We start from the raw sequence: 72089 nt of genomic DNA, 5'->3' as shown, positions 1-72089 counted from the left end.
TTACTGTAATCAATCAAATTATTTGAAATAAAAACATTCTTTACTGACTTAGCAAGGAGATGTAAAACCATATCTCAAAAAGGAATTAGTATGCATATCATAGTTAAGTAAATTTCACAGAGTTAGAAATGAAAGAAACATGGATTTTATTTGATATGGTTTTAAAAATATATATCTTCTAGTGGTATGCATCTTCTTCAAAGCTTCAAAGCTATTCAACAGATAACTTATGACCAAAACTCCAGGTCTTCCCTGAGATAAAAGATGGCAGGATTCATGTTGCCAGAAAAAGAAAGAAAGAAAAAGAGAGAAAGAGAAAGAGAGAAGAGATAGAATGAGCATACCAAATAAATTGTAACTTACATAAGAAATATTATATGTTATGCAATTTTATCTCTAGATCAAGGTGAGTGTTAGTATCGATGTTACCAGTGAAAGCATGGCCACTCAAAGAAGTGAAATGCACTCTCTGAACTAGCGAGTGGTCGACTTAAAAATCTACTTCAATCTTCTGCTTCAAATTATGCCTAGCTGCCTCTAAAGCAATGAAGAAGAGATGTTATGAAAATGTGTTTTCTGTTTAATCACATACCATTACACTATCTTATTCCATCTGAAATTCTTAGGTGGATGAAACAATTTAAATGTACCAACCATTTCACATAAAAGGAGATTATAAATAAAATTTACTGATACAGAGGGAAACTATTGACAAATATTTTATATTTCATAAATATTTTCTATTATATTCAGAGTTTTCTATTAAAGACCCCCAAAAAGAAATCAACTACTTCTGTTCCCCAAAATATATATTTGGGAGACACTGTAGAGAGGAGAATGTGATGACGTCTTGGATGCTGGTCTCAGAGTTGCTGGTATCGGAAATGACCCAGGAGAATCACACAAGTAGGCCTATGCCTTGTCTTTACATCAAAGCACATTTGGCAATGATTTTCCACTGTCAGGCCAGGCTGAGAAGGTTTTCTTTCAGTACAGGGAAGCTGTGTAGACTTGTGACCCTAAGGCCCTTAACTTCAAAGAATAATTCCATATGGTTAAGAGAGAGTCCTGGTGTCACAAGTAATGAGGCTGAATGGAGGTTGCAGCTGCATCCTGGACAGGATAGAACAAGTGCTTGCTTGGCAAGCAGGCCCAGATTGTCCCAATCCATGCATGGGGAGCTGTGAGACCAAGAGGAAACTGCTAAATCCAAAACCACTCTGGGTATTCTGTCCTTGCTCCTACTAATCATTTCATTGTAATATCTGTCTTGTCCTGTGCCCCAAGGGCTGACCTCTCTGGATTTTGTCGGGGTGCTTTCTTAATCTCTGGCTTCCATTGGGTCTAAAAACTGGGATGCACTATGAAGAAGTAACATGGCCAGAGGGGAAAATTATTGGCCTCAATCTCGTCTTCCCAGCAACTGTGATTCAAATTATATCTAGTTTTGTTACCAGCACTTACTCCATTGTTACCAGCACTTACTCAGTGATACCACCCGCCTCTAAGATTATAGCTTTCCCTGGATTCTGATAACCCTTGTCCCTTCTCTTTTTCCCTGCAGAGATGGTCATTGTTTGCCACTGTTGCAGGTTCCTGGATGATCAATAACTTCCTCCTGCTTTGTTTTTCCACAGATGAAGTCTTGTTCTGTTGCCCAGTCTGGAGTGTAGCAGCACAATCATAGCTTACTGCAGCCTCCAATTTCTAGGCTTAAGCAATCCTCCCCTCTCAGCCTCCCAAATAGCTTGTGCTACAGGCACACTCCACCACGCCCAGCTAACCTGGTTTCTTTGTCGTTTGGTCACAAATGTATAGTCTCTTCATTAATCCTTTAAGTTCAATACTTTGTGCAGTTTCTGTTCAAAGCCCAACAAATATGATGTAATAATAATAGCTAATAAGTATTGTCATATGCCACATATTATGTTAAGAAATTAAAATGACTTTTCTCACACAAAATTTATGGAAATTGTCTGATATACTTTATTTGCAGTAAATATTCTGAATTTTAGAGAAGTTGAATGACTTCCCCAAGGCTTTGCATCTAGTATGGATGCAAGTAAGACTCAAGCTCAGATTTTCTGACTCCAGAGCCTAAACCCTTCATCATTACACAATCCCACATCAAAAATGGTAGTACCCCTGAGCAAATATCAAAGGAACCTATGTATGAAAGAGCTTAGAAAAATTTGATTTGAGAAAATCAAACCAGGACTGGGTTTTCAAGTTATTTTTCCAAAAGGGTAAAATTTCCACATTATGCTTAGCTATTATAGCATAAGATGATACAGCAGGTATTCACACTTCTTAAACTAGCAGTGTATATTTCTGCATGTGGCAATTCTGGTTTTAACATTAGCTACGTGGTAGTACGATGCCTATGTAAATCTGCCCAACAAAAAAAGGGTAAATTATACAACATCTGTCACTGTTTCTTCTCAAAAACACCAATAGGTATGCCGACTAATCCCTTCGTGGAAGGCTGATCTTGTCCTGCATTTGATGTTCTGAGAAATATGTACTGATCTGTAAAACTTACCACCAGCTCCAAGAGAGAAAATGTGTCATTAGTCCCTAAGTGTTAGTAGCTAGCTTTTCCAAGAAAGTCTAATAATACTGGAGATTTATCTTGTCCACTAATATATATTTTTAATAAACTGATAAGATTTTACTTTAACCTTGCCCACTTATTACTGTAGAGAATGTAATAATTAGATGCCATCTGTTAGAGTCTTGTCAAAATATGTTGTTGTTCTAAGATATAAGGATGATTTTGTGCTGGGAACAATACAGTAAAAATCATGACTACCAAGTTGGGGTTCTAAAAATGTTTTATTATAGATTTCAGGCAGTTTCATCTCCTTTGATTATGTTATTCTGTATCAGGGGAAAAAAGAAGGAAACATGAATTTTGAGAGATACAGGGCACATTGAATTACATTCTCCAATGTTGTTCACTTTAAAACATGAACACCATGCTCAGAATCAAATTCAGTCTTGATTGAAGGACTGAATGAAGGACCGGTGATAAAATGAACAAACAAATCACCTATTAAACTAAACATATTTTTCCCTACACATTGAGAGCTAATTAATTTAACAATTACCTTATATAATTGGTTAAAATCTCTAGTTTATTTGATTTTCCCCTCATTCATAGGACAGTGTGAAGGAATTCACAGTTACTGAACATTTATTATTTGTGAGACATTGGCTCGTAAAATGATTTACACCTTAAGATAATTGTAACGTGAAGGTGAAGATTATTAACAGTTAAGAATAAGGTCTTTCCTGTCAGGCTTGTGTTTGAGTCCCAGCTGGAGACTAGAGAGTGAATCCAGAATTTCTGTATAGAAGGAGTGTTAAAGTTTTAGCAGATCACAAATTCAACTCATCTTGAATATAGACCACTGCTCAAGGAAATAAGAGAGGACATAAATAAATGGGAAAACATTCCATGCTCATGGATAGGAAGAATCAATGTCATGAAAATGGCCATACTGCCCAAAGTAATTCATAGATTAAATGCTATCTCCCATCAAGCTACCACTGACTTTCTTCACAGAATTGAAAAAAACTACTTCAGAACTCGTTAAAAAGAGCCAACATAGCCAAGATAATTATAAGCAAAAAGAACAAAGCTGAAGGCATCACACTATCTGACTTCCAACTATACTACAAGGCTACAGTAATCAAAACAGCATGGTACTGGTACCAAAACAGATAAATAGACCAACGGAACAGGACAGGGGTCTCCAAAATAACAACACATGTCTACAACCATCTGATCTTTGACAAATCTGACAAAAATAAGCAATGGGGAAAAGATTCCCTATTTAATAAATAATGTTGAGAAAACTGGCTAGCTGTATGCAGAAAACTGAAACTGGACCTCTTCCTTACACCTTTTACAAAAATTAACTGAAGATCGATTACACATTTAAATTAAGACCTAAAACCATAAAAATCCTAGAAGATAATCTAGGAAATACCATTCAGGACATAGGCATGGGCAAATACTTCATGTCTAAAACACCAAAAGCGATGGCAACAAAAGCCAAAATAGATAGATGGGATCTAATTAAACTAAAGATCTTCTGCACAGCAAAAGAAACTATCAGCAGAGCGAACAGGCAACCTATAGAATGGGAGAAAATTTTTGCAATCTATTCATCTGAAAAAGGGCTAACATCCAGAATCTACAAAGAACTTAAACAAATTTACAAGAAAAAAAATCAAAAGGCCCATCAAAAAGTGGGCGAAGGATGTGAACAGACATTTCTCAAAAGAAGACATGTATGTAGCCAACAAACCTCCGAGAAAAAGCTCATCATCATTTATCATTAGAGAAATGCAAATCAAAACCACAATGAGATACCATCTCAGGACAGTTAGAAAGGTGATCATTAAAAAGTCAGGAAACAACAGATGCTGCAGAGGATGTGGAGAAATAGGAACGCTTTTACACTGTTGGTGGGAGTGTAAATTAGTTCAACCATTGTGGAAGACTGTGGCAATTCCTCAAGAATATAGAACCAGAAATACCATTTGACCCATCAATCCCATTACTGGGTACATACCCAAAGGATTATAAATCGTTCTACTATACAGACACATGCACACATATGTTTATTGCAGTACTATTCCCAATAGCAAAGACTTGGAACCAACCCAAATGCCCACCAATAATAGACTGGATAAAGAAAATGTGGCACATATACACTATGGAATAATATACAGCCATAAAAAGGATGAGTTCATGTCCTTTGCAGGGACATGGATGACACTGGAAATCATCATTCTTAGCAAACTAACACATGAACAGAAGACCAAACACTGCATGTTCCTACTCATAAGTGGGAGTTGAACAACGAGAACACATGGATGCAGGGAGGGGAACATCACACACCAGGGCCTGTTGGAGGGTGGGGAGCTAGGGGGAGAGGTAGCATTAGGAGAAATACCTAATGTAGATGACAGGTTGATAAGTGCAGCAAACCACCATGGCACATGTATACCTATGTAACAAACCTGCACATTCTGAACATGTACCCAGAACTTAAAGTATAATAACAAAAGAAAAGAAAGTGATAGAACATACATGTCAGATTTATTGTCAATAAAATTAGATTGGAAGATGTGGCTTAAGTGAATGACCAGTTAGGTTTGAGAATACTCTCGGTTTGTTGTATCCATTCCTATTCCCACTTTAGGTGTTAGAAAAGCCCACTCAAGAAAAAGTTTGAAGTCTGTAGAGGACTAACACATTTACCAATGATCACTGCCTCCTCCAGCTCTGAGATAAAGAGGGAAGGAAATATGATGAAATAAATAGAGAAGCACTCTCAGTGCATATACACTCAAAATACTTGAATTCCTCCTAACTGTGCACAATGCCAGAAACATATTTAATATGTGGTAGTTACTATTACTACAAGGCACAAATGTTCTAATTTTCTATTCAGAAAACTATGTCTTCAATAGATAATGTGATTTGTTCAAGTATCAGATAAATAAGGATTCAAATCTGGATCAGACTCTGGTAGGCACACAAATGGTCTCCCTAAAGATGCCTATGCTCTAATCCCTGGAAACTGAATATATTACATTACATAGCAAAGGGGAAATAAGGTAGCAGATGAAATTAAGATTGCTAGCTAGCTGACCTCAAAACAGGAAGCATATCTGGGTGGACTCAATGTAATCACAAGGATTCTTTAGCATAGAAGAAAGGGGCACAAGAATCAGTGTCACAGCAATCTTCAGTGAGAAAGACGACATCAGCTGTCACTGACTTTGAAGAAGGATGAGGGCTATGAGCCACAAAATGTAGGTAGCCTATAGAAGCTGGAAAAGGCAAGAAGACCGATTCTACTTTAGTTTCCAGAAAGGAATGCAGTCCTGTCCACACCTTCATTTTAGACCAGTGACAGATTTCTGACCTCTAGGACTGTAAGATAATAAATTTGTGTTGTTTCAAGCTACTAAATTTATGGGGGGATAGAAAACTAATAAAGACTGCAAAGACAAACACTGCTTCCCCAACACTGCACTGTCTCCCTGTATCCAAACGGACAAGGATTGAATCAAAGGCTCAGATCTAAGGACTGGATTAGAAAGTGAGGAGGTGGCAGAAATCCTCGATGTTGTGCGGGAATGGAAGGTAATTTGCTACAGATACACTTTGAAAAATATGACACAGGAGACTTTGAAGACAGAAGTATGAATAAGTGAACCCTCTTATGTCAGGGAAATGCCTGCTTTTGGAGAAATTGAATAAAATGGCAAAGAAAGACATTTCTATAAGATTTTTTCATGAGCATATTGTGCTTCATAGGCGATCTTAAACCACACAGTCATTCTGTGGCTCCCTCAGTAAAAACTGGTTACAAAAATAAAGATTACTCCAAAACAATGTATCATGTCCATTTAACTCTACCTTTCAATCTAACACTAAACCAAACCATTTTGTGAAAAAAAAAAAAAAAATCCAAAATTAAGACTAACTTGTTCTATTTTAGAAACTAGTAAAAATGGCTATTAGCAGTTTAAGTTAATTATGGCCTTTGGGACAGAAGCGGTGCTTCTGAATTGGAGGGCCTTATGCACACCTATTTCACTTTGTATTAGATTAGGTTAGTGCAAAAGTAATTGTGGTTTTTGCTATTACTTTTAATGTAAATTCGGCCTTTTATTTGGGGTCTACCTGGTAAGGGAACCAGTGCCAACCAGGGGATGTGAAGTGCCATGGATTTCAAGTGGGGGGGGGCATTAGGAAATTGTAAGTAATTTTGATCAGCCTTTGTTTTATTCATGGTAATATATAGTAATGTATTCTATGTTTGTCCATGATACTTTTTTTTTCATTACTTTTTAAGAACCAGTTTATGGAAGATGCCATACTATGCTTGGACCCAGAATTCTGGATCCTCAGAACACATCTTGTCTGCTCACTTACTCGCATCTGACCACCTTTGTCTCTCCTTTGTCTCTGAGGTTAGAACTTACGCAGAATTCAAAAGAGCTTCGGTCCCCTAAGACCACTACCATCACCTTCAGTCAGGACGTGGAGTCCTGAGGTGGCGACTTAAGAGTCTGAGATTTGTTTCCCTACCAATGTTTCTAAGAGAAGCAATTTATAAACCACATCTGGAACACACTCTTCTATGAAATGCACATTCCCTGAAGTGAGTGCATGTGATCAGCAATAAATATTTTCTTATGCATTCATCACTGAGTCGCTTCAAAAAATTGGAGTAATCATCCAGGAAAAACACATGCAGCATAAATAAAAGTGGTATTAATAAATAGAAGAGGTTGTTTTCACAAAATTACAGCTATTTCTGAAGAACTGAAATTTAAATATGGTCTCCTGGCTCCAGGAAAGCCTTACTCAGACTAGGCACATGGGTATTTCAAGGTTTTTTTAAACATGGACTTTGTATTTTAAAATCTTTAACTTGCAGATTTCCTTCTATGTAAATGAAATCTCTTTACATATAGGCAAAGGGCCTTTTCTCTGACACTAATCACTAACTCTACTGGCAACAAACCCTCTGTTCTTGTATTGCCCACTTTCAGAGAACATAGCTTTTCAGATCATTTTGCAAGCTTTTACAGATTTTTTTTTTCAAATTCAAGTAAATGAAGAATGCTGAGAGCCAGTTGTCTCAGAATTTAATTTTATTTTAATAATAGCGTAATACCCTAATTTTGTCTAGACTTACCTAAAATATTCACCTTTTTTTCTTTTTAATAGAGCCATAAGTTGCTTTATGAGCAGTAGTAGTATCATGTTCAGTACTGGCACAAGGCTTTGTGAAGGGAGTTGTGGTGGGAAATCAGAAGGAGTTCATTTTAGGTAGGTGAATTAGAGAGAAAAAAAATACCCTGTGGGCTGATAAAGGCAGATTCTCTCACCCATGTATAGACACCCTGAGCCGGCACCTAAACTGTCCAAATGCAACCAGAAGCTTTGCTAAGTAAACCCTCAGTAAGTACTTTATTTGCTTTCATTTCTTAAAAGGACTTTTGAGAAGTACTTGCTTTGTTCTTTTGTCATGCAAACAGAAGTTGTAACATGCTGGTAAGCCTCGTCTCAAGGAAAGGCAATAAATGTAAAGTATTATGTAAATAAGAAAGTACAAAAACACCACAGGACTTACTTAGAGATAAGTGTTAGTAGCCTTGGTGAACCATAGGGGCCTACTAAAAGTGCTATGAAGAACAGCAGTAATCAATGACTCCTGTGGAGCACTTTATTTATAAAAACCTTTCCCTGTGAAGTCACTGTTTCACTAGATCTTCCTAACGATTGTAGGAAGGAGTTGTTGCTTTCTCATTTTTCAAGTGCAGACTCCCAGTCGCAAAATACGCACGCTGGTAATAGTATATACAAAGGCAAAGTTCAGACATTGCAAACTGATGGACTATGTGGCATATGTTCCCAGTGTTGTGTTTTGTTTAGACTTTCAAGTGTACCCCAAGAATTTTAAGCAAAAATGTTAAGTTGGTAAATTGTATATAAAAATTCAGATTTTTATGTTTGTTTTTTTAAAAAAGTGCCAGAGTGTTGGAGGTGAGTAGTAGCTTCTCTTTTAGAAAACATGTGTATCTTTCAGATGGCCACAGTCTCTGCAATTAACTCAACGGAGGCAAATGCATTTACATCAACCATCTTCAAGCAAAAAGATGATCCCACCAGTCCCCTTTTCTCTAATTCTAGAAATTAAAATTTTCTCTAATTCACTTACCCAATGTTTATGTGTGTATTAAGTGCCTATTATGTACATCATTTTGAGGCTGGGATAGAGCAATAAACAAGGCAGAACATGTTTCTGCCCTCATGGAGAGGTACATTGTAGTTTGTGGAGGTTTTCATGGGGCTTAATAGATTCTTCTATTTCACTGTAAAAGCCACATGCAATCATACTGAAATATATTCATTCATTTAATATACTGTGGCATTTGGGACTATTAATGAATTATGATATTTCAGGTGCTAGGCACATCTATCTAAATGTCGAAGCCCAACAATAGTTCTCTGGGATGGGGTATTAGTTTCTTTATTTTAAGCATAATTTTACAAACCAAATCTCAGAGAGGAGAACTTGCTCACAGCGTCTCAGCTGTGAAGTAGTGAAACTATGATTCATATTCAGGTCTGATAAACACATAATACCATCTTTCTTGTAGTAACTAATCATAAGCTGCATAAAGCCATTAGCTCTTGCTTCAACATTTTGCCCGGAAGTCAACTTCCCAAATCTGTAAGTTCATTGGGTCCATTTACCATCTTCCAATTTATAGCAGTAAATTTTTATTAGAAGTGGGTAACATAGTTTGCCATTTTTCTAGCTTCCTGTATTATTATCCCTTCCATTTTTGAACCTTTTAAAAATCTGTTTTCTTGGCTATCACTATTTATTCCCAAATTCAATAGCCAATATTATATTTTAGGCATTTGTTATAGCAATCACATATGCCCAAGTCCTGCCCCCTCCAATAAAGAATTTGCTTAGAAAATTTCTGCTTTATCACAGAAACTGTCCATCGTTAGCCATGTAAAACCAATCTGCACATACTTGCAGTGGTTAAAAGAGAGTAAAGAAACAGATACAAAATCAGATTTAATAACCATGAGTGATTAATGAATATTACCTTCATTGATAATGTTAACCATGCCATGTAGAATATGTAGCTGTCAACAGATTTTTCTTTAAATGCATGAATGTGAGAATAATTAGACCCTAAAGAAATTAATTTCCAAACCAGTAAACTTAATTAAGTGTCTGGCAGAGCTGTTTTATGGCTGTTGAAATTTCTTATGTTCATAGATGGAAATTATCTTAAAACAAATGAATTATTTTCTGCAAGCTATTTTTTTCTTAAGAATAAAAATTACTTCTGAATGCTAATCTTCATCCACACTATAAATCAAGGAATTTTGTGTTTTCATGTCAACCAGAAAAAAGCAGCTTGAATAATATTTACAGTTATCTTCGGGGTATAATTTAATACAAGTGAAAACATGCAGTAATGCATTCCTCCAAATACATAAATTATGTGTCGTTATGATTCATAACTCTATATTCCATGCAACATTATAAGAAAATGAATTTCTTTTAGAGAACAACCAGGTTTTATCAATAATTACATACAAAACACAATGAGGGGTAAAAAGGCAATCAAATGATAACCAATTTTGGAAATCTTAGATTACAATGACAACTGTTCAAAACAGTACTATGAAACACCTGAACCCATCTATTCTTACATTGTCTCACTAAAACCTATAAAAATTTCAAAAAATACAAATTGTACACGTGCAAAGATGAATATATTCCTTTTCCTCTATGTTTCCATGTATGATAATTAAGGTCTACCACGGAGGCCAGGTGTTGTAGGAACATTTAACATTGATTTTGAGATTCACAGTTTCCCAAATCTCAACTCTTACCATGATCTCCAAATAATCTCTCATATATATAGTCACAGAGATACACTGGTGGAATTCAAAGGAAACTATGATCACACCTCTGCATCAACACAACTAATTTCAGATTTTATTTTTAATTATCCTATAAAATGAAAGAGATACTGTTCTCTATCAAACTTTTAGAAACTCTGATAATATGACTGTTATTTAATGGAGTTTATTTTACTTTATTTTAGTTTTAGAATAGATATTGGTAAGATCATGTAACCAGTTTTCAAATTGATTAGCATCAGAGTCCTAACTGTCTATGTGTTGGTTTATTTCACATACACTTTTAGTACTTATAGAGTACCCACTGTGCTAGGTAACAAAGGGAATAGTGCACTATCGTTATTCTTGAGAAGTGTATTAAGTGCACTCTCTTTTAATAAGAAAGAGACATATGAACAAACAAACACAATGGGATGTCATAGTTGATTTGAGACAATTCTGTGTTAAGTACCTGATGGTGTAAATGACAAAAAGGAGTAACAGCTACTTGTAAAGATCAAGACAATGACAAACATCAAATTAGTCTTTATAGAGAAGTTATTTTTAAATGAGTATTAAAAACTAAGTGAATTTCATTAATTGATGGAAGAGAAAAACATGAGCTAGGAGGAAGTACGAAACCGTGATGCATTTGGGACATTTCAGGTGGTTCACTATGACCAGTGAGTTATGTAGGACATGGAAGAACATAGTAAGAAATAATAATAAAAAAAAAAAATCTAAGCAAACTCTAACATTAATCTCATATTCCAAGTAATGTGGTTTGTTTCAGTATTGTCCAATAAGATAACCACTAGCCACATGTATCCACTCAAATTTAAACGTTAATTAATTAAAATTAAATATAATAAAACACTAAATTTTGCAATCACCTTAATCACAGTTTAGGTGATTAAGTGGCAAGTGATCACATTTGGGGCAGTAAAATGTCAATCACTTCCATTATTGGAGAAAGTTCTATTTAATAGCACTGAATCACATAGAATGGGAATCCCAAATTTTAATGCTTACAGAGATCAGATGAGTAATAAAAAATGAGTACATCTGAATTAAGACTTAAATTTTAAGAGTAGGAACATTTTTAGGCAAATAAATATAGAACTATTGGTCATTGTGGGATCTTCCAATTGCTCAAGAAATTAGATAAATTAAAATCATTTAGCCAAAGGTTATATCCAAAGTTTAGCCTCTATTTATGATCTTTGTGGAGTGTTTCAAGAATTTTAAGCAATAAATATCATAAGAACAGTCTTTTTTTTTTTTGACAGAGTCTTGCTCTGTCACCCAGGCAGACTGGAGTGCAGTGGCACAATCATGGCTCACTGCAACCTCCACCTCCCAGGTTCAAGTGATTCTCCTCCCTTAGCCTCCCAAGTAGCTGAGATTACAGGTGTGTGCCACCACACCACATCTGGCTAATTTTTGTATTTTTAGTAGAGACGGGATTTCACCATGTTGTTCAGGCTGGTCTCAAACTTCTGACCTGAAAAGGTCCACCCACCTCGGACTCCCAAAGTGCTGGGATTACAGGCATGAGGCACCATCCTCGGTCTATGAAGACATTATTAAGTCACACATGTCACTCTGGTAGCTTTATGGATGATGGAGTGGCGGAAGATAACACTGGAGGCATATTATAACAATAATTTATTCGAGACATAGTGAGAGAGAACTTCAGTCAAGGGAGTGCCAATGGGAATAAAGAAGAGATAATAGACAAATATCACATGAAGATTCCTCAGACCACTGAGAAAGAGCAAGGTTGAAGGCATCCCACTTTCTGATTTCAAAATACATTACAAAGTTACAGTAATTAAAACAGTATGATATTGGCATAAAGACGGACATATAAACCAATGAAACATAATAGAGAGTACAAAAATAAATCCATATAAATAAGTTAAACTGATCTTTGACAAAGGTGCCAAGAATGCAGAATGGGGAAAAAAACTGGCCTTGGAGAAACCATGTATCCACATTCAAAAGGATGAAATAAGACCCATTATCTTATACGTATACAAAAATCAACTCCAAATTGTTTAAAGACTTAAATATAAGACCTGAAACTCTTGTCTTGAAGAAAACATGGGGAAAAGCTTCATGACATCAGTCTTAACAATGATTCTGGGATATGACAAAAAAGCACGGGCAACAAAAGCAAATATGTACAAGTAGTATAACATTAAAAATCTTCTGCACAGGTAAGGAGATAATTAATGGAGTGAAAGGACAACCTATGAAGTCAGAAAAAATATTTGCAAGCTATATAACTGATAACATGTTAATATTAAAAATATATAAGGAACTCTTCCAACTCAATAGTAAGAAAACAACCGATTTAAAAAATGAGCAAAGGACTTGAATAGACATTTCCCAAAGAAAATATACAGATGTCCAATGGATACATGTAAAGATGCTCAACATCATTAATCATCAAGAAAATCTATATCAATACCACAATATTATTAGGTTGATGCAAAAGAAATTGTGGTTATATTATTACTTTTAATGGCAAAACTGCAATAACTTTTGCACCAACCTAATACTTCACACTTGTTAGGGTGATTGTTGCCAAAAAAAAAACAAAACATAACAAATTTTGGCAAGCATGTGAAGAAATTGGAACCTTTGAGTACTGTATTTGCATTCCTATGTTCATTTCAATATTATTTAAAATAACGGAATGTGAAAATAACCTAAATGCTCATTGACAGATGAGTGGGTAAAGAAGATGTGGTATACACATGCAAGGAAATATTATTCAGCTTTAAAAATGAAGGGAATCTTGCCATATCCAACAACATAGACGAACCTTGAGAATATTATGCTATGTGAAACAGTTCAGACATAGGAGACAAATACTGCTTGATTCCATATATATGAGGTGCCTAAAGTAATCAAATTCTTTGAAACACAAAGTAGAATTGTGGTTTTCTGGAGACAGTTGGAGGCAGAAATGGCGAGTTGCTATACAAGAGATATACGTTTCAGTTATGCTAGGTGATTAATTCCTAGAGATCTGCTTACAATGTTGTGCCTATAGTTAATAATCCTGTACTGTACACATAAAAATCTGTTGAAAGTAGATCTCATATTACATGTTCTTACCACTATATCTGTGTAATCTGTATCTATATCTGTATCATCTATCTGTTGATCTATCTAAGAATAATGAAAAGAGAAAAGGAGACTATAGCAATAGAATTTTGGAAGCTAAAAAGAAAAAGTTCACCAATTTAAAATAAATGGCATTTATGGTTTCAGCAATAGCATGTAAAGAACTTGGAAGTCATTTCCATCCTTATCATTTAAAAAATCTAAACAAACTGAAATACCAATAATCTTTCTTGGCTCCAGTAGAAAACTTAGGTTTCAGGGCAAAATGCCACATAAAATATAGATAGATAGGTGAATTTGAAGAGTCACGCTGAGATCTGCTTAACTGGAGCAAAAGTCACTGGAGTCCTACCTGGGTATAAACACTTCAATGGTAATTTTGATTGGTTGCTGGAAGTTGAATATGGACTAACATGAAAATGAGAAATTCCTGGGTTCTGTAGTCTTAGGGGGGAGACTATACTTTCATGACTTTTTCCTTTAGAAACTTTATCAAGTTCTCAAGTTGAAGATGTAAGTAAGTGTCCCACATGGCTCTGGAATGGGCAGAGGATGGTCATTGTATAATAAGTCTGGAGTGTTCTCTGTAACAAAGAACTACTATCCAGTGGAGAAGTCGTTACCAGGGTTGTATCCTAGCTGAGGGTAGTGGTTTTCTGCCACTCAAGCTCCTTTAGCCTTCCTGTTTCATCAAGGAGGTAGGAAGCTATACCAGGAGAAACATACTTGAAAAGACCAGTAAAACTAAAAATTAATTGTATAAGAGAATGATTTATCTCGCCTATTTCTTATTGACTCAACAGTGTATTACAGCTGTAAGCTCTATGAAGCACATACCCTCTTTGAGGAGGAGTATTTAAGGAAAGTCAAGGCCAAGCAGGGAGACAAAACAAGGACAGTAGGGGAATTTAAGACTTTGTCACTTAAAGTCAAATCAAATATTGATACAGTTCAATACCTAAGAAAATGTACATATATCATCACACTAAAAACCTATTTACCTTCATTCCTATCAATCAATAAAAAATGCTTAGTTTTTAATAAAAAATGACAAGGCAGAAGCAGAAAACAAAAATGCCTAAAGGGGCAAGTAAGCATCAGAACCAAACTCAGACATGACACATACGTTGGAATTATCAGACAGGGAATTTTTAAAAAGCTATGATAATGTTACAAGCTCTACTGGAAAACATAGACAATATGCAAGAATAGTTAGGTAATGTAAGCAGAGAGAAACCTTGAGAAAGCATCCAGAAGAAATGTTAGAAATTGCAAACACTGTAACGGAAATGAATGTCTGTGACAGGTTCATCAGTAGACTAGATACATCTGGGGAAAGAATCAGTGAGCTTGAAAATGGTTCTACAGAAAATTCCTAACCTGCAACTCAATGAGAAAAACGAATTGAGGGGAAAAAACAATAAGTGAGTTTCAAAATGTGGACAATTTTTAAAGGTGTAACATACACATAATTGGAGTACCAGAAGAAAAAAGAAATATTTGAAGTGATAATACCTGAGAAACTTCTAAAACTAATGATAGACACCAAATCATAAATTCAGGAAACTCAGAGAATGCTAGACAAGCTAGATACCAAAACAAAACCAAAAACAAATCTAGGCAAATCATATTCAACTTTGAACCCCTACTTCCCCCTGTAAAAGACAGAGAAGAAAATATATCTTAAAACAATTCAGAGGAACATGCTGCATCCTACCTACAGAGGAACAAGAGTACAGTGGAATTCTTGTCCCAAAGCCGGTGATATGGTTTGACTGTGTCCCCACCCAAATCTCACCTTGAACTGTAGTAATCCCCATGTGTCATGGCCAGGTGGAGACAGTTGAATCATGGGGGCAGTCTCCCCTGTAATGTTCTCATGTTAGTAAATAAGCCTCATGAGATCTGATGTTTTTATAAATGGGAGTTCCCCTGCACAGACTCTTTTGCCTGCCACGTAAGATGTTCCTTTGCTTTTCCTTTGTCTTCCACCACGATTTTGAGGCTTCCCCAGCCATGTAGAACTGTGAGTCCACTAAACCTCTTTCCTTTATAAATTACCCAGTCTCAGGTATGTATTAGCAGCACGAGGATGGACTAATTCAGCAGGCAAGAAAGAATGTAGTGGGATAAATATTTAAAGCATTGAAAGAAAAAAAAATAGCTCAGACAATAATTCTATATCCAGCATAATTATCCTTCAAAGTGAATGAGAGATAAAGACTTTCTCAGACAAAGAAAGATTTAAAGAACCCATGGTCAACATACCTGCTTGCAAAAAATGTTAACATTTTTCTTTAGGCAGAAATAAAATTATATGAGTCACAAACTTTGGTTACATACACAAAAGAAGAGCCTCAGAGATAACAAAAAAGATAAAAATATTTTATTTTTCTTATTTTCATTTGATCTAAAATTAACCATTCCTTAAAAATAATAATAGGCACAAGTTATTGTGTGATTATAGCATATGGGAAAGTGCAATGAATGACATGAATATCATAGGGAGAGGAAGAAGGAGTTGGGAATAATCTATTATAAGGAACCTGTACCACAAGTGAAGTGTCATAGTGGTATTGAATGAAAATTCGATTAGTTTAAAAGTATGTTGGAATCTCTAAGGTAATCATTACATAAATATACATATATATTCTAAGACAGGAGATTAAGTGGAATTATATAAGATGCTCACTTAAAACCAGAGAAAGTGGGAAAGGATAAAAAGAAAAAAAATGCAACAAAAAGGACAAAGTTACAAACATATTAGATCTTAACCCAACTATATTAATAATAATTCTCAATATGAATGGTCAAAACACCATGTAAAATACAGATTGTCAGAGTGGATAAAAAAGCAAGAGCTAACTTTTGGTTGTGTATTATAAACCAACTTTAGAAATAAATAGATCGGTTCAAAGTGTAGGCAAGGTTTAAGATACATCAATGCTAACAAAATCAAAAGAAAGCTAAGGTAGCTGAGTTAATTTCTAACAAAGTATACTTCAGAACAAGGAAAATTATCATGGATAAATGAGGGCATTATATAATGAGAGAGTCCATTCTAATTTTTTCTAAATGTTTATATACCCCATGTCAAAAAACATAAGGCAAAAGCTGACAAAACTGAAAAGAGAAATAGACACATCTACTATTATAGCAGAAACTTTCAACACCTCTCTTAATAACTGATATATCATCAAGCAGAAAATCAGAATATATTTAAGGTGAACATCACCGTCAATCAACTTGGGCTAATTGACATTTATAGAATACTCCAATCACCAATAGCAGAGTATACATTCTTCTCAAGCTCACATGGAACATTAATCAAGATTGACCACATTCTGGAACATAAAATATGCTTTAACATGTTTAACAGATTAGATGACATGCAAAGTATTTTCTCAGACCCAATGGGATTAAAATGGAAATGAAACAGAAAGATAGTTGTCAAATTTCCAAATATTTGAAATTAGACAACACACTCTGAGTAACACTTGGGTCAGATAAGATATCTAAAGAGAAAATTTAATAAATATTGGAGGTATTGAAATGTGAATGAAAATATAACATATAAAAATCTGTGGGATGCAGTGAAAGTGGTGCTAAGAAGGACATTTGTAGTATGAAATGCTTAATGAGAAAATAAGAAATATCTAAATTTAATAGCCTTAATTTTGCTTGAGGAAACTAGAAAAATTGCTTCTTTATTTTAACTAAGAGTCAAATAAAAATAAATTGACATGATAAATGTAATTTTATACATTTTTGTTTATATATTCTTTTTTATATTGCATCCCTTCCTTTAGAGATGTTTATAAATGTGAGAAATTCATATATGCTTTCTTCATATGGATACTATAAAATGACTATTGAGAACTATTATATTTTTATAGACCTTTTCTTAGTGGTAGGAGGTTTGGGTAAGTATCAGCCACATTTTCCCTCAACCCTCAAAGGGTAGCATGTTTAAAAACCCCTACAATATATTACAGTTCATTACACTTTATAACAAAATGCTATAATATGGTCCATTTGGCATTTACATCCTATGAAAAATATATAAACAGTCATGTACAAATCTGTTAGCCAAGTCTATTATTTCAATATACTATCAATACAATGTAATTTGATAGTATATTGAATATAAGATGAGTTCCAATTTGAGATGAGTTCACTTCCAGATCAAAAGGTAGAACTGACCAACTGTGAGATCAGAAAGCATCATGTATTTCTTTTTGTCCAGATTTCCCATCTGAGCTTTGGGAGGCTTTTCTACTACCTCCTGCTAGTTCTGAATATTTCCTTTGGATCTTCTCACCCTCAGAGCAGTGCTTCTCTAAGGGATACTCCTTTTTGTACAGAAGCTTTGTCATTTTGCAACCTGGATGGACCAGGTTATGCAGAGGGAAGTGGGATGGTGGGAGGGCACTAGATGTTTTGTTTTATTTTAATTAATATTATTTTCATTTATAGATTATAATTCTATACATTTTGTGGTGTGATGTGATGTTTTCACTATGAATAAAATGTGAATGATTGAATTAAGTGAATTAACATATCTATCACCTCACTTTTGTGGGGAGACACCTGAAATTTACTCTCTTAGCTATTTTGAAAAATATAATATGTTATGGACTATAGTCACACTGCTGTGCAATATAGCTCAAAAGCGTAGTCTTCAATTGAAATTTTGTGCCATTTGACCAACATCCCTCCATTGCCTCCTCCCCACAACCTGTACCCCCAGCCTCTGATAACCACAATTGTACTTTCTACTTCTATGAATTGAATGGTTTTTATTCCACATACAAATGAGACTATGCAGTATTCATCTTTCTGTGTCTGGAGCATTTCACTTACCATAATGTCTTCCATGGTCATGCATGTTGTCACAGATGACAAGATTTTCTTTTTTAAGGCTCAATATTACTCCTTTGTGTATATATACCATTTTATTTATTTATCTGTTGAGGACAAATTACATTGATTCCATATCTTCCGTACTTATAGTGTTGTAATGAGCATGAGAATACAGACATTTCTTTGACACACTGATTTCAATTCCTTTGGATATATACCCATAAGTAGGAGTGCTGGATTGTATGGTAGTTCTATTTTTAGTTTTTTGATAAACCTCTGTATGATTTTGAGAAGTTTGAGTGTTCAGAGTCCATATGTAGTAGAAGTAACACATAAGACATAAGATTAGTATAACCTTTAGATGGCTGTTTGTATTAGGCTGTTCTTGCATTGCCTCAAAGAAATACCTGAAACTGGGTAATTTATAAAGAAAAGAGATTTAATTGGCTTACAGTTCTGCAGGCTTTCCATGAAGCATGGTGCTGGAATCTTCTTGGCTCCTGGGGAGGCCTCAGGAAGCTTACAATCATACAATCACTGCAGGAGGTGAAGAGGTAGCAAGCACTGTGCATGGCTGGAATAGGAGCAAGAGTGAGAGATGGAGTGGCAGGGCAGATGTCACATGATTATAAATGACCAGATCTCAAGAGAACTCATTCACCATGGCAAAGACAGAACCAAGCCATGAGGGATTCACTTCCGTGATCCAAACAGCTCCTACCAAGCCCCACATCCAGGATCAGAGATTACATTTTAACATGAAATTTGGGTGGGAACAAATATCCAAACTGTATCACTGTTATTAGGAATGTTTTGTGACATTAAAGACAAAAGTATGAATGACCTCACAAGGTTGGTGAACTAAGAATATGTGTCTGATATGATCCCAACAAACTAAAGGGGTCTTCAGATAGAAATCCTAAATATCTATATGCCTGATGTCTTTTAGGAATTAATTGTTACCAATGTTAAGTTAAATACAATGTCTTGGAATTTGGTTTTAAAAGTATCAGGTTAAAGGATATTAAATATTTTTCAAAAAAAGCAAAATCTATACAATTGGTAGTAGGCAACATGAATTTAGATGATACATGGATAAATAGTTTCATAATAATTACATATGTATTTTAACATATCACGTAAAATATAACTACTTTATAATGATATGATTTTGCAGATTTTATCATCATTTATAATACTTGAAAAAGGTTACAAAGTTGTTAATCAACTGACTGCATTTTGAGGATTACCCAGTTATGGGGAAATCCTGCCTCTGGCAAAAGCCTTGAGATATGGAAATAAAAGTGGAGAGGCAACAGGAAGTACAGACAAGTAGGGTTTTGCAATTTAATTTGTGGGTGCCTGGGGGATCATTTGTGAAACTTTGAGCAGAGCCAGTTGGGATGGTGAAATCTCAACTCTGGAACCTGGCAGGGCACTGGATGGACTGAGATGTCAAAAATTACCATTCTGAAGGGATATTCGGCTTGAGTAGAGCTTGGACTTGAAGCAATGCCAAGCCAACAGGCTTTTGCCAGCAAAGGCAGATTCTTCTAGCTGCTTAATGGGATGTAACATAGAAAAATTGAATGTATATGCCTTGGGGTTTAAAGAATCTTGACCCCTACAGGGCTAATAATCAACAGCTATTTATTTAGTTTACCATGCGCCATGCCTGTTTTAGGCATGCAAAATACAAAAATGAACCAAAGTGACAATATCCTTGCTTTTATGGACTTTGCATTCTGGGAGTCACATCTAGGATGCCTTAGCATGATTTTACTGTGGGGTGAGCTAAATTACGGTTTTAAAACTGCAAATGAAAGTAACCTTAGGCAACTTTTGTCTTGTACTGATTTTTTTTCCCTAAAACTCTTTACATAATATTTAAATTATTTCTGTTACTTAAATTTAGACATTTAAGTCATTTGTTTTTAATTTCAAAGTACTCAGTATTTTAAAAATAAAAAAGCACTGTACAGTAATAGATATTATTATTTTAGGAAGATATTAAGTTGTTCCATTAAAATAGTTGTTTTTTCAGAAAATATTTCTCATAAGACCAAGATTAAAGCTTTTATTTGATTATGACAAGTTAGTTAAACTGTATTTTATAGTCACAAGATATGTCCTCTCCTTTTTTTCATAAAACTGCTGTGACAAGACAGGTATATTACTGAAGCCCTATTGTCAATACTGATTAGAGAACTTAAAATAGGGCCTGTTATAGGGAGTCAGTATCATCCCTCCAAATATCTTAGCTGGTCTCCAAATTATGTCCACAGTGGATATTTTGTAAACAAACATTTGGTGACATTAAAGCTTCTTTGATGAATTATTTTTACAGAAAAGTTGTACATTTTAATTGCTGTGTTTCTGTTTGGTACTGATTTTAATAAAAAAAAAAAAATGTTAAGCCTCTCCAAATTGCACCTTTGAAGAATCATAGCAAATTCCCAGGGCTTATTGACTCAAGTAATGCCTGTCTTCCTAGAAGTCTTTCCCTTGAAGCCTCATAGTGCTGTCTCCTCCTTTGCCTCTGATGGTTTCTTCCCATTTCACTCCCCTCCCACTTAAATTAACAAAAAATCTAGCACAAAACAAATAAATATAGAAAGCTTATTATTTTTTTTCTAAATTGAAAACTTGTATGATTTTACTCATATAGGGTACCTGAAACGGGCAAATTTATGAAGACAGAAAGTGGAATAGAGGGTATAAGTGGTTGGAGGTGGAGACAAAGGAAATCTGAGGGTACAAGTGGATGGAGGTGGAGACAAAGGAAATCTGAGGTTATTGTTTCCTTGATACAGAGTCTTTGGGATGTAGTGAAGCTTTTGAAAATAGATAGTGATGATAGTTGCAAGATGTTGTAAATATACTTAATTTCACTAACATGAACACTTAAATATAAAATGATAAAATTAATGTTTATGTATATTTTTACCACACTGAAAAGCATACATACACAAAGGAGTCATTTAAACCACCGCATTTGCAATGGCATCATTAAACACGAGTTAATGTAACATTGGTACTACCACGTTTTAATTGTCAGCTAGCAGCAGTCAAGATTTGCAACTACATGGAATAAAAACAAAAAACCTTCACAGTATTTCCTGTAATCTCTCAGCAGCTTTCCCTACGTGGTTTTACTTTCCAGTGACAGGCACATAATGTTCTTATCATTCAGAGGGTTAACAAATCACCTATTTGGAGAATGTTTTGATAGCACAGACTTCTATGGTTCTTGGCCCATGGAAAGAATTAAATACTCTGTTTCTAGTTGGATTTGAATTGTCATAGATGATGAGTAATGCTAGAAAAGTTATTGAAACTGGCCTCCAGGAATGAAGATGTTTCATAAGAAGCCAATCTTTTGATGAAGAAAGCTCCAAAGAGATTTAAACCTGAAACACCAAATGTGATCATGCCCCAGTTTTCTCTTGTTGCCCCCACACGCTCATAATTATAAAGTAAGCTTGCATGTTGGTGATTTACTGCTTTTATAAATGATAAGCTCAGACATTATTCTATAAAGAATGGGCACATAAATTATTTTCAAGCAGTGTATTTTCGCAGGTAGTGGAAATGGATTTATACAGGATACAGGATTGTTTCAAAACATAAAAACACTCATGATTCAAACAGCATGTTTTACTTTGTTGTCATGTTAATATATATCTGCATCAAAAAATCATGTCATGAATTATTAAAGAAATAATCTCCAAAAGGCAAATTGCAAGGGATGAATTACTGCCTTTGAAGGAGCAACTTGAATCAAATCAAATAGTTCTCAAGGGGCTGAAACTATCTCAGAAAAATTTGCTAAACTAAGTCATTATTTTATAGTACCAACATTAGAATAAAACTTTTCATTCATTTGCCTACTTAAATTCTGCAAGGCTGTACCCTGTGGTGGAGCATTTACTTTTCCTAGGATACCAGGTAAATTGCAAGGAGAATATTTACACACCAAATAGGGGCTCTACAGTAAATACACGCTGCACAGACATGACCTGCATTTGAATGCTCCAAACTAAACAGGACATAACTTTCAGGTTAGAGTGTGAATAAAAGTCAAGTAGAAAAAGAAAACAATCTCTTAAAATCTTCAATCCATTCTGAAATTTTCTTTATGTGTCATTAACTTAACAGAGTTTGTCTTATATGACAGTTCTGTTCTAAACCTTTACATACACTGACTCATCTTATTCTCATCTGAAGCAGGGACTATCCATGGAGAAGGTCCCTCAGGTCACACAGATAGCCAGTGGCAGAGTTGAGAATCGAACATAAGCAATCTGGCCCCAGGTCTGCATGCTGAACTGCTGCATTATGCTCCCTTTCTGAAACACTAGTGAAGAGAAGTGATCTTTGTTGAAGGAAATAACAAACACAGGGTCTTTGCTGTTTTCCACATGTCAGGCATTCCACACTATTCTATTATATCATATCTTGTGTTTGGCCTCAACTTCTGACCTCACACAGGGCATTTTTCTTTGTTGGAAAAGGAGGTAGAGCATTGTTAAAGGGTCTATTTTGGCAGGTATATGGTAGCAGGCCTGGTTTCAGCAGCATATTCAACTAATATGCAAAAAAGCAGGAGCAGGGTCCGGGAAGGAGTCTTCCAGGTAATGTCTGGCTTTTATCATTCTCTTTTGTAGTTTTCCCTCACTCCCAGTACACACAGTTCCAAAGATCATCTCATCTGTAAAATGAGAAAATTTTTGCCATCACTCAGTACGAGAAGCTTTCAATAAACACAAGGTCCTTTCCCATGTGAAAAGCCAGCCAATCAGGGGGAAATTCCATATGAATCTTTCCTTCTTTCTGTCATTCCATAATTCAGATTGTGCGATTCTCCAACATTGCTCAGACTAGAGTCCCTTTCAAGATGATACATTATTTTAGTATCCTAAAAGTAAAGTTGAACTCACATAGCATGAGTAATTTCTTATAATTTTCACATACATCGAGAACTTTAGTTAACATAATCATTTTTGTTTGTTCTTCCTTTCCATTGGAAGCATATTCTCCTTGGAGATGAAAATGCAAACAAAGCAGTCAACTGCTCCTGCTATCACTTACAATGGCAGAAGTGTTGGTTAGAGTGGTGCAGAGGGCAGTGTTCAGAGTGCGTGGCCTCATCACACATTATTTGTGCTTTTAAAATTGACAATGTACCATGATGCCTGATGCAGAATGAGTGTTCCAGACTTTTCTTTTTAATGTATTACATCATCTTCCTGAGAAGTAGCTCTATTTTTGCCATGCTCATCTATCTTCCTTTCCCTTACTAAGGTATTAATATACTGAAACTAAAACTATAACCTTCTAACTAGCTTCCTTGACTCTAGTTTCACCACCTTACCTGTACTTGCTAGGTTTGATTTTCTAAAATAATAATTGGATCATGTTATTACCTCATTCAATTACCTTTGATAACATTAAGATTCAAGCATAATAATTGGCACATATTCATTACCAAATTAATATTTGATGAACAAATGAATGAATAAATGGATAAGTGCTCCATGGGAGAATTTCAAGTCCTTCCACAGTTAGACCTTACCTTCATTTATTTCATTATCTCCCTTTAGTTATTTCCATAATCATGGGACATTCATTTATTGTGTGACTTTGACATGTCAGACACCATGACAGTTACTGAATATTCTAAGAAATAAAGGAGCTCACGGCTTCTTTGAAAGAAAGTATCCGCTTAAGCCACATTGATTTATTTATTGACCTCTGCTTTCCCATTGCCAAGGTTTGTTAGTGCCATTTTGCCAGCATAAAAAGCCATTTCTTTCTTTTCTCTCCATGTACATTCTTTTCATCCCTCAGGATTTAGCTCAAATCGTACCTTGTTCATTGTAAACACTTACCTAACCACTCAAATGTAAAGTGATCCCTCCCTGAAGCCCTCCTCTGACTTTCTAAGACAATTATTTTAATTACATCATACTTTACTTTGGCCAGGAATTATACATTATAAGTTTTCTGGTATGCTGAAACTAAAATATTATTATAGAAATCTATAGTTTATGCCATATCTCCTTATGCAACCTATTTCCCTTGAGGCTATGCCCTTCACTTCGTACTTTGTATTTCTTGGTATCTTCCATGGGGCCTGGTGTTAACACTTCCTCCCACAGTGGTTCCTCAGTCTATATTTGTTGATTAATTGATTGATGAGTTATTGTAAATTTCCTTGTATTTAACAGAGAGGTATGTACCTTATGCAGACTAATGGATATTCAATAAATGTTGATTTACTGTCCAAGTACAAACTAATCAATATTATGGAGATAATAATTAATCTTTTAATTGATTACAACTGACAAAAGAGATGCCCCAGAGCATTCAAGAAGAGTCAGCAAATTAAGGAACTGAATATCTCCTTGATACTTTTTAATCTATTTTAATTCATTACTTATCCTGTCCCTGTCTCTATTCCCATTTCTAGTTTACTGTTCAGAGTAGAAATTCTTAACCTGAAGTCTGTTTCCTTATGAAGTCCATGAATGGATTTCAGCTGGACTTGGAGCCCAATAAAATGTTATGCATAAAGAAAGCCAGGCTGTTATTTAACAATACAAAGTCAAGGCTTAAACCAAAGCTTATCTAACTCCAGACTATATCATAGCTTAACTGATTTCTTGTGTTGTTAGGCAGAAAACCCATTGGACTATAAAAGACGTGCAGTCTGGTTATTGTGCTGGAGTGTCCAAGGTAAGGTTTGTAATAACAAAAACCACAAGAGAAGCAGCAGCAGAAGCAACAACAAATGCTCATGTGTTGTTTGAGATGTGTCAGGCACAGTTCTAAATGTTTTATGTATTGAACTTCTTTGAACCTCACTATAAACCTATGAAGGAGATATCACTGTGGCTATTCACATTTTATAGGTTAAAAACGTGGAGAACAAAGAGGTTAAGTTACTTGTACAAGGTACCAGGACACAGAACACAATAGTGAGGGATGGAGGAATAGAGGCATGAGAAGATAGCCAAGCTAGAAGTTTTCTACACCAAATTTTCTTTAAAGCTATTCTGTATTCAAAGTGCCCTCAGTTCCACCCTAGCCATCTTTCTCGGCTAGAGAAGAACTCTGTCTACAGTGGCAAGTATAAAGCCAGACAATTCACACCAGACCCAGATCTGACTTTGAAGAGTCAGTCCACAGACAAACCAGTCACATGAGGATTGTGAGGATAATCACTTGCCTCTAGACCTCTTAGAAAGGAAAGGGGTGTCAGAAGGAGACCTTTCTAAGCTCTGGCATTCTTCATATCCTTAATGATCAGGTACAATTAAATACTTTGTATGTGATGTCAATGAGAGAGAATGGTCCTGAAATGAACTTCGACAATGTGCAGAATACAGTTAACCCTATTAGCTAATGGGTTGACAGTAGAAACCAAAGTTTAAGTAGTTCTAAAGTAGATGTGGGATGTGCTCTGAATTGGAATATTTCACATATCTACATGACAGTCAGGGATTCAGGGAATCCTACCCCAAATATTCCAAGCCAGAATGAGTTTAAGCAATCTGTGCACAGTGCTGTTTCTAACCTTAAAATTGTTCCACTGCATGTTGGATTGCAAGAGGCCTGGTTTCTGGTCATAGTGTCATGACCTCTTGGTGACTTAACTGCATATGACTTTGTTGGGACATAGTTTCTTCTACTGAAAAATTAGTATGACAATAGATGTAACTTGTGATTAAAGATGCAGCTTTTAAATATGATGATGTTTGGTAAAATGCTTGACATTTTGGAGGTGAGTTTCTTTCCAAACAACAACATCAGAAAGGAAATTTTTATTTGTTCCTGAACAAATTAAATAAAGTTTTAAAAGCATTGTAACTTGGTCATGGTTTGTAAAATAGTCTGAAAAGATGTTATCTCAAAACTGTGATAATTAATTTTCTATACAATAAGACTTTGCTTGCTCTTTCTTAAGATATATTACAGTTTAGTAATGGATTACATGTGAGAAGACCTGGATACTAGTTTCTGCTTTGCTTCTTGCCAGCTCTGTGAACTTGGACAAGTCATTGGACTTCCATTTTCTTGTTTGTAAAACAGAAATAGTAAATATGACTTATCTTTTCTAGCTCAAAGGATTGTTTTGAAATATATCAGAACATAATAAAAGCTAGCATTTATGGAGATTCTCACTTATAAGGATTAAGTTCTGAGTAAAGTGTTTTATATATATTGCCTTATTTAACCTCTACTCCAGCACTATGAGTTAGGTAAGAACTTCTATCCATTTTTCAGATATGGAAACTGAAATTCAGAGAGGTTAAGTAAGTTGCCTGAGTTCATACAGCTTACTATGGGGGAGGGAAGGAACAAGATCTAAATCCTAACCATAATGGTTCTGCTTTTATAAAAGTAAAATTATCTACCTAAAAAGGCATTATGTCTTTTTTTTCTCCTCCTCCTTATTCTTCTTCTACCTTTTATTTAATACTTTCTTTTCTTTCTTTCTCTGTCTTGTAATAATGATTGCCATAATTTGTCATATACACTTTAGTAGGGTTAAGTTTTGATAAATAGTAAACCAGGATTGGGGCAAAACACCAGTCCGGGTATGGTCCATAGCCAATCATTTGATTGTCTTTACTAATCTAGTAAATGTGTCTTGGTAACTTAGTGTATACCATGGTTATTCTGGGTGCAGGGATTCTACAAACATGAACACAATGTCATTCCTCCCTTGGAGTAAGACATGTACATAAATAATTACAATGTGAGGCAGGAGTGATTATATGTCATCAAAAAGAGATAAATGCCATATAAGGAGAGTTCAGAAAGGAAATTAATACATTCCAGGTAAGGGGATCATGAACTTTCGCACCAATGTCCAGGGGCAGTAGTGCCTGCCTTTGTCTAAACTGTCAGAATAACTAGATATGTGGTCATTAAATATTAAAGAGATGGAGAGTAGGGTAAATTGTTTACCTGGGAGACTATGCTTTGGAAATAAGGCAAACTATAACGTGGTAACACCTCTCCCCCTCCTTAGACACCCACTCAAGAATTTAATTTCTCTAAGTTTTATTGAGGAAAAAGAATATTTACTGTGGAAGAATACACTTTGATGGCTGGAGGAGGGAAGGAAGAAGGCTGGAGGATGGGAGGGGGATCCTCTTGTGTTTCACAGCTGTTAATTTCCAGTTTCCACCTGGTAACAGCCTAGGGGCCGGAGCGTAATGATACAAGTCAAAACACAGAGATCTACACAGAGACAACTAATAGCATCCAGCAAGGGAATTATAAAAGCTCAAAAAATATTTCCAGTGGCTAAATAAATACCTTTCCTTGTAGTTGCAGTTTTTTTTTTTTTTTTTTTCATTACTGAAATTTGGAAAGACACATAGACTCTATTGCCTTTTCAAAGTTCTAGTTTTCATAAAAGTATAATCTATGAAAAGCAAATTTTTCATATATAGATGGTGAAACTATGTTGTGATCAACTACTAGTTTTCTATGTATTTCATTTAAAAACTGGTAGACAATGAGAAAGATTTTAAACTATGATTAATGAAAGTGATAGATGACATACTTTTCGTATAAAACCATGGCTTTCTTTCAGGACACTTTAGAAATATGTCCAAAATATACAGAGAAACTCCACAGCATAGTGCTTGAATTTACACAAACACTCCAAGGCAAGTAAGAATCTGAATGAGTAGTTTCACATAAGGCTACTCATTTATTTTTGCAGTCCGCATTTAAAACAACTACAAGATTAATTTCATTCCATTTTTCTGGACTTATACATCCTGAAAGCAAGAAAAAAATGTCATTTTGGAAGTATATTAAATGCTACTTGTAAACAAGGCTAGAAAGGGTGGAGAGTGAAATGGGATGGGGGTGGGGAAGCAAACCCTTTAGTTACAATATCTTAGGGAAATAAATCTACAATAAGACAAATTTCAAATCAAGTTGTTCCACTATACTACATAAGCAGTTTAGAATTTTAAGCAGATGCAAAAAGAATAAAGCAAATGGGAGGGAAAAAAAAGGCCGATAAAGTTTCTGGCTACAATACAAGAGACATATCATTACCATATGATCTAATGTGGGTGTCAGCCGGATTGTGTTCATTGAGGGAAACCTTATTTTTTAACTGTGCTATGGAGTAGAAGCAGGAGGTTTTCAACCTAGTGACAGTCACAGAGCAGCACCTACCCCCTCCTCCTTTCCACACCTGCAAACTCTTTTACTTGAGCTGAATATTTAGTGTAATTACATCTCAGCTTTGAGGGCTCCTGTGGCAAATTCCCGGATTAAAAGGTATGGTTTTCAATAACTGTCCTGAACTCTGCTACAGACTAATAAAACTTCGGTCAAGTTGAGAGCAAAAGGGATTATTTGGTGAGAAAAAGAAAAGGAAAAAAAAATACTTAAACTTTTATAGTCTTTATGCAACATTTTAAACAAGTATTATTTGAAAACAGAAGTTAAATATTTGATTAAATGATTGAATGTATTGTTTTATTTTTCTCTTCTGTATTTGCAAAGATGCTTCTTAAAAAACTGTAACCTAACACCATGACTCTCTGTATTAATGTTTTTGTGTTTGTATTAATGAATGTTTAGCTCTTTAAGAGGTGGTAACCGAAAAGTGTTCTAAAGTAGCACATTTGTAATTGAGCTGTATATTTAAAAATGTATTTTTCTCCTGAATTTTTGTTTGCTTTAAGAACTTTCAAAAGCCCAGAAGAACTGAACTCTGGTGATTAGCTGAAGATACCTAACGTATATTTCTTCAACCCCAGAAATCAATAGAAATTATCACCAGAGAAGTGAAAATAAACATTGAAAATATTTATGTTATTTAAATGCCTAAGATATTAAAAAAGCTGTATAATTTCTTAAATGTAAAGTGTCCCAGTCAGTATCTTCACTGCAAGTGAAATTTTAAGATACATTCACTATAAAATGAGGATGTGGGTTAATTTTCTAATTTTAAAACAGGGTAACACAGTGACCACTGGTTAAGTGGGCTCCCAGTGATGTAAATACCTGTGGCTTTTTTTTCCTGTTGCTGTTTCTAACCAGAAAAAGAGCCAAATGCCCCCTATAGTAACCCTTGCTTGTGGATAAATGTTGCTTTTATTCTTTATTTTAAAATTATATATATATATATATATATAATTGAAATTTTTAATCATCTAGTGCTGTAGGATTTTAATTTTGCTTTTGCATTTACAGCTTCACTTACCTCTTGAGGGTTAAATTTTGTCTTTGAAAGTGACACCAAAGGCATAGATGACATAATGCAAATGTTGATCTGAATGATATAGTTCCTTTAATGGGCTTAAGTAGTTTTAGGAACCAGAAATTATTATTTTTGTTAAAAACATTTGTAAACTATGGCAACTAGCTTTAGTGGAGTAGTGATATTGCATTAGTAATTAGCATCTTGGAGAGTGTCACACATTTTCAGACTACTTAAAACAGTTTCAATACAATTTAAACAGCATATCATCTCAATAACAATCTCCTTGGTTTCTACTTGGACAGCTGCTCTTTGCTCTTTATATTTCTGATTAATTAAGGAAAGAAGGAAATGACTAAAGGATTTATCAGTATTGACAACCCACATTAAATATTTTAAGATGTTGGGTCTTCAAGTACCATGACACTAATTTAAAACAGATGATTTTATGGAGGATTTTGCACAAAGTTTCTGGACATGCTATTATTTTTTCACAGTACAGTCAGGGTTAAATGCACACACACACACACACACACACTCACACACACACATGCACACATACACACACACGAGCAAATGAAAGTGAAATAAAAATCGGTGATTGAAGTTATAAGCTGCCTGTCTATAGTCAGCTTCAATCAAAAAGAATGTTGTTTGGAGAATTTGTGCCATTTTAACAGAAGTAAACAAACATAAATTATAATACTATTTCTCTCAGCTAATACTCAACACTTTCTTTTTGTGGGTTGTTAGTGAAAAAACCAGGCATGTTCTGCTCTGGAGAAAAGATTACAAAGCGACATCTGCATTAACTGTCGTTGCTATTTATTAAATCTGCAATTACTTGGCTTCATTTTTCTTTTAAGCTTGTAAGACATTAAATATGCAAGGCTAGCAAGCCTGTGGTAAACCATAAACATTGCATTTTTAATGGGAAACAGATACAAAACCACTCCCTCAGATACAATTCAAGGGAACAGGCTGCCAAAACAAGAGTCTTCTCTTAAAGGGAAACTCAGTAACTGAGTGGGAGTGGGCTCCTAGAAAAGCTTAATGTTGAACTTAAAGTGGCAGTGTGAAGAATAATTTTTATGATATTTTGTTAAATGAAAAGCTACAAGCCTGTATTCAACATGTGCTGCCTTAGACACATATCAGTAGTAAATATAAACTAAGAACAAAAATGTAAGAAACTGAAAAACATTTGCTTCTTCTCTAGAGAATCTAGGCAAAAATTTCCAGAATATACCTTAAGGTTAGAACATACAAAGATCTTTCTTTTTTATTTTATTTTCTCTCTCTCCTTCTTTTCTTTCTTTCTTTCTTTCTTTCTTTCTTTCTTTCTTTCTTTCTTTCTTTCTTTCTTTCTTTCTTTCTTTCTTTCTTTCTTTTTCTCCTCCTTTTTCTTTAAATATGCTACAATTGGATAATGACTCAAAACAGTTCTAAAATTCTACTTACGAACGTACAGCTTTAATATGGATTCATCTAAGTGTACAATTCAAGGTAGAGATGATGGGACTAATTATCTGCTATGATGGGACTAAACATCTGCTAAATATCTGCTATGTTTTGGAGATATCAGAATAGTTTCAATGCGATTTAAAAAATATTTTGTCTCCCAAATGACTTTGTTTCTATGTAATCAAATACCTTTTGTTATTCAGATTTATTACGATTTTGTCACTCAGATTTATTTAGTGCACTTCGGTTGATTTAACAACATAGATTCGTGCTTGTGGAATGAGTGGATAAATATGGAATACATTTATCAAAAGAATACTTGTTTTTTTACAAAATGCCCTGTTAGCAAAATGAGATCATATATGCATCATATAAAAATCAGTTAGAATTTTCCATATGTGTTTATTATCTTATTAAAAATAATGTTTGAGAAACTAGGAAATGGATTTATTTTTTTAAAGCCGATCTTGCTTATACCAAGTTGAGGTTTTCAATCTGCTAACTTTTTTATATCAGAAATTCGATATTGAAAAAAGCTAATTTTGTGTTTTAAAAAATCAGACTGATTGCTTGGAACAAATGGAGTAAATCGTCTTGTCAATAAAGTGATGGTCAATTGAGTCATTTGTGTGCAAAATATTGTGCAAGGCCCGGGTACAGAACAAGGAATAATAAGACACGCCCTGAAGGAGTACATCGTCTAGTGGAGGGACAGACCAAGCACGCAAAACAAATTGCAATATAATGTGATAAGTTCTTTAAAAGAGGTAAGAGCAACGTGCTTTGGGAGCAGAGAAGAGGGAGAAAGCAGCATCCTGCCTGGATGAGCCAGGGGACACAGAAGACAAGCCCACTATCTCATTTAATCTTTACAACACTCTTGCAAGGTCGGTATTCTACATGGCAAGTAGCTTTGATTGTCAGGGTTCAGGTGAGGACTGGGAATGGTGTGACAATGAAAAGGAATGTGGCTAGAGCTATTAATTCATACCAATTTGTGAGTGGTCTGACATACAGCACAGGGACTGTGGGCAGTATTGATAGGTCATAGGAAGTTAATGAATGGTTTGTAGTAGAAATTAATAAGATGAAATTGAATTTTTAGAGGATGATTCGGGCAGCAAAGTGGGAGATGGACTGAAATAGAGGAAACATGCAAGGCAGAGATGAACTGAAAACTCTTGTAGTAGTTTAGGGAGAGATGAGAAAGGCCTGGACCAAAATAAATGTGGTAGGATGGAGAGATGTGACTGGCTTTCAGAGATATTTCTGAAGCAGAAATTGGAGATCTCCTGTATGTATAGAGACAATTTTATTTGACCATGGCAAGGCTTGTGTTAAGTGAAAAGTCCAACATGATTTATTATCATGACAATTTTGCAAACAATTTGAATATATAGTATACATCTTAGTTTATACCGAAAATTCAAAACAAACAGATTTAAATAATATTTGGATTTCTCATCCTAAGTAAATAGCTGTGCAAATGATACTATAATGTACCCGATCATCTTTCAATACATTCTTAATGCACTGCTTCCTGATAATAAATGAAATATTATTTTGCACCTTTTCTCTGTGCTCACTCTATTGTGGCATACTATATAAGAAACAACACACAGATTAGGCAGAGCTACTCTTCTTTAAACTCTCATTTGTTTCCTAGGTTCCCTGGTTGTGAAAATACATGAGATAAGTCATGAAGGTCACTATCATCCTCCTTCTGCTTGCACAAGTTTCCTGGGCCGGACCGTTTCAACAGAGAGGCTTATTTGACTTTATGCTAGAAGATGAGGCTTCTGGGATAGGCCCAGAACTTCCTTATGACCGCGACTTTGAGCCCCCTCTAGGCCCAGTGTGCCCCTTCCGCTGTCAATGCCATCTTCGAGTGGTCCAGTGTTCTGACTTGGGTGAGTGGGATGCAGTTTCTCTTTACCTACCTTATTTGTTTTGTTCTTGGGAATGGCAACTCTGAGAGTTTAGCACTTTCAGTTTTAATCTCTCCAAATGTGAGACACAGTGCCACCTAATGAGGAATAAAGGAAGCAGAACGGGATAGAAAGAAAAGTAGCGTCGTGGTTCTCTCTCTCTCTCTCCCCGCCCCCACTCGTCCCTCTTCCTTTTTTCCTCCATTACTCTGCAATCTTGGAAAAATCACTTTAAAAAATATTTCTGAGCTTCATATCCCTTCTTCTACAAAACAAAATTTTGAAGAAAACAGTGTCTTATGTTCTAAAATTTCAGAGTGGTGGTTTGATCTTAATTCTATAACGTGGTTTTATAAAATATTAGATATTAAGAAAATCAGGTCAGTCTCTCTACTATTCACTTAGCCCAGACAACAGAGTTTCAGCATTACTAAATTGTAAAATATGCAGTTATCAAAAGCAAAACTTGTCAAATTTTATGACAAAATCTTATCTTTCAATTATAAAAATACTCCCTTAATCTCTGAGCCTTAGTTTTGTCTTTACTTTTGACATTTTGTAATCCAGCTGCTTATATTCTTTAGAAAGTTTCAAAGGAAATATTTATCACTAAGGTATGGTGTAAATATTCAATATAATCATGTTACATATATCTTTAGCCTAACACCCTAAAGACAGTTTGATTTATCATCTTTTCAGAAAAATTTGGTCTGGAAATTCCAAGAGCATTACACTTAGAAGATAAATCTCCAGAAAGATTGAAGCTCAGTGGATGGGCCAAAGGGGAATGAACTCAGTTTACATGGCAGCTGATTCACATTCCTCCTTTGGAAGGGGTGTATTTTCTTACTGGAGATGAAAAGAAAAAAAAAAAAAAATCTTTATATCATGATTCTGCCATGTGTACTTCCTTCTGGAGGAAATCCCATATTATGATCAGGCACTTCTTTCAGAAGTCCTATATTTACTCAGAACATGCTTTCTAGCAGTAGTCTGCAGAAGAAAAATGCCACTAGCTTCTACAGTTGGAATAAACTATCTCTAGGAACCTGGAAAAACATAAAGTATATTCAGCAGTAACAACTGAAAAACATTCGAAATAGCTTCTTCAACACATATATTGTATAGCCATTTGAAACCCAAATACAAATGTTATGTAAAGGCTTTCAAAAGGCCACAGAATAATTCCAGTGGATTGATTTGTTCACTCATTCAGAAGCTATATTGGGAACCCATCATAGATGAACTCTGCTCTAGGCGTGGGGAGGAAAGGATGAGGAAGACAAATATGGCCCTAGTTCCTGTGGATCTTATATTCTAGTGGTGGTGACTATTACTTTTTGAATTGTGTATTCACCACAGGGGAGATTGGATTACTCTTCAGAAACTTTATAAGTATCTAGAGATGACCTGCATTATTGTCTTGGGCAGGAAAATAACAGGGTTGGAAAAAATCTGGACAAAGAAATCACCAGTTGATGGATATACACAGGATAATCTTTTCTGAAGTTACTAAAATGGCGAAGTTCCCCAAAAATGTGATGCGAGTTACATTTCACTTTGCCTCTGAGAACAAGTTAAAAGAATGTATTATTACTTTCACTACATATATTATCAAAAATAAAGGGTTGATGTTTTTAAGGAAAGCAGAGTTGGCCAGTTACTTTAGTGAAGTTTTGTTTTTTCATAAATAGAGGCCTTTGCTTCCATGAAAAATAGTTCACAAAGCTTGACCCCAATGAAAGCACTGGGCGTAGGTCTGTTGTTCAAAGCAAAACAACAACAAAATGTAGTCTTAGGAAGCAGCAAGTTCACTGACTTGGGACCTTTATGATAGTTTTGTTGTTGCTGTTGATATTGTTTTGTTTATTTTGTTTTGTTTTTAGATGAGAAAGTTTTCTACATGTTATCTTTTTTCTAGGAGCTCAAAGTGTACATCATCCCTTTATTATGGCTAGGTTTACTGACTCATATACTAAGGAAGTAGCTAAAATTATAAAAATAATTTGTTTTTAAAACCATATTTAACTAAGAGAACTAAGTTCCAATGAGCAGTGGTCTCATGTGATGTAGTTTCAATATCTTAACATTTAAAGGTGAATATTTAAATATACTATAAATTTTAAAATCAGATATCTCTAAGAAAATACATTTCTTAAAGGGAAATGGAATTCACTTGACTTTAAATAAAACAAATGAACTCATTTCATATTTTTAACTATTATCTAACTCTTATTTTATGATGCTGGCAAGCTGTTGAGAGCCTTGACATCTTCATCGGTAGAAAAATCACAGTCTTAGAAATCCTATTAATTGTATGAGGTACCTGTGTCATAGTAGCAGCTTCAAGCAGTTTTAAAATAATATGATTACATGCAGTAACAGATTAAGAAAAAAGAAAGCAAGCAAGGAGAAATGGACCACCTAATTCACCGTAAATGCAATATAGTTGATTTTTTATTTGTTTTATGTGCTTTAGTGATCTAAGCATGAAGGTTGAATTATTATAAAAAAGAAAATAAATGCAGTGCAGTTGGGGATGGCAAATGTTAATGCTTATCTGTATCAAAGACCAATGTTGTCTTCAGGATTATCCTTGGTGGATTATCTTCGGCAGACATTTAATGAGCAGAGAGAAGCTACAGTGTTGAAGGACAAAAGTCCTTTGTCATCTTATTATCTGAATAATGTGTAATACAAATAAATTTTTTAAATTAAAATGTTTGACTACTTTTTCCCACTAAGAAATATTCTTGGCAAAATTAAACATCAAAATTTTAAACAATTCTTTCAAAGCTAAGAAGTCAAAAACTATGAAATTAAAATTATGTAATTACTCTGTAGGGTAATTTGAGGCCTCTGGAAAATGCATGGACTGATTTAGTCCCTAATTCTAATTTATCACAGTAGTATTAAAATATGTTTTTTTTCTTTCTTTCTTTCCTTCTTTCTTTTTTTTTTTAGAGGAGAAGGGATTGAGACAGTAAACATGAATTCCCCATAGATATTGGTCAAGTTGTTTCGTTGAACTTGTTGCAACTTGCTTTGTCATTGGAACCACAATTTTATGAGACCCATATCTTGTCTTCTTTTATCTATCATGTTAAGACATAAATCAGTTCCCTCTTAATCACAGCATTAATTTCAAAAAGTAATATTATAAATAAATGTAGAGTTAGCAAATTCAGAAGTCTTTCAGTTACTTTATAATGATAAATCCACAAGGTAACTTAGTCTTTTAAAAATCAAAAATTTTTTAGATGTTCTGATTTTGATTGGATTTTCTATTTTATATGTTTGACATCCTGTAGGAAGACAGCTTCCGTTACTTAGGTACTCTTTGACTCAGCCATTCATCTTTGGATCAAGTGTCATCAGGTAGTATAATTTGGTATGGACTAACACCTCATTACTGAAATGCAAATCAGTCCTGACAAGTCAAATAAGAACAAGTATTGTCTTTTAACTAGTCTCTGAAATTAAAATTATAATTCTTGATATATTTCTTATAAACAAATTTCAAGAGTTGAAATGTCTCTTTTTTTTATTTTTTATTTTTTTATTATACTTTAAGTTCTAGGGTACATGTGCATAATGTGCAGGTTTGTTACATATGTCTACATGTGCCATGTTGGTGTGCTGCACCCATCAACTCGTCAGCACCCATCAATTCATCATTTATATCAGGTATAACTCCCCAATGCAATCCCTCCCCCCTCCCCCCTCCCCATCATAGGCCCCAGTGTGTGATGTTCCCCTTCCCGAGTCCAAGTGAACTCATTGTGCAGTTCCCACCTATGAGTGAGAACATGCGGTGTTTGGTTTTCTCTTCTTGTGATAGTTTGCTAAGAATGATGGCTTCCAGCTGCATCCATGTCCCTACAAAGGACGCAAACTCATCCTTTTTTATGGCTGCATAGTATTCCATGGTGTATATGTGGCACATTTTCTTAATCCAGTCTGTCACTGATGGACATTTGGGTTGATTCCAAGTCTTTGCTATTGTGAATAGTGCCGCAATAAACATACGTGTGCATGTGTCTTTGCAGTAGAATAATTTATAATCCTTTGGGTATATACCCAGTAGTGGGATGGCTGGGTCATATGGTACATCTAGTTCTCTTAAAACTATTTAGTAGTGGAAAGAACTTGGGCTGTGCAGTTAAACACCTCTGATCCCAAATTCTGCTTTGCTGTTTACTGCCTGTAACCTAGACACTTTCAAAACTTTGTTTCCTCATTTGACAAATGGAAATATATCTTATTTCACTGGGTAGGAATAGAAAATATATGTACAAATGCTTATTATAGTAACTGTTACATTTCACTTACCATTTCAGGCAAAGTTGGCTAAGAACATGAGGCTGTTTCTGATATTTCCTTTCATTTTTATTTATTATTGAGAATAATAGGTATAGGCCATATACTTATTAGAGACAGTCAATGACTTATACTTATTATTCTCAATTCAAATTATATCATATTATACTAATTGAAAATAAGCCATATACTTATTAGAGACTTATTAAGAGTCTTATTAGAGACTTTATTAAGAGTCTCTAATAAGTATATGGGTTTTCAAGCTAGAGACAAAATAGCACCATCTCTCTCCACCTCTCTAAAGAGGACCACATCATCTCCAAGTGTAAATAGACAAGAATAAAAAACATGTGCATTTACTAAGCAATTGAATATTCTCCAAACCAATATTCCTTTGAACAAAATGAGTTTGTTTGATTTGAGAACAATGAAGCATTTGACTATTTTATAATCATAAATGATTCACACTCCCACACACTTAGCCCTCTAGAAATGGTGCCAGAAGATGAAACACATTTAATTTTGCCATATGGAAGCATTACAAATAACTACTGGTTTCTAATAATGTATGTTATAATGCAAATAATGTTTGAGTTTTTAAAAAACTCAGAAAAAGTACAACCTTTTAAATTATACAGTTGCTTCTTATTCATACTCATTTTTCTTGAACTAGTGAAAAATTTTGTCAGAGGTTACCACTTGGGACATATTGTACTACAGCTTCTCACTTGGCTGAGGAAACTGGTTTTCCAGAAGCAGACCTTATACAAGAGATAAATGAACCATTACACTTCTCCCATGAAATCAACCCAGAAAAATAAATTAGGACAGTTTTGTGGAGGAACAGACAGAATGCTAGATGCTCAGTTGCCTTTATCATTTATGTCTGGCTCTGCAGCAGCAGGGGTGTGAGGTGTTCCTCATTCAGGGTTTCTAATGCACCAAAAGGGTGTTTCCAAAACATGATATGGGAAGGAGGCTGTGCACAGAGTATGCCCACTGGATTGCCTAAATTGACATTGGGTAGGAGTGGAGTATGCTTCAGATGGAGCAAGAGTAATGCTCAATGTGACCCAAAGTCTCCCGAATCAAGGGGTTAAAAGATGGAGAGGAGGAAGAGAGGGAGTCAAGAAGGCCAAAGGAAGCGTCTGTCTCCTTAACCTGACTGACAACTAACATAACCCTGGTTTCCTTCTCAGTCCCCAGGAGGGAGAGAGAGGCAGCTGTGTGGGATCAAGGCATTTTGTGAGACTGCAGCTGTGATTCATTTTCCTTTGGAAGAACATCCCTAGCTCCAGGGGACATGGTGGGAATTGGTTAGCTAAAATATCAATTCCCTGAGTAAAAGAGGAAAACTATGAGACCTCTAATCTTAACTTTTCTCCTTCAAAAGAGTGGAAAAAGATTACATAGTTCCTCAAAAATAAAAAAAAAAAATGAGTTTGCAATTCAGTCTTAATAAAAAGAGAAAGCCCCTAGCATATATACTGTAACACTCAAGACTCAGTTACTCTTGACTTAGTCTGTGGACTGCTTTAACTTCTGTAGCTTGCCTACTTCTGCCTTTTTACTGTAATCTACATTTGCTTTCATTATTCTATACTAATCAATTATATATACGTATCTGTGATTATATAATATATTTTAATTATGTTTTTATATATCTATTTTATTGTTTTCTTCACTAGAAAAGAAGTATTGCAATAATTTATCTTTGTACAACCTCTACACAATAAATTGCCTTATACTTTCTAGACTCTTTAAACATCAATCAATGATTGATGAATGAACACACGAACATATGCATGGCTTCGTTCTTGAATTAATGCTTGGATGAATATTCTACAATATTCCTGACTCTAGCAAGCTGCAAAGAGAAGGGAACATGTCTGATTGAGAAACAGAAGTGATTTCTTAGTGCCTCCTTGCTCCTTCCCTTTAAAGACAACTGTAAAACGAGGAAGCTTAGAAATTCCTTGAGTTTGACTGGAAAGAGAATAGAATTAAAGAGAAGAATCGTTTATGTCTGAAGCCTGGTCTAACTGATAATACAGTCAGATTGCCATTTTTAAGATGGAAAGAGGGAAACATGCTTGCCTTGAGCAGAAAAGTTTTTTTGTTGGGGCTGGAGCTCCTAAATATTATTTTGGTCATTTGCCCAAAAACTGAAGTACACCACCAATGTCCCAATTATGAAGTTGAATACAGAATTATAAAAAAAAAATTGTTGAAAGTCAGTAAGAACAAATTTTAGAATTTGGACTCCTGCCACATGGCAAAAAAATGCATGATGTTTTAAGACGACCTGGCCTTTGTCCAGCATGATGTTTACCAGATTGCTGACATTTGCTAACAGAACAATGCTATTCATCACTGGGACAACTAAAAGAAGGGAAGAAAAAAAAAAAGAAGTCTATTTCTTACTAGTCTTTATTCAGAAATGATTTTTTGGTAATGTCTTAAGTCGTATCTTATTTGCTTTAATAAATAACTAGATTTTAAAGAAGATAAAACTCCTTATAAAAACTGGGAGAGCAAATATCTAATCCAGGCTACCTTGAAAATAGTGTGTTTTAATGGAAAATTTAGAATTATGTTAAATAAAGGCTGCTCAATGAAAAATAAATGTAGGAAACCACTATGCTCCTGTTACTACAGCTGAATGAATTTTACCCCAAAACATAGTGGCTTAAAAATAATTTAATTTGTTCATGACTTGAGGTATGGAAAATTTGGCAAGGGCTCTGAAGGGCTGTTCTCACTTGGGGTCACTCTTGCACTTGTAGTCAAATGTTATCTGAGATTATAGTCATAAGAAGGCTAGCCTGGGCTGGACACCTGAGACAGTTCACTGTCATAACTGACAGTTGCTGCCACTATCGCCCACAAGCTTGACTGTTCTATCCTCTGAATTGCCTCAGGCAGCTTCTCTTTCTTTCTATGGCCCCTGGCTATCCCAGAGCAAGCATCGCAGAAGAAGTGGATAGCAGCTGTACAATCTTTTCTGACCTTGTCTCAAATGTCATGGTGTTTCAGTCTATTGATTCCTAGAGGCATCAAAAGACCATCCTACATTCAAAGGGAAGAGAGAGAAATTAGATGCTGCCTTCTAATGGTAATGGGACAAATGCTTATTGTAGAAGAGGATGTAGGATAGAAAATTTAATGTATGGCATCTTTGGAAAATATAATCATCTGCATATATACTTAGATTTATATAAATTTCTAATGAGAAGTTTGAGCATAATTATATATTATGTAGAGAAAGTCCACAGATATTACATGTCCCCCATGAAGGTCATTATTTAATAATTACAAACTACATGAAGATGTTAAATAATTATAATTAAATTAATTTATAAATTAACTTCATAGTTACTTAATTGTTCTACTTAAGATTGTAAGAAAAGTATTGGCCGGGCGCGGTGGCTCAAGCCTGTAATCCCAGCACTTTGGGAGGCCGAGACGGGCGGATCACTAGGTCAGGAGATCGAGACCATCTTGGCTAACACGGTGAAACCCCGACTCTACTAAAAAATACAAAAAACTAGCCGGGCGAAGTGGCGGGCGCCTGTAGTCCCAGCTACTCGGGAGGCTGAGGCAGGAGAATGGTGTGAACCTGGGAGGCGGAGCTTGCAGTGAGCTGAGGTCCGGCCACTGCACTCCAGCCTGGGTGACAGAGCGAGACTCCGTCTCAGGAAAAAAAAAAAAGAAAAGTATTAAGTCATATCTTGATGACTTTGTTTTCATTATGGAACATTTTTTGGATGTAAATTGAACCTGGCTAATTGATACATATAATTTAAAATGCTAACATTTTACTTTCTATATTATTTTCTGAATAACCATAAAATTCATCACTATCAATAGGAATTATTTAGTTAAAAATCACATACAATTAAAACAATCAGATATGCTTAAAGGCAGAATTTAAATTTATTTAAAAGTTTAAAAAATTAAGGTAGGATAACTGTTTCATAGAATACTATCGGTTTTTATATTTTTTGAAGATTAGGTTTACTTCAAATAGGCATTTTTCATCATAAAAAATAATCTTTAGTCCTAGTATATTTCTACCACAATTTACTTCAGGCTTGGTGTTTTCAGATGAGGAAATGGAGCCTGAGGAATGCTAACTTACAGATTCCGGTCATCTCTCCTTAACAGCTGAGTTTATTTTAACCCAAGCCGTTCTGACTCTAATGATGTACAAACAAAGAGTAGTATTTTATAGATTTGCAAGAGTGTAGCATTTGCCACCATTAAAATAGGGTTAAATTGACAAAGAGCAGTTTTTGAGGGGTCTAATTATTCAGTGGGGATCGAATCATGTGCTTCCTAAACTGAAGGCTTATCCAAAGGCAGAGAGGATGACAAGCACCCCAAAGGCCCTGAACTTCATGAGAACAATGATGAATGCAGAATGAACAGGAAATAACTGTAAAGAAAAAAAACATTTCAGGACCAAGATCTTTAGATGAACATCTTGTGTTTGACATACCTGAAAAACAGATTTCAGTCTCTAGGATAATATGCATGGTGATTGTACAGAAAAGAAGGAGTTACAGATGAATAATCAGAAAGATTATTCAGAAAGATAATGAGAGCAATACCCTCTATTTTGCTTATTATAATAATCATCAGTAGCAATACTTGAGACGCTGCTATGCACTATGGTAGGAGATTAGTTTGTAGCATAGCTTATTGAATTTTCACAAAAATTCTGTGAAAGACTTAAGAAAACTGAGGACAGAGAGTTTAAAGAATATGTCTTCTTTTTGTCTCTCTCTGTCGCCTAGGCTGGAGTGTAGTGGCACGTTCTTGGCTCACTGCAAGCTCCACCTCCCAGGTTCACGCCATTCTCCTGCTTCAGCCTCTCCAGTAGCTGGGACTATAGGCGCCCGCCACCACACCTGGCTAATTTTTTGTATTTTTAGTAGAGACAAGGTTTCACCATGTTAGCCAGGGTGGTCTCAATCTCCTGACCTCATGATCCACCCGCCTCGGCCTCCCAAAGTGCTGGGATTACAGGCCTGAGCCACCATGCCCGGCCTCAATATGTCTTCTAATCTTAAAGATCAAGAAGAGGAACCAGAATTGAAAGTCACGTAACAGTCTTATAAAAAATTGTTATTACAGAAGCATGTTTAAATATGAAAATTCTACAGAATAAAATGACCCCATTGTGTACCCACAACAGAACTTCAACCAGTGTCAACTAATGCCACTATTTTTCTATCTCCACCCACTTCCATATCATTTTGAAGCAAATTCCAGATATATGATTTTATCTATCAATACACATGTCAGTATGTTTCTCTGAAAAATAAAGCTCTCAAATAAAATAACCATATTTTATAGCTTATTTATATGAATCAGGATCCAGATGAAGTACATACATTGCTTTTTAAAAAATAGCTTTTTTTAATTTTGTTTTTGTTTTTGAAACAGGGTATCACTCTGTTGCCTAGGCTGGAGTGCAGTGGTACGATCACAGCTCACTGTAGCCTCAACCTCTCCTCCCTCCCGAGCAGCTGGGACTACAGGCTTGTGCCACCATGCCCAGCTAATTTTTTGTAAAGATGGGGTCTTGCCATGTTGCCCAGGCTGGTGTTGAACTCAGAGGCTCAAGCAATCCACCTGCCTGAGCTTCCCAAATTTCTGGAATTAGAGACAAGAGACACAGCACCCAGTTAAAACGTCTCTTAACTCTCTTTAAACTACAGACTCACAATTTCTTCATTTTCTTTTGGAATTTAGAGGATTAATCAGATTCGGGATTAATTGACAATACAAACCTATGAATGGGGATTTGTTTCTTCATATAGAAGCTTCTAATTGATCCTTTCCCAGGAGAAATATTTGCCATGTAGAGAAACTCTTACTGCTGGAGTAGTCACCCTGTAAGACAGAAAAATCAGTCTTCTTTAGATATTTATATGACAAAAGGTGCTTCACAAATATGGCAAAGACACTGAAGAAAGTGAGAGCAATTTTCAGGTGCAGATAATGGGAATGACATATTTGATAGTAAGTAGCATTCATTTGTAAAATGTTCCTGGCCAACTGATAATTAGGAAAAAATATATAATCATTATAACCAGTTGTATCCTAATACTTCTGAGGAAAAACAAAAATTCCTATGATAGCAGGTTATAGGGAGATGGTTACAACAGAACACGGCAGAAATGATCTCAAAGCCATACTCATAAACTTTTCATCATGTGACAGCAAGGCAGACAGACTTAAAAATTAATTAATCAGAAAGGCTCTTCCTGTTTTCAAAGCAGCCAGAGCAAATTCCTGACGTGAAACAATAATTAGTCCTTCTTACCAGGAAAACAATAAATAAATACACTAACAAAACAAAGACCCTGCAATACAGGACAGTATAGTTTAAACTTATAAATCTATAGCCTATAAGAAGTTCAGTGGTGCAAGATTACTGTTATACAGGGGTAGTCAGGATGAATGTTACAGAGGTGAGGAGATAACGGATATGCTTCAAGGGATTGTTAGAATGGAAATAGAAATAAATGAATAAGTGGAGTTTTACATAAAATATGCATTGTATGAACAAAAATGAATAGCTAGGAATTAGTATAATATGCTCAAGGAATAGCTGTAGATCAACATTAGAAAATATGCACAATGATCAACTGTATGAATAAATGGCAAACCACGGCCAGGCACGGAGGCTCACACCTGTAATCCCAGCACTCTGGGATGCCAAGGCTGGCGGATCATGAGGTCAGGAGATCGAGACCATCCTGGCTAACACGGTGAAACCCCATCTCTACTAAAAACACAAAAAATTAGCCAGGCATTGGTGGCACACGCCTGTAGTCCCAGCTATTCGGGAGAATCTCTTGAATCCAGGATGTGTAGATTTCAGTGAGCTGAGATGACACCACTGCATTCTAGTCTGAGCGACAGAGCAAGACACTGTCTCAACAACAACAACAACAAAAACAAACAAAAACAAAACAACAACAACAAAAAACATGTAGTTCTGGAGTGAGGACTCAGACTATCCTGGTTCTTGGTCTACTTTAGCCATGAGGTACCTTAGATAAGCTATTTAATTTCTTTGGGTTTCTGTTTCTTTACTTATGAAATGAGAAGATTAGACTGGCTTAAAATTCTCTGATTTCTGGGATAAGTAAACTTTTTTGAATGTTGAACACGCTAATTTCTCATTAAGATCAATACCAAACCTAACAAAAGAAGAACCTGCCATCTGCTATCATAATCATTTTTTAAAGAACGTGTATTTAAAAGTAGAAATGGAAGTGAAGGCAGGAACTGGTCTCAGATGGTCTCAGAAATTGTGTGTGTGTGTGTGTATGTGTGTGTGTGTGGTGTGTCTGTGTGTGTGTGTGAGATAATTTAAACTAACCACACTGCTCTTATTGATTTTTTAAAATTTTGATATAGATTGCTAAAAACTTCATCACAGAGTCTGCCTCATCAGCATTTGGGAACCATAGACTAGCTGATATTTAAGGGCCCTTCCCTTTATGACATTCAGAGAACTCATAATAACTAGGGTAAATTCTCCATTATACTCTGCCTCTTGTCTTTGAGCAAGCTAGTTAACACTCCAATACATTATCTACCCCTTACAGGTACAGCATATTACGGGGTCTGATGTCAGAACAATTATTTCAGGGGATACAGATAGGTATGGCAGAAAAAAAAAGTCCTACTGGAAGCCAGGAGAGTTGTCATCTAATCCACGTTTTGTCATTCCTAACTAGATAAGCTTGTTCATGTTATGAAAGTTTTTAAAAGAATTGTCTGAAAGTATGAAATTACCATACTGCCTTACCTCTCTCATTGGGTTGTTGTAAGGTAAATAATAACATATTTTCATTTTTAAAAATAAACTCTAAAACTAAATTATTAATAAAAAATACTAATATGTGAAATCCCCCAAATAAACATAAATTTACTAATTCAGAGCAGGTTGTGGAACTATGATTTTAATCATTGAAATGGCTCTCCAAGAACTAAAATACAAGAATTAGAATCCTGAGGATGGCATTCCTTTTTTCTGAATCTCTAGAAATAAGATGTATATAAATTACCTTAAGTATATAGTATTGTTATAAAATTTTAGGATGACAATGTAATCAAAAGTGTCAGCCACCAGACACATCATTCTTTCCCTACACATTTGAAATTTTATCTGCAGTTTCACATTGACAAAATGTTGAGAGTCACTAGAATTTAAGTTCACCAATGAATAAAAGTAAGCATAAGTGGAAATTAGGACTTCGATGAAGGTGCCCAAGAAGGAATGATAAAATGTAGTAACTACCTTCCAAATAAAAGAAGTTTGTCTTTTCTGGGTTGGAGAACAGTAATTATCAAAGAGTTGGCAGAAGTCTACTATTCCTAATTGCATGAAATTAGCAAATTGACATTTCTGAAAATGGCAGTGATTACAACTGTACGGTGTCATTAAACAACCTCCTACAAGGTAACTGTTCTGGTATTTTACTGTTCATCACTGAAAACACTTAACTCTTGTTATTTTGATGGGAACTGTGTCTATAAAAGTTATACATTTATGTAACATATTTACGTAAGTTCAGAATTACCTGTATTTTGATACTTAAATTTATAAAGATAGTTGGTCACTGAATTAAGAACACGATTCCACCCGCAACCCCAACTATCGATGAGGTAGTGATATTGTAAAGAAAAAATTATTTAGAAAAGACTCAGAAATATGTAGTTTCAGGTATGTTTTCTGTAATTTTCATGGAAGAAATTAAGACAGTCAAAATATGGCTACCATGGTGGTTTACAAGTATGTTTACATAAAACTCAAAATTGAAAAGTGATTTTTTCAACATAGCAGTAATTATACCCTGTTGTAATTTTATTTTACTTGAAAACAGTGAACTGAATTACATTTTTATGAAATCATGGGCAATGTCTACTTTGGTCCTGCCATATTCCCAGAATCTAATAAATTTAGGCTGCCCAGGAGGTATTCAATAAAGGCTTGTTGAATTGATGAAAAAATAACCTTCAGTACTTCCAGTTTCAGATATAATGGAGAGATTGCTTCTACCAAAGGTTAAAAACTATTTCTGATTTATGTTATGCAGTCTTAAAATATGGAAATGATCACATTAATTTGAGTTAATAGAACATCAAATTTTTACTTAATGTCCTACTTCAATATGAAACAATGGAGAAATGAAAAGCAAACGGCCTTTTTAAATATTTTTCTCCATTATGATTCACAATGATTTATTCAAAATAATTGCCTTTTTTATAACTCTGGTTCATCCTTATATGACTAGCTGAATGACTATTAAAATATTTCTTAATACCATGGACCATTTGATTATTCAATGAATTTACATTTGCAAACTAAAAACAATAATTCCGTCAGTTAGACCAAAATCTAAAGTCCAAAAGTAATGCTTCATAAAATTAACTTAAGATACGTCATACTACCAAATTTATTTCATTCTAAGTAGCCATATATCTATTGGTCATAAAATATCAACTGAAATTAATATTGTTTTGGCATTCTAATGAAAACTAAAAGAGCCATTATCGCAAAATGTTGGATAAATTTTCAAGATCCTGCCACAAGTTGATTATACGTTTATATAATTTTCACTGTAGATCTGTGATGGAGTTAGGTTTATTGAAAAGATCTTTATTACTGATGATTTGGCTAGAGTAATTATTGACACGTTATTTATGTAAAAATGTATAGATTTACAAATCACTTATGCTGACTACTTATCAAAATAACTACTTTTCAATACAACAAGAAAGAGGTAAAATATATAGATTTGAACCACACCCTAATGAAATACCAATGTTCCCCTAATGCAGAGGAGTCATTCCATGAGGAAAATATCATGTTGAGTTTATTATTAAATACAAAAAGTCATTTGACTTGGTTGCAAAAGATAAAGCAAAAATTTTACCCTACAATGAATGCAATTCTTAGAAGAAGAATTGTTGTTGTTAATATGATCATCACAACATTAATTTTTTGGTAAATATATACTGTGTGATTCTGTAGCCATTTGTCCCTTCGACTCACCACACACTCCTATTACTCTTATGCTAGGTCTGGACAAAGTGCCAAAGGATCTTCCCCCTGACACAACTCTGCTAGACCTGCAAAACAACAAAATAACCGAAATCAAAGATGGAGACTTTAAGAACCTGAAGAACCTTCACGTAAGAACTATTTATTTTTAAATCACAATAAGATAGGACTCAAGGTATTTTTCAAAACACCACCTAGATAAGGCCAAGAGTATTACGCACCAACAAAGAAGCACATTAGTGTTTATTAACCTCACTTTTTTAGCAGTGGTAGGGAAACAAAGCATCATATTCATTAACCACTAACAATTTACCCAGCCTTTTATACATATACCTCATATATCTTAGGTATTTTATTCAAAAAAATACTTTAGATCTTAATTCTCTCTCACGTTTTCGGGAATAAAAATTGTCTTTCAAATTAAGTTGTATTTTAATAGTGGAACAAAACACAAAATGGATTGATCCTAGTATTATTTTATTTCTTTGTTTGTCTGTTTCCATGCATTTTCTAAGAGAGGTGTGAATGATGTTCTAAAATCTCAAAGAATGGAATCAAGTGGAAAAAAGATAATTATTCATATTTTATTTAGTAAAATATAATTCTGTCTTCATATGTATGTTTCTTGCTTTACAGTTAGGATTATGCATGCTGTGTCCTTATCTGTATGTTTATTTTGGTTTTCTCTTACCTCTCTACCCTATCATAATGTTCAGTCTATCAGTCAGGATTTCATCAGAAAAGAGATGCCACTCACAAAGGGATTTCATGGAGGAGACGTTATTGAAACCTGTATTTGCAAAGGGGCGTGGGAACACAACAAGGCACTGTGAGGCACCCAGTCCCACAAAGGTCTAGAAGAATTTGAGGGTCTCAGAGCCATGGGAGAGGTGGGGAGCTATAGTTTCACTTCTTAATTTCCTGCCTGTGTCCCCTATGGTTGAATCTACTTCGGACGAAAAGACAAGGGCATTTGATTAATGTGTTCCCCAGAGGTCAGCTTCCCAGGACATGAGGAAGGGCCAAACAGTGCAAAGAATAAATATAGTGGTAGTTGGGAGAGGATATACTATACAAGGGAAATGATAAACCCAATAAAATAGAGATAAGCCTTGCTAAGACAACCTTCTGTAAGAGTAAATGCATCGTTTGTTCACATTGAACACCAGAATCACTATAAAATGCATTTTCTCACCCAGCTCTCTATCTGTGGGATGAGTGTGACATGGTCTTCCCTCAAAACATGAGGGCACATGAAATATAAATAAGCCAGACCTCAATGTCCAAAATAGATACTCTAGAAATCTCACCGTGTCTACTTCCATTCTGGTAGACCACTCTAAAGTACTGAGTCTGGTTCTTGGCATTTTAAGAAATGCATTAAAGAATATCTAGAGAAGGACGACCATGGAGATAAAGAATCTAGAAATTAGGTCTCACAGACACAGTGGATGGAGAGGTGGATGTCTAAACTGAGTGTGGAGGGTCACTAATGGCACATTTGAAGGGCCATGTTGAACAAAAAGGATTGTATTTACTTGCTTCAACTGCAAGATGACGGAATCATCGTCCTAGTGAGCAGAAATTTTAGAGAAGCAGATTTTTATTCAACATTAAAAATAAAATTTAAAGAATCAGAATTTTTAGAAAATAGAGAGACTTACCTAATGATTTGTTACCTGCCTGTGAAGATCAGAGTTCACAGCTTCGTATAATGAATGGCATAGGAATACATTCTTAATGTTGGGAACATAGACATACCAAACTGTAATTTCATATCTAGTTATTTATTTTAGTCATTATAGAAAATAATTGAGGAGGATATATCATAAGAATAGGCACTGCTCAGTAAAGTATAAATATAAATCATCTGATATACATAAGAATAAAAATTATAGATACAAGGGAAATAATATAATATAAAATAGAATAAACTGGTCATAATTATTACAGTTAGTATAATGAAGATACCATTTAGTACAAACTTTCCAACAACCAAGATGGGAAAAGCAGTTAACATTTAGCCATTAGAAAAAAATATACCAGATTTTTTTAAAGGAAGAAAATTTTTTTTTCTAAAATTTTAAGACTCTACAAGGAATCATTTAAAAAAATGCAGAAAGGCTGGGCGCGGTGGCTCACACCTGTAATCCCAGCACTTTGGGAGGCCAAGGTGGGCGGATCACAAGGTCAAGAGATCAAGACCATCCTGGCCAACTTGGTGAAACCCCGTCTCTACTAAAAATAAAAAATTAGCTGGGCATGGTGGCGCGCTCTTGTATTCCAAGCTACTCGGGAGTCTGAGGCAGGAGAATCACTTGAACCCGGGAGGCAGAGGTTGCAGTGAGTCGAGATTGCACCACTGCACTCCAGCCTGGACGACGAAGTGAGACTGCATCTCAGAAAAAAAAAAAGAAATGATAGATAAAACAGTGCCATGATCAATTTATTGATGTGTCCAACAATATAAGCACAATATGATATAAGTAGTGAGTGTTAAAGACATAAAGTAAAAGGAAAAATTAGGCATCAGTATTTATCCAATTACCAGACACAGTTTTGAGAGAATATGCGAGGAAAGAATATTAGATGATCAGCAGAAGTTTGAAAGGCAAAGAGAAAAGGACTTTCTGTACAAGAAGAAAGCAAAGGCAGAAGAAAATAAGAAGCAGACAAATAAAAATGCAAGTTGGCTAGAGTGAAAGAAACAGCTGAAACAATGGAGGATAAGGGTAAACTGGAGGTTCCAACCTTTGGGTCTCTTTCCGCCGATTAGAAACTTATTCACCAATTCCCTGCCTTCACTTTAAGGTTTCACTGGGAATGAGCTGATGGTGAAACCAGCAAAGTTTGTTAATGACTGTTTAAGCTACTGTTGGCATAAGTTTAAAAAGGTGACCATAAAAAATGAATATTACTAAATTTAGATTACTAAAATATTTTTAAAACTTTTATTTGCGTAAGTTTGCCGTTTAGCTACTTTTTTAAAGGATGAAACATTCTTACTCTCATCTCAACTTTCTGTACATTTAAGTATAATCTGAATATTTAAAAAAAAACCCTTTATATCCTTAAATAAGTGACATCTAGTGTCCGTGACATTCTTATTAAATCTGGCATTTGTAATAATGTGTTCTTTCTTTTCCCAAGTCTCCTTCTAACTATGTTTTTAAGCAGCCATTATCGTGACAATCTCTTTCTTTCTACTTCAAAATATACATCAGATGAATAAAGAGAGTTCATTAGAGCCTTCAAGCATTCAGAGGATGTTAAACAGCTATTTTTTTCTTACTCTTTCATTCATGATCCTTTCTATCCTTGTTATTTTGCAAATAAACATCATAATTTCAGCTAGCAAAGCCACACTTAAGGAAGGAGAGAAATGAAAATTTAGCAAGGATTAAAATAGAAAGAATTTAACAGAATCATGTTCCCTGTCTGTGCTTCATTAGGAGTTGTACACGTTGCATAAGAGTAATTTTATACCTATAAATAGTAGGAAAAGCTACATAATTGTTCTATAAAATGATGGAAAATTAAGTGTGGTAATGCCAACATTTACTATATTTTCTTTGAATTGAAGCTTAATAAGTTGAGTAAGGAACATTTTTAAATTAAAAATCAACAAAAATTGTCAACGACTGAACAAAAGCAAACACTTGTTTAGTAATTACTATATATACTAGGCACTGTTCTTAGTACCCTATATACATTAACTTATTTAATTCTTATAACTATTCTTATGAGGTAATCACACTTGATACATCCTTTAAATGGGCACTGAAAGGTTAAGTTACTTGCTCATAGTCACAGGCCAAGTGAGACTCAGAACTTGAGATTCTAAACTCGGAATTCTGGCTTGAGTATGTGCACTAATAATTGCCTATAAATATAACAGTCACCAAGAAAGACCTTAGAACAATATTTGGTACAGTGTAAGCCCTATATAAATGGCTTTGGAGAAAAAAATGATATTAAAAGTCAGGTTTTAAAAACATTTAACATAATACAGATTTTTCAGATCATGTTTAATGCATTTAATTACATCACACTTTCAAAATTTTCCTCCATGGATAAGAATTGAATATCTCCTTTGCGATTTTCATTAGGCATCCACAATTCTGGATGTCTTGTAATGATATATGTCATCGCACTCCACTCAGCTTGCACTGGCTTTTCCCTGATTTGTGTTTATTAATGTCAACTTTTTTATGACCTTAACTCCCACAGGTTTTTGAACTTTTCATTATTAATCACAATGTGTTAGTATTTTGTATCAATCAACCAATGCATCTTTCAGGATTATTTAAAAGATTATATTACTTAATAAGAATTTTTAATTAATCAAGTAATGTGGACTATGTGAGGATATACATACATTAATTAATCAGCTATTACCTTTAGAAAACATTCTTGCATTTCTGAGACTAAAAATACTCGCTTTCCTATTACAGGTCCCCTTCTGTCCCTCCATATTCTCACATATGTAAAACTTATACTACAATTGAAAATGTAAAATTAGACCTTAATAAGTTATTGCAAGCTCCTTATAATTAGTTAACAAAGTGGCTTGAAATAATAAGTGGTTTTCGTAGGCATACAGATAATTGAAAAAGAATAAAATAGTCCAAAAATAGGCCTAGCAATTGTTATAAGCAAAGTAACAATGAATTAGAGGTAATTTCTACGTAAGAAGAACTCAGAAGTAAAAAATCAAATAATTACCCAAAATATTAACTTATTTGTCATATAAAATCTTTACACATAAAAAAGGCAAAAAAAAAAAAATCAGGAGAAAAATATGTTAAGGCTCTCTATGTCATATTGACCATATCTTTATTCTCTAAATCAATTATTAAAATATATTAAAATTTAATAAACATGAGAAGTATTTGTGATCAAGCAATCTCCTCTCTCCAAAAAATACAATAAATGGTAGGAAAATAAAAAAAGATATAGCTTAACCTTTTTAAATGACAAGGAAATAGAAAAGCAATGAACTACAACATGATATTATTTTGGCCATACTCTTAAGAAAGATAATATCAAATATTGCAAGGCTGCAGAAAAAGTTTAGTTCCTTGCATTGCTAGTGATGGCATAAATTGGTATCATCTTTTTGTTGCGGAATACATGATCACAATCAATGAAGATGGACTTTTAGATTAAAAAGCTGACTGCGGGATGGATGTTTGTGGCATTGATTATTTTCAGGTATCTTGGGTCATTTCAATTGTTAGGAGTATTTATTATTTAAAAATTACATACATATATACATGTACATATACACACATACATGTCTGTGTGTGTAGGGTGCATGTATGTTTATGGACATATTATATATCTTATTACATTTCCCTCCTCCTCATTCCTGATTTTCAGGTCCTGATATTAGACTTTTTTTTTTTTTTTTTTTTGAGACAGTCTCTCCTTGTCACCAAGGCTGGAGTGCGGTGGTCCGATCTCGGCTCACTGTAACCTCTGCCTCCTGGGCTCAAGCAATCCTCCTGCCTCAGCCTCCCAAGTAGCTGGGACTACAGGCACACACCACCATGCCCAGCTAATTTTTGTATTTTTGGTACAGATGGGGTTTTGCCATGCTGGCCAGGCTTGTCTCGAACTCCTGGCCTCAAGTGATCCACCCACCTTGGCCTCACAAAGTGCTGGGATTACAGGCGTGAGTCACTGCATCTGTCCTATACACTTCTTAAGTAAAGAACTATTACTTACTTAATTTTTTCTCTGATTTCTTGCAATGTTTTAGATTTCTCTGCTATCCCTATGAATGGAATGAACAAACATGCACTCATTTTACATGTATGTGGAAGGCTGTGGATCTAAGGAGATGTTTTGCTTCACTATCTACAGGCATTGATTCTTGTCAACAATAAAATTAGCAAAATTAGCCCTGGAGCATTTACACCTTTGGTGAAGTTGGAACGACTTTATCTGTCCAAGAATCAGCTGAAGGAACTGCCAGAAAAAATGCCCAAAACTCTTCAGGAGCTGCGTGCCCATGAGAATGAGATCACCAAAGTGCGAAAAACTACTTTCAATGGACTGAACCAGATGATTGTCATAGGTACAGACATTTTTATAACTTTAAGACCAAAACTCAAGTTTTACCTTAAGAGATTTCAACTGGGTTTTAGGTGCAGTAAGGTAAATCAGCTACAACCTACATGCCTGGAGCCTATGTGATTTTTAAGAGCAGGGCCAAGAGAAATTGGGATTTTGAATCTGGACCTTACAGTGATGTTTTTATGTCTGTCCTTGAGTATCTGAGAATAAAGAGAAAACACGAGGGCTGAAGTTACCCTACCACACGCACAATATGCAAAAATGAGTTTAAATAGTGCTTAACTAGAGATATTTTGAGATACCTTTTCATTTTGGGGACCTGTTGTATTCTAAACACTCATAAATCATTTGCTTTAAAAATATGTTATGGCTGAGTGTGGTGGCTCATGCCTGTAGTCCCAGCACTTTGGGAAGCTGGAGCAGGCGGATCACGAGGTCAGGAGATTGAGACTATCCTGGCTAACACGGTGAAACCCCGTCTCTACTACAAATACAAAAAATTAGTGGTTGCGGGGCGGGTAGTTCCAGCTACTAGGGAGGCGGAGGCAGGAGAATTGCGTGAACCCGGGAGGCGGAGCTTGCGGTGAGCCGAGATCGCGCCACTGTACTTCAGCCTGGGCGAGAGAACAAAACTCCGTCTCAAAACGAAACAAAACGAAACAAAAGTGATAATGTTTCACTAAACATATAGTAAAAATAGTCATTTTATTATTGGCTTATAAAATGCTAGATTGAAATTCTTTAACAAAATTTTAAAATACCTTAGGAAAGTAATAAATAACATAAGATGGGAATTGTAAACTTGCTTTAGTTGATTTCTGGGCAAACCTCTGTATTCGTCTTAAATAATTTTATTGTTATTGCTTTCACTAACAGTCTTTTTCGTAAGTCATTATTATTCATAAGTCATTGTTGGTTTGGCTTTTGTTTGTTTTAATAAGGGAAATTTTTATCCCATTTTGCTATTTTCCTGAGGAGCATGCCCTTTAATTTCACTTTTGTTTTTCAGTCAAGTTGATATTAATCCCTATTTCTTTATAGATTGCTTGCTGAAACAGATACTACAGTGACTAGTAATATCCTAAAATTTCTTCTAAAATCCTTCCTTTTATTACATCTGTAGAACTGGGCACCAATCCGCTGAAGAGCTCAGGAATTGAAAATGGGGCTTTCCAGGGAATGAAGAAGCTCTCCTACATCCGCATTGCTGACACCAATATCACCAGCATTCCTCAAGGTGATAGAAGATTCTCCAAAACATTTTGAAAAATTTAAATTCAAAGACTTTAATTAAAAAAAAAAATCTTGTGGAAACTTGAATTGTCACTTAAGAGACCGACCTTATGTGCAGCAAATTCTCTATTACTGTTAGTGTTTCATCTAGTATTTACATTTCCAACAAATTCTCTATTACTGCTAGTGTTACATCCAGTGATTCAGTCTGGGGCCACCGGGCCATCCAGGCTCACTGTAGAGATGGGTAGACTCCTGTTAATGTCTACTCTAAGACACAACTTAGTGCACAGTGATTTTACAATATTGTGAAATCACAAAGAACAAGTATATTTATTTACAAAATTAGCATGCCTTGGTGTTTGTAAAACAAACAAACAAAATGATATATGGGAGTGCCTCTGAAATTAATCCAATTTTCACCTTAGGTCTGCAATACCTTAGGGAATGTTTTTTCCAGTTATTAATATCTTAATGATAGTGGTAGTTTCGTGTGCTGTGAAGAGTGTAGATTTTGGAATCAGTTTGCTGGAGCCCAAATTACCATCAAATTGTTCAAAGACTTTGAAAAAGTTATTCATTTGTCCTCTATCTCTTAATCTGTCAAGTGGAAATAATACTGCTGTCCACTTCATCAAGTTGTTTTAAAGTTAAATACATAATTAGAGAAATATTTAGGATATAGATAAGTAGGGAATTAATATAACTCTCTATTATTAATTAAAAATGTTCTGAACAATCAGTATATGTAGGCGATGTACCACACACTTAAGACAGGGCAGGGAATAGGATATGCTACATGCCTTTAGGAGCTTACTATCTAAAACCAAGCCAGACAAATACACAGCAATGACCACATAGCCACAAGGGTAATTTCATTGTTCCAAGGGATTCCCAGGAGAGGCACAAAAACCAGTCTTTGTGAATTAGAAAAGGCATCAAACCACCAATAAAAAAATTCCTCTAACTTGCACATCATTCCTACTCTTGGTTTTTCAGTCTCACAAAAGCCCTCTATATTCTCTAGTTTTACCCTCAGTCTGTCCCTTTTTCAACTTAGATGCCTTGTTCTTGAGTGCCTACAAAAATGTAGGCATTTGGCCACAGAAAACATCAGTTGTGCTTTATTGTTCTTTTATAGAAATTTTGACTCCTGAAAGTACATATTCCATAGGATGCTTTCTTACCACCCCTTGCCCTATTCCTAGTCTTTTGAATACAGAGCATGCTTTTGACTTCCTTAGTAGCAACTACTGGGATAGGTAGACACGTTGATGATAAAGACTGATTTATAATTTATAGAGCACTTTCGTGTTGAATCTCCAATTTGTTGCATGTAACAAGTGATCTTTTGCTATCCCCAGTGCAGGAATGAAATATTTATATCTCAGATAGATATAAATTGGGGTTTTAGAGAGAGAGAGAGAGAGAGAGAGATTAGATAGATAGATCTTGCTAAAATTCTTGCTGAAATTTATTTCATGCAGCCAGATGACTTACATTTAGCACAGTCTCAGACTTTGCTGTCCCTCTTAATGCATTCTCCAAAATATCCTTCACTTATACCTTTTATCATTTCATGATCTCTTTTCCTTTACTTTGCTATGTCTTCTATCTATCCCAAGTATTCTTTCCTCATCATTTATAGCTTGCTTTTATTTACCACCACTTAATAGAAAAGTTAAGTAACTACAATTTATTAAGCATGTATTTAGTTCCGTGTATCATGCCAAATGCTTGTCATGGAGTCTTTTATATGATTCTTACAACATCCCTATATAGTAGTGTTATCATTCCTGTTTCATGAAAGTGGAAAATGAGGCTTAAACAGGTAAAGACAATTATAATTAAGTTCTTAGAGTTAGGAAGCGGCAGAGATGGAATTGTGTGGTGCTGATGTCAGAACTTGTGTGTTTAACTATTTCGCTGTGTTGGCATATTAAGTCCTCCTTTCTATTCATCGTTAACGCCTATCTAATACATGATTCCACCTTGCTTAGGCTGGGATACTTATGCCTGAATATCAGCAACCTCCTGGTGATATTTTCTCCCATCATTCATGGAAATGGAAAGGCAGTAGAAAGTAGTGTAGAGACTATAAAAATCATACTCTTAGACCAACCTGGGTGAGAGACCTAACTCAGTCATTTAGTTGTACTGTGACTTTAGGATAATTGCTCTGCATTTCTATAACCTCAGGTTTGTTATCTGTTACATAGAGCTATTAATAACACTTATCTACTAGGATTATTGTGAGGATTACTATGTAGAAGTAAGGCTTGTAATGTACACACAAGTACTTGGCCCAATATAAACCTCAATATATTTTATCTTAAAAAAGGAAAAGAAAAAAGAAAATGTAAAATAAATAAATAAATAAATAAATAAATAAATAAATAAATAAAAGAACTAGAGTATGGGTTCTTTAACTCAATGCCACAGTGGCAGAAGCTAATGATGCACTTTATAAATTTGTCTATCTCAAACCTTTGCAAAGTTTTCTCCCATAGTCAAACTTCTTCCTAACTATAACTTTACTTTTGGAAAACTGACATCCCAAAAAGGGAGACACTTTGAAACTAAGTAAGCGTGATGGATGTGATAGCAATTGGTGTCCTAGACGCACTGCATTAAAAAATACCATATCTTCATGGCGATAGAGAAGAAAGGTTGTGTATTAAACTTGCTCTGTTATATACACAGTTGCTCTACTATGGGGGTATTTAAAAGCATATTTGTTTATTCTCAGGAGAATCAAGTGGTTGAAATCCCTCATTCCCAGAGTGATTGTGATTTCCTAATATTTATTTATAAGAAAAATGTACTTGTTATTTCGTTTCCTCCAGTTAAGAACATGCTATTTTAACTTCTTTTTTGCCATCTATCAGCATATTACATTCCCTACCTAATAGAAAGATAATCTACAAAATTTGTAACGTTGAGTCTTATTTCTTTATCTGTGAAAGGGGATGAGTGACCAATAGTTTATATTTTGAGAGCCTTAAAGGATTTGAGGTAGGAAAAGTGCCAAGGTCAATGTTCGGTGAGTAACAGACATACAATAAATAGATGTTCCTTTTCCTAGCAGCTACCACACAAAATATGCTACCATAGGAAACTAAGAAACATTTTCAAGTCAAATATGGACTAAACTATTCTATTAAATGGACAATGTTAACAGAATTCAGTATGATGTGATAAAAATTTTAGAGAAAATGAAACCTATGGTTTTTCAATTCTATGTCTTTATAGACAAATAGTCAAGACTTTCTGCCAATCAGATGTTCTTTCTACACGTAACCAATTTGCTATTTTCTCTGTATCTATTGCTATTAAGTGGAACAATATGCTATTTTAAAAGCTGTATAAAATATAATACATCTTCAGACGCTAGGAGGAAATGAAAATAAAATATTTAAACTTTTATATTTATAATACTCAATCTTTGGAAATTACAGCCATGCAAGTACTATCTAGAGGTTTAGTGGGTACTTTGGATCTAAAATTATTCCCCCAGGTGTTCCACATATGGTAGATCACTTGATTATAGACCTCTCCACTCCTCCTGCATAAACATTCTGGATTTAATAGGCATGAGTAAATGTTAGCTGTTTCTACACAGACATTTTGCAGAGGTATTTGATGTTTTTATGGAAAAGTCAATCAAGGCTAAGACCAGCACAGCATATCAGTGTTAATTTTTAATGATGCTCATTAATGAAATAGACAATTAAGTTTATATATGGGTTTGATTTATACGTAATCTCTTCATTATGGTTCGAATAGTGACCTTCCCACTTTACAGTTACTATCTTTTATCAATGTCAATTTTAGCCCATAACAGAGGTGGAAGAGAATAATGAGACTCAGCATTGACTTCAGTTCTTCTATTCCAAGAATAAAAATCAACTACATGATAAAAACAATCCAGGTTTTTGTTAAAGTAAACCTAAGAGAAAAATAGTAAGGGCTTCCACTACTTCCAAAAGCACACATTATTATAAAAGGGATGAAGAAAAAAGATAAGTAAAACTGATTCTTTGAAACTGTGTGTCTTTTAGAAAATTGATAGCATATGTCTTCTTTAAGTCTGTCCATGTTCCATACTTATAATGTTTATCTGCTAATTTAACATCTTCAACTTCACATTCCAGGTCTTCCTCCTTCCCTTACTGAATTACATCTTGATGGCAACAAAATCAGCAGAGTTGATGCAGCTAGCCTGAAAGGATTGAATAATTTGGCTAAGTAATAATCTTTCATTACATTCTATCAGAAAAATGGCTAGGTATATTAGTGCTTATATGATACGAATTACAAACTTGATGATTTATTTTTGACTGTACTACGCTTTCGCTGCTGCTGTTGTTTCTAATCATCTCAAACTTCAGCATATCTAATGATTTCTTGAGAAGAAGCCCATGAAATAGTTACACTTACTGAAACCACCAAGATCAGCTTCACATTTTATTAATACTATACTATTTATAGATTAGTTATATTTTATACACAAAGTGTGTGATTAAGTCAGTATGTGCATTTAATATGTTCTGACTTAGTTGCATCAAACAGAAGGTTAAGTAAATTATAACACAGTTTACAGAATTTGAAAATACATTAAAATAAAATCTACCAAGACAGAAATATTGAGCGTCACACAAATTACTATTTTAATAGTTATGAGATTCTCTAACCCCCATTTCTCTGAAAAGTTTAAAATAAAGTATCTCTGGACATTTAATGTAGATCAACAAAAGAAAAGCTTTTATTGTTTTGTTTTTGCTGGCCCTTCTTAATGATTTTTTAAAAAAATAAGTGATACTAGTACTTGTCGTGGTTTCAAACGTAACTTCAATCTGGCAAACATTTTCATTTGTCTTCAAGGAACACTATGTTATTTTTGATCTGTATATATTGCTGACTGTCCCTACAGAGAAGCACAGTATCATGCCAGATGTACTCACTCTTGTTTTTATATATACATTTCATGGTGGATAAATAAATATAAAATATATCTTTGAATATATATATATAGTTATATATATGCGTGTGTGTGTGTGTGTGTGTGTGTGTGTGTGTGTGTGTGTATAATCAACTTCTTTACTAGGTAAAATATTCTTTGATGGGAAAAGTGATTTTTGATCCATGAGACCTCTGTCCCTCACAATGCCTAACATAATATCATGCACATCATAAGTTTTCAAGAACATTTGTTTATTAAATATACAAATAAATATTTGAATAAGTGAACAGTTTTTAAAAATAAATTATTAGGAATATTATGTTCTAATAATATTAATAACTTAGGATATTGTAAGAAATAGGAGACTATGTCCAATCACGTTCTGTCAGATATATCTCAAAGAGAGTGACTTCAAGCCGAGACTTTAACGATACATGGGCTTTGTCCAGGCTCAGAGAGGTTGGAGAAAGCACTCCAAGAACTGGGAACAGTTAAGTACAGAAACAAAAAATGTCCTTTCCTATAGACTTGATTAATTACACAATGCCTGTAAGAAAAGCATCCATGTGTGGTGTTTGCTTTCATTTCTGCTTTCTGTTGCAGGTTGGGATTGAGTTTCAACAGCATCTCTACTGTTGACAATGGCTCTCTGGCCAACATGCCTCATCTGAGGGAGCTTCACTTGGACAACAACAAGCTTATCAGAGTACCTGGTGGGCTGGCAGAGCATAAGTACATCCAGGTAATGCAAAGCCACTGCTTATGTGAGGAATGTCCAGAGAGCAAGACTCCCACCCTGCTTATGGGATGCTAGGAGACAGGAAGCTCTTCTTAGAATTTTTTTTTCCAGAGTGTCTTAGTTAGAATTTCTATGACAAAATACCATAAAAAAATTAAATCAAGAAGCACAACTTACATTAGCTAGATTTCAATAAAGTTTTTGATTTAAAAGTATGGAGATGAAACTTAAGAGTCTTTTGTAATGCTGATTTTTTTCAGTAGGGGTGGTGTTGGTGGTGATGCCATAGTGAGTAGGGGGAGTTTGAAGCCACAAGTAAAATCAAAATTCTTTTTTTTCACCATCATTATTAATTTTAGTTTTCAAATTATTCAAGAATTGACTGGGAGGAGCTTCTATGGTCTAGCTCTTGCCTCTTTTTGGCATGGCCTCATCATTTTTCTTTATTTCCTCTAAAAAAAAGAGATACATTTGCAGAATGTGCAAGTTTGTTATATAGGTATACATGTGCCATGGTGGTTTGCTGCCCCTATTGACCTGTCCTCTAAGTTCCCCCCATCACCCCCTATACCCTGTTGTGTGTTTTGTTACCCTCTGTGTCTGTGTGTTCTCAATGTTCAACTTCCACTTATGAGTGAGAACATGCAATATTTACTTTTCTGTTCCTGTGTTAGTTTGCTGAGGATAATGGCTTCTAGTTTCATTCATGTCCCTGCAAAGGACATGATCTCATTCCTTTTTATGACTGCATAGTATTCCATGGTATATATGTACCACATTTCCTTTATCCAGTCTATCATTGATGGACATTTGCATTGGTTCCATGTTTTTGCTATTGTAAATAGTGCTGCAATAAATATATGTGTGCATGTGTCTTTATAGTAGAATGATTTATATTCCTTTGGGTATATACTCAGTAACGGGATTGCTGGGTCAAATGGTATTTCTTGTTCTAGATCCTTGAGGTGTTTCTTTCACAACTGTTTTTCACAATGGTTGAATTAATTTACACTCTCACTAGCAATGTAAAAGCATTCCTATTTCTCCACAGCCTCCTCAGCATCTACTGTTTCCTGACTTTTTAATAATCACCATACTGACTGGTGTGAGATAATATGTCATCTCCAGCCACAGGGAATCATTAATCTATTTTATCATTTTTGTTTGTTTCATAGACCACAGTTTTGTATAGATTCTGAGAATTCTTTAACATCTATAAATTTTATAATTTTATAAAACTGGTTTTATAATCTAATTTTGAGATAATCCTAGTATATGATATGAGTCTAATTCATTTTCTGTATGTGGATAGCAATTGTCCCAATGTTATTTGCCGGAAAACTATTCTTTCTCCAATGAATTGTCTTATCTGTTGAAAATCACTTGATCATAAATGTGAGGGTTTATTTCTGGACTTTCAGTTCTATTACATTTATCTATATGTCTAGTTATATGACCGTATTATACCTTTCAATTACTGTAGCTTTTGATTAAGTTTTGAAATTAGAAAATGTAGGTTCTCCAACTTTGTTCTTTTTTTTCAGTTATTTTGGCTATTCTGGTTCCTTTGCATTCCATATCAATTTTATGATCAATTTTTTCATTTCTGGAAAAATATCCTTGTAAGGCTTTGAAAGGTATTGTTTTGAATCTACAGATCATTGGAAAGAATTACTATCTTAATAATATTGAGTCTTCCAAGTCACAAACAAGGGTTATTTATATCTTCTTTTCCTTTTCTCAACAGTTTTTGTCATCTTTAGCATACATGTCTTGCAATTCTTTTACTACATTCATTTTTTCATTCTTTTTGATGCTGTTTTGAATTGCTTTTTTGTTTGTTTGTTTGTTTTTTGTTTTGAGATGTAGTCTCGCTCTGTCACCCAAGCTGGAGTGTAGTGGCGCCATCTCGGCTCACTGCAAGCTCCGCCTCCCGGGTTCACGCCATTCTCCTGTCTCAGCCTCCCGAGTAGCTGGGACTACAGGCGCCCGCCACCACGCCCGGCTAATTTTTCTTTTGTATTTTAGTAGAGACGGGGTTTCACCGTGTTAGCCAGGATGGTTTGGATCTCCTGACCTCGTGATCTGCCCGTCTGGCCTCCCAAAGTGCTGGGATTACAGGCGTGAGCCACCGCGCCCAGCCTGTTTTGCATTGTTAATCTTTTTTATTTGTTTGCTGCTAATGTATAAAAATACAATTGATGTTTATATACTGAGCTATCCTGGTACTATCCCAAATTTGTTTTTAGTTGCAGTAATTTTTGTGAGTTCCTTTGGATATTCTATATTTAGGATATATTATTTGCAAATAGACAGCTTTAGTTATTTTATTTGGATTCTTTTAGGTCCCCCCTCCCCCACAACCCACCCATTGCATTGGCTGGAATCTCCAGCGCAATGTTGCATAAAGGTGATGAAATTAAACATCTTTGCCCTATTTGTTAGTTTAGGAGGAGGGGGCATTCATTTTACCATTAGTTACGATGTTAGTCACAGGTCTTCTATAGATGCTCTTTATTAAGTTGAGGAAGTTCCCTTCTATTTCTAGTTTACTGAAAACATTTATTATGAATTTTTTTTTCTTACATGTTTTTCCTGCGTCTATTGAGAAAATCATGCGAGTTTTGGCCTTTATAATTTTGATATAGTATATTACCTTGATATTACTTTGATTTTCATAAGTTAAACCAATTTTACAACCCTGAGATAAATCATTTTTGGTCCCATAGTATAAAATCATTTTATATGTTATGAAATGTAGCTTCCTAACGTTTTGTTAGAGATTTTTTTGTCCATATTCATAAGAGAGATTTGATTACATTTTTTTTCTTATGATGAATTTTGTCTGGCTTTGATCTTAGAAAATATTGACCCCATAGAATGAGTTTGGAAAGCTCTACACAGACTAATACTTATGTCTTGATATTTTCTTCTCTCACTTTCAAGATTAACCATAAATGCTCACGAAACACCCCTTCCTTTAGTTGTTAATCACTACTGGAATATAGAGGATGGTAAATGACAACAAGAAACTTCCAAAAGATGAGAATCATAAACCATGCATATAAGTGTTGCTTTCACTTCAATATTTCTTGTTTCTGTTTTTATATGACATCTACTAATTCACTTTTAAGCCCTTACAGAAACAAAGCCATTTTCGCCAGCACATGAATGTGAATGTCCTAGTGGGTAGAGCAAATATTTCAAGTTTTTTTTTTTTTTGAGATGGAGTCTTGCTCTGTCACCTAGGCTGGACTGCATGCAATGGCACGATCTCAGCTCACTGCAATCTCCGCCTCTCAGGTTCAAGCAATTCTCCTGCCTCAGCCTCCCAAGTAGCTGAGATTATAGGCATGCGCCACTATGCCTGGCTAATTTTTGTATTTTTAGTAGAAACGGGATTTCACCATGTTGGTCAGGCTAGTCTTGAGCTCCTGACCTCGTGATCCACCCTCCTCAACCTCCCAAAGTGCTGAGATTACAGACATAAGCCACCACACCTAGCCTTTCAAGTTATTTTTTTAAGGGAGTACTTCATAGGTTTTATAGCCCACTTAAGACCTTGCTGTCTTAGCGTTATATTTTAACCTTGCTTGTATGATTTCAGAGAAGTTGCTTCTTGACCTACAGAACTTATATCCTCAAAGTGAAGTGTAAACTCATTTCTAACATTCTTTGTATAAGTCTGGTATTTAGTGACCCTACGAAAATCTATGGACAAATTACCATTATCTTAAACATGATTGTAAAACATAATTCAGAGAAAATCTCTGATTAATTTTATTGCACTGTATGCATCAAGTAAAATGTATTATGTAAAATATATGTTTATTAAAACTTCCTAGGTCTATTTATTCTAAATGCTGTGATATTTAAATATTTAAGAATTTCTTGGAATTCCTGATTCTTTATTTCAATTTCTGTACTTTATGCTCTCTTTTTCTTTTTCACTACACAGCACTTTCTCGTTCTATATAATTTTGTTAAAAGGTTTATATAGTTTTTTTGCCCTGAAAACATAATATTTCATGTAGACCCAATATAGTCATGTAGACCTGATATATGAAATAACATTTATTCCTTCAACATATATTTATTGAATACCTGCTCTGTTCTAGTACTGGAGATACAGCCATAAATAAGCAGAACCATTCCTGTCTCATGGAGCTTTTACTCTAGAGGAGAGAAACAAACAATAGCAAATAAGCATAATATGTGACATATTGATAATGCTATGAAGAAAAATGCAGAAATGTAATTCTGCCCCAGAGAATGACAGAATGGGGTGGTCAGGGAAGGTCTCTCTGGTAAGAAAAAGTGAATTACATGAGGCAGGACGCCTTGAAGACACCTTAGAAATTATGCCAGGTTGAGTTAATGGTGTTGATAACTTAAGAAGAGATCATGCTTTGTGCATTAGAAGAGCAGCAAGTAGACCAGATGATTGACTTGTACAGTAAGAGAAGATGAGGTCAGAGTAGAAGGATGTCAGACCCTGTAGGATTTGTAGACCCCTTTGAGAACGTTAGATTTTATTATTCTGCATGAGATGGGAAACCACTGGAGTTCTGAGGCAAAGAACATATAATTTGGTTTACTTTTTAAAGCAATTGCTCTTAGAGCTTAAAAAAAAGGATAAAATTTCAGAAGGCAAAAGAGGAAGCAGGAAGAATAATCAGGGCAACTTCAATCATTTGGAAAGAAACAATGGTGACTTGGACAAGGCTGTAGGAGTAGACATGGAGAGAAGAACTAGATTAAGTGTACATTTTGAAGGCTGAGCTAGCAAGATTTGTTGTTGATTATGTAGAGAGCATAAGGGAATTGGAACTCAAGGATAATGACAATGTATACAGCCTGAGCATCTGAAATGATTGGCATGCAATTTACTGAGATGGGGAAGACAAGACCAAAGAAGGGAAAAACAAATTTTCAAAAGGAAGGGAGAAATCAAAAGTTTAATCTGAGAAGTAGTCAGTTATTCAAAGTGGGGCCGGTTGCAGTGGCTCACGCCTGTAATCCAAGCACTTTGGGAGGCTGAAGTGGCTGGATCACTTGAGGTCAGAAGTTCGAGACCAGCCTGGCCAACATGGTAAAAACCCATCTCTACTAAAAACAAAAATTAGCCAGGCATGGTGGTGTGTGCCTGTAGTCCCAGCCACTCAGGAGGCTGAAGCAGGAGAATAGCTTCAACTTGGGAGGCAGAGGCTGCAATGCACTGAGGTCATGCCACTGCACTCCAGCCTGGGTGACAAAGCAAGACTCCATCTCAAAAAAAAAAAAAAGTGAAGGATGAAAAAGTAATAAAAAGAATAAAATATTTACCTGAAGGGCCTCAACGTATTTAGAGAATGATAATTATCTTCTGTCGTTTCATGTTGTAGGTTGTCTACCTTCATAACAACAATATCTCTGTAGTTGGATCAAGTGACTTCTGCCCACCTGGACACAATACCAAAAAGGCTTCTTATTCGGGTGTGAGTCTTTTCAGCAACCCGGTCCAGTACTGGGAGATACAGCCATCCACCTTCAGATGTGTCTACGTGCGCTCTGCCATTCAACTCGGAAACTATAAGTAATTCTCAAGAAAGCCCTCATTTTTATAACCTGGCAAAATCTTGTTAATGTCATTGCTAAAAAATAAATAAAAGCTAGATACTGGAAACCTAACTGCAATGTGGATGTTTTACCCACATGACTTATTATGCATAAAGCCAAATTTCCAGTTTAAGTAATTGCCTACAGTAAAAAGAAATTTTGCCTGCCATTTTCAGATCATCTTTTGAAGCTTTCTGTTGATGTTAACTGAGCTATTAGAGATATTCTTATTTCACTAAATGTAAAATTTGGAGTAAATATATATGTCAATATTTAGTAAAGCTTTTCTTTTTGAATTTCCAGGAAAAAATAAAAAGAGTATGAGCCTTCTGTAATTCATTGAGCAGTTAGCTCCTTTGAGATAAAGTCAAATGCCAAACACTAGCTCTGTATTAATCCCCATTATTACTGGTAAAGCCTCATTTGAATGTGTGAATTCAATACAGGCTATGTAAAATTTTTGGTAATGTCATTATTTTGAAAAAATAAATTTAAAAATACATTCAAAATTACTATTGCATACAAGCTTAATTGTTAACATTCCCTAAACACAATTTTATGAAGAGAGAAAACATTGCTTTATTGACAATAACAATATATCTTTTCAAGTTCTCAGCTATTTCTTCTACCTCTCTCTGTCTTACATTTGAGTATGGTAACTTATATCATCTATGTTCAATGTAAGCTTATAAAGCACAAAGCATACATTTCCTGATTGGTCTACAGAACTGATGTTTCAATTTACTCCTCTGCTAAATAAATATTAAAACTATGATGTGACTTCATGTAATCAGACTGAACATTTCTACAATTACTAGATGTATTAGACATAAGTATTTTCTTTAGTTAAACCACCAATGTTAGAAATGTTTTCTGTAGAATTTAGAAACAGCTATCAGTGTAGACAATTTAACAAGCCTGGGGATGATTTACTTAGAGTAAACATTTATCAAATTGTACATTTGTGCTATCAACAATTAATAAGCAAATATGTGAAAATAGTTTTTGTTTTCTATGAAGTTGGATATTTGATGGTTAAAGGCCCTATAAATCATAGTTTCATATGGGAAAAATAATTGAAATACTACAGGATAAATTTAAATAATGTATTAAATGCAGCAAATAATTGATATATGGTGGAATAAATTTTATCACAGAAATATATGCAAGTTACAGTAGAGGTTCACATGAGGGGTAATCAATTCCGCTAATAGTAGCAGAATGAGTGCAGTGGAACACGAACAACTTGAGGAGATAACAGTTGAGGTGGGTTTCCATAGATGCATAATAGTTCAAGAGCAAGATTGGATGGGGAGGCACTATTCAAGACAGGGACTAAGTTCCAAATCCAAGAGGTATGCCTGGATACATCTCTGACAGGTTGGCATAAAGGAAGCTTAATCAAACTCTTTTTCTTCTTCAGAAGCAGAAGCAATAATTTTCATTTACATTTGACATATATCGAGCTATTATTAACATTAGGGAAAGTTACTCTTTTCCATCTTTCCACATTCTTGCAGGACCATAAAATCGGAATTTTCCAGTATGTTTAATAAGAGGGGGGAATCTCTCTTTGTCTTCTCTTTTTCATCTCCCAAGAAATCCTCCTCTCATGACTACAATTGAAGAGGTGGTTTCTACTGGAACACGTTCAGGAATTCAAGGTGCATGTCCATCAGTGGACATTTTGTTGTTTTTTCAGAGCTGGACCTTGAATGATGCATCCTTCTCTCTGTTGTAACTGTGAATAATGCACCCTTCATGTTATAGCCTTTAACGATTCACCTTTCTTATTGTAACCTTGAATGATTCACCCATTATGGTGTAGCCTTGAGTGATGCACCCTTCAAGTTGTAGCCTTCAATGATGCACACTCCATGTTATAGCCTTGAACGGTACACCCTTTATGTTGCAGCCTTTCTCTTATGGGGAAAAGCCTGCAGTTATCTTGCTCCTTAATTGACAACTGTGGTGAGAAATAAGTAGAAATCTAAAGACGGGAAGACCATTTTGGACACTTATCTGTAAGGCAGATTCAACACACTTTTCCAGTAGTCAAGCTATTTCTAATTTGGTTCAATATCAAAATGAGAGACAATCCTGATTCTCCAGTACTCTTAAGTGTCCACACAACTTCCCCCTATATATATATACACACACATATGTATCTCTTTATATATCTTTTTGTATATATACATATATATGTATCTTTATTTCCTTTGAAATAAAGATAAATGTAGCTCATTTCTTTGACTTCCACACTTAATATTTGCATGACTAAGGGAAGTTAGTTAACCTTTCTGTGACTCATTTCCTTGTCCATAAAATGGGAATATTAATTGTACATGTCTTTTGGATTGGTATGTAAATTCAGTTAGCAAGTGTAGAGTATAACTTTTAGATAAATGTAGAGTAAATGGAAAGGGCTCAACTATGGTTGTTGCTACTGCCATTGTTATTACATGCACACAGTTGGAGCTATAGTAATCTCAAGGGAAATTCTTACGTGTCAGGTCTGGATTGAGGTCTGAGATTCTGCATTTCAAACAAACTTCCAGCAATGCTGCTGCTTCTTGGTCCACACTTGGAGAAATAAGTCAGCAGAGAGTCCTCTCATTTCCTATTGTACCATGTCTGTCTTTTGTCTCCTGCTTTTTAGCCTCTTTAAGGAACTTACAGCTGCTATAATAAAGTACCAAAAACTGAGTAGCTTAAAACAACAGAAACTTATTCTCTCACAATTCTGGAGGCGAAAAATTCAAAATCAAGGTCTCAGCAGGGTCAGGTTCCTTCCAAAGCCTTTAGAACAGAACCTTTCCTTGCTCCTCCTAGGCTTCTGGTTAGATCTAGTTGTTCTTTGCCTTATAGCAGCATGACTCTAATTTCTGCCTCCATCTTCATCCTCACATGGCCTTCTCTCTCATGTGTTTGTGTCTTTTCTCTTCTTCTTCTATGAATATGAGTTATATTGGATTAAGGCTCACCCTGATTTAGTATGAACACATCTTAACTTGATTATATCTGCAAAGACTCTATTTCCAAACGAAGTCAGACTCACAGGTATTGGGGGTTCAATCTTGAACTTATCTTCTGGGAGGAATATTTGTTCAATTTAATCATTCATATCCACTTTCTTTTTTCCTTTTCAAATGTTTAATTATCTTTTTGTTTTTATTAAAACTGTTATTCGATTATGTGTGGTTCACATAAAAGGTTGAAAACTTATTAATTTGTCTCTGACCCCCCTGGTTGGAAAAGCCTCTGTTGTACATTTATGCTAGCCTAGGCCATACCACTTTCTGTCTTCAGGACAGCCATCTTAGTTTATCAAGTGACACAGATTTTCCAGAATACAGTATTCATGTTCTTTTAAAGTATTTCTCGTCAAAGACTTTGATCTGGCAATAAATGTTACTAAGTAATTCTCATGACATAAATTAGACATAAGTTGGATCTCCTCTTCTTCAGCTCATTCATTTGTCTGAATCATCACTATTATCTTTTTTATTTTCCTTTACCCTTCTCCATAACGCTCTTCCAAGAAACCATTTTATTCCACAACTTTATTGCAGAAGCAGCTGCAGGATGTCATAATCTTATCTTTATACAAAGGAAGAAATGCCTAATCCCTCAAGTAAACTAAAAATGTTTTATAAAGTCATTTCTCATTCATCCAATGTTCCAGGCAGTCCTAGTCCAAGAATGCCCCTTTACACACACACAACAACTCTTCACAAGACTTCATTGTCCTTCAGACTCTCCTGCGGCACAGACATTCGAGGTTGCTGAGTCGACATTGCAGTCGTTTCACTCTTGATTTTGTGGCTCAATTTTAAATTCCCATACTTATTGCTAAAACATTCCTTCTAGTGGATCTGCTTATGTATTCAAGCACACCATCTGTCACAATTACTTCAAATCACAGGTCTGTGACAGACTGTCAATTTCACACTACAAAGTATAATAGTGGAAAACAAAGTAAAATCAAGAAAGGGAGAACACAAAACTTATTAAAACCATATACGAGCACAAACATTCAGGAAAGCAAAACAACCTTCAGTGAAGTTGAACAATTTTGAACCAAGAGAAAGGCCATATGCACACCGTACCCCAGTATAAGATAACCAGACAAGGACTGGGTGAGTTGCCTCCTGAGTATTATGACCACCATCAATCACTTAGGCATTGGAGATCAGGAGACTCTTCCCAGGCCACACATTCTGTAGGGACTGTGAGGGCTGAAAGAATGCTTCCAGGCTATCAGGAACAAGCACAAAAACACAAATCAATTTTAAAATACACTCAAAAATGTCAAAACAATCCAACTTTTTTGTCTTGATCAGACATATCTACTAGCACATATTACTTCATTTATTCAGCCAATATTTATTAATAACCTACTGTGTGCTTGACACTGTTCTAGTGGCAGAGACACAGCAGTGCATAATACCCTGCTCTCTGCAGCAGATGTTGCAGCAGGAGGAGACATTCCAGGACATGACAATTAAAGTGGCAGAATGTCAAGCAGAACTGGGGAATAAGGGATGTGAAGGGAGTGAGACTTGCTATTTTATATAGGATGGTCGGAAAAAGACCTTATCAGGAGTGACATTTGAGCAGGGAGCAAGCAAAAAAAAATGGGCCCTGAATTTGGAAAAAATACATGACAGGTTCCAACAAGACCAGAGAGGACAAATGTGAGAAGAGTAAAATGAACAAGTAGAGATAATATATGATACAAGGTCAGACAGGTAATGACAACTGCATCCTGTAGGACTCTTTAGGCCATTGTAAAGATGAGTTTTTACTCTGAGTAAGACACGGAGCTATTAGAGGGCTCTCAGCAGAGGAGTGACCTGATTTAACTGTCTTGAGAGGATCCCTTTTTGTGTATAGACTGTAAGGTAACAGGAATAGGCCAAGAGAGAGTATTTCGGATACTAGTCCAATAATCAGGTGAGAGATGAGGAAGACTTTGACCTGGATAATAGTAGAAAAACTGTTGAGAAGGGATCAAAATATGGGTTTGTTTTTATGGTAGAGAGGCCAGGGATGGCTGAATGATCAGATGGGGCATGAAAAAGAAAGAAAAGAGACAGAGATGACTTCAGGAATTTTGGCATGGGCCACTGGAAGGATGAAGTCACCATTTACCGAGATCGGAATGACTGGGAGGTTGAGTTGGAAGAACTGAGAATCAAATATCTGGTTTTGAATCTGTTCTTTTTGAGATGCATATTCAACTTCCATATGGACGTGTCAAGAAGGATTTAGATCTAGAATTTTGGAGTTCAAGGGAAAGGGTTGAACTGTAGACATAAATTCTAGAGATGCCAGAATATAGATGGTGATCTTTCTTTATCAGCACAGAAATGACTTGACTTTATCCAAACTAAGCTATCATACTGTACATGTTAGCAACACATTTTACAGGGCCAAGTTGGCCTTTTGCAATGTTCTGTGGTTTCTAAGATAAATAAACATATTATATGTTTCCCTCTGGATGCCTTTGCTATGATCCTGTCAGCATTTCCAAAACAGTTCTTGCTTGAACACCACCCAGGAAAGAAAAAAACCTTTTGAGAAAGAAATCATTGTTTTTTTTTTTTTTAAATCGCTGTGTTTTGACTTATGAGTTTAAAACTTATAAAAACAGTCTAGTTTCTGTTTTCTTCAAGAATTCGCATTAACAAAAGTGTGGCTTGGTGCCTGTATTGGATGTGAGTTGATAACTTGCTGGTGGTTTGACAGTTATAAACAAACAGTCTTATAACGTAAAGAAAGCATATTCCTGAAACTGCAGGAGGTCTCAGTGAGCCTCAGACATTATACCAGCATGTTTAACTAGAAAGAAATGACTCCATCTAATTCTGTAAATGTTTATATTGATGACTATAAAGCACACATATTGCCACTTGGTCTGACAATGATATGTGAACAACATAAAAAATGTCTTGAA

General features: G+C 35.0%; 1 protein-coding gene across 2 annotated transcripts; it reads left to right on the top strand.

Moving 5' to 3' along the window:
* The first annotated feature begins 28439 nt into the window (after positions 1–28439).
* DCN (decorin) lies at positions 28440–66642 on the top strand. 2 transcript variants are annotated; one of them, XM_023223399.2, is made up of 8 exons: positions 28440–28786; positions 32845–33088; positions 47535–47647; positions 53385–53598; positions 54721–54834; positions 58985–59078; positions 60397–60535; positions 65917–66642. In XM_023223399.2, the coding sequence occupies exons 2-8, from the start codon at positions 32878–32880 to the stop codon at positions 66109–66111; spliced, it is 1080 nt and encodes a 359-aa protein (XP_023079167.1). In that variant the 5' UTR covers positions 28440–28786; positions 32845–32877; the 3' UTR covers positions 66112–66642. The 2 variants fall into 2 exon arrangements, with proteins under 2 accessions (XP_023079167.1, XP_023079100.1); XM_023223332.1 differs by lacking the exon at positions 28440–28786 and adding an exon at positions 31808–32065.
* Positions 66643–72089: the final 5447 nt, after the last annotated feature.

Source organism: Piliocolobus tephrosceles, chromosome 10 (assembly GCF_002776525.5).
Source record: "Piliocolobus tephrosceles isolate RC106 chromosome 10, ASM277652v3, whole genome shotgun sequence".
In the NCBI taxonomy this organism is placed as follows: domain Eukaryota; kingdom Metazoa; phylum Chordata; class Mammalia; order Primates; family Cercopithecidae; genus Piliocolobus; species Piliocolobus tephrosceles.
This window is presented reverse-complemented; position numbering and strand designations above follow the sequence as displayed.

Excerpts from the sequence above, each read along its gene's own strand:
- DCN (XM_023223399.2), top strand. The coding sequence starts at position 32,878 with ATGAAGGTCACTATCATCCTCCTTCTGCTTGCACAAGTTTCCTGGGCC. Across the intron at positions 47,648-53,384 it reads AGAACCTGAAGAACCTTCAC|GCATTGATTCTTGTCAACAA; the intron begins GTAAGAACTATT and ends CACTATCTACAG. Across the intron at positions 60,536-65,916 it reads CAGAGCATAAGTACATCCAG|GTTGTCTACCTTCATAACAA; the intron begins GTAATGCAAAGC and ends TTCATGTTGTAG.